Below are 72089 nucleotides of genomic sequence, written 5' to 3'. Positions count from 1 at the left end.
ATACATGTCAGTTTTCTAGTTATACTCCGGAATAACTTCATGAAAAGTTTATTATTTTACATTCCGGCACTTAAACTCAAAACTCAAGCAATAACCATATTATTTCAGGTATCCATGGTGTATTGTTATAGTTTATTATATGATTTCAGGTATTCATGGTGTATTGGTGAGAATCAGAGATGATGATCTTAAAGTGATGCCAGGAGTCAGAGTGGAGGATATGGGATATAAAATGGGATTGAACGGTGTAGACAATGCCAAACTATTCTTTGACAATGTACGTGTCCCAAAAGAGAACCTTCTAAATAAGTACTCTGATATTGATGATGAAGGTAACTTCAGTAGTAGCATTAAGAGTGAGCGTGCTCGATTCCTGACAGTGGCTGATCAGCTGTTGTCGGGACGTATTTGTATTGCAAGTATGTCCATGGGAGTGGCCAAAGCTTCCATGGCTATTGCCTTAAGATATGCTGCCTCCAGGTTAACTGTTGGTAAGACTGGTAAATCTGATACACCCATTCTCCTGTATCAACTCCAGCAACGTGCATTGCTCCCACTGTTAGCTCGTACTTATGCTATGAACTTTGGTCTAGACTATGTAAAAGATCGCTGGGCTTTCCAGAAAGAAGATGGTTCTGAACATGCAGAAGCAGTTACAATGTGTTGTGTGATTAAACCTCTGGCTTCATGGCATGTAGAGGAGTGTGCATCTACAGCACGAGAGAGATGTGGTGGTCAAGGGTACCTGTCCTGTAATAGGTTTGGTCCATTCATTGGTCTGGCCCACGCTGCCATGACAGCTGAGGGGGACAATAGTGTACTGATGCAGAAGGTGGCTAAAGAGAGACTTGGTGTGTTCAGGCCACACAAAGTGGATAAAAGTCAATCAGAAGATCTATCTAGCACCAGCTACTTACACCAACTTCTTCTGAAACGTGAAAACTCATTGTTCATCAGTCTGGGCAAGAAAATGCAAGCTGCAGGAAAAGAAAAACTGTTTGACACTTGGATGTATCAAGAAAGTGACCTTGTTCAAGCAGCTGCTAAAAGTTTTGGTGAGAGGTTAATCAGCGAGAGATTTGCAGCAGTAATTGAGCAGGCAGACTCTTCTTTGAAGCCAGTTCTGAGCACATTGTATGATTTATATCTAGTAGATGCAGTAGAAAAAGACCTGTCATGGTTTGTTATATCTAAGACAATGTCAATAGAGGCCGGCGGTAAAGTGAGTGAAAGAGCTGCCGACTTATGTAGGGAGGTATCCCCTCAGTCCTTAGCTCTCTGTCAGGCGTTCGCCATGACAGACACCATGTTGTCAGCACCCATTGCCTTAGACTGGGTAGACTTCAATGTGGGAGACAATCAAGGGGAAGTTCAGTAGACTGTGGCAGTAGATTAATTGGGGGAAGTTCAGTTGACTGTAGCAGTAGATTAATTGGGGGAAGTTCAGTAGACTGTGGCAGTAGATTTACTGCTGGAAGTTCAAACGATTGTGTTACTACAACTGCTATACATTTATGTACTTATGTATAATTTATTGTGATTTCAAAGTTATTAATTGATTGACCAAACTCAAATTAACAGCATTCAATTAGAAAACAAATAGTAGTGGCCAGTATTGATTAGGGTTAGTTGGAGACATTTGAATGTCAACATGCGAACAAGGGAATTTCTTTATAAACTCTTTTTGAAAATTTGAAATCTGAACTTTAAGAAAATTTGTAACATGTATTTTTTAATTTCATTTCATTTGCATTTGAGAGAGTGTTTTTGTGTTTTGGTTTTGAAGGAGGATTAAATATAAGTCAAATGTCAGTTTTCAGACTAAGTCACTGATACGATTAGACTGAGTTGTACTGACTGATGGGAATATTTATCACTGTCAAAATATTTCCCTAGGTGTTAATACTTATTCCTAATATAAGTAATTTTTAGGTAGTAAATGTGCATGACAAATAAGAATGAACAATTGCTGTGTCTAAAGTTTGGTACCATTTATATCATTATGCATTCAAATGGTTAAAACTATAATGTATTATAATGTAATTTCTTTTTGATGATTTTAATATAGAGTGACTTTGCTGAGAGTGCAACCATCAAATATATAATCAGATTATTGATTGTGACAAATATAAGTCATAATGACTGTTATCTCTTAATAGAGAGGTTAAACCTTTAATTATTTGTTTGTCAAATGTATTCAAATTAATTGTGATAATTCATGTCATTTAGGCATATAAAATATATAAAAAAAAATACATTATTGCTATTTTCTCTAATTTTGGTCTAGATTTTCTATAGTAGAAAGAGGATGTATTACCTAATGAGCCTATGTCATTGATGTTGTCTAGGAAAACAGTGATAAAAAGATTATCAATGTTCTGTCAAACTTGAGGATGTTTCTCTTCTACATTTCAACTCCTGAAGGCCTGTACCCCACTGATGAACATTTTGCTGAGAAACATGCTCTGCTTTGAAAAACCATGGATAATTTATAAATATAGAACAAAATATATATATATATAGAACCTGTGTCTTGGTGTTTGTGTTTTGCTAGAGGAGATGTTATTGAGTTTTAATTATTGTCTGTCGTATAAAATATCTAGTAGACTACACATAAATCAAAGTAATATTATGAAACCGATGGGAAAACTTAAATTATATGACTTTTTGTTTGAAATAAAACTTGTAAATTAATTGTGTTTAAACACACTGTAAAATGATATTCCATCACATACACCAGTTTAAATTGAATACAATTATCAAAATGAATTGATTTCACAAATGTAGTACATGTATTAATTAAGTTAAATATTCCAATATCCCCAAAAAAATATATTTACTCAAGTTCTGAAAGAAAAAAAATATTTTTGTCACTAAATATTATTAAATATATTAAGACTTAATAAAAAAAAGAACGTGTATATCTGAGTTGCAAGGGTTTTGTGTTCTATAGTCTGTATCATTAAATAGTTACTGTTGTTATATATGATTTTTTTTACAATTTGGAGAACATGAAATTTAGAGTTGTAATAAATGGAATTATCTTCTCTTCTATTCTTTGATTATTTGGTATATAGTAAAGGTCCCCATAAGCCTGTTCCTTGTTTATATCATTAATAATAAGTATAAAAAAGAAGATGTGGTATAATTGCCAATGAGACAACTATCCACAAAAGACCAAAATGACACAAACATTAACAACTATAGGTCACCGTACACCCTTCAACAATGAGCAAAGCCCATACCGCATAGTCAGCTATAAAAGGCCCCGATAAGAGAATGTAAAACAATTCAAACAAGAAAACTAACGGCCTTATTTATATAAAAAATCTGAACGATAAACAAATATGTAATACATAAAAAAAACCAACAACCACTGAATTACAGGCTCCTGACTTGGGGACAGGCACATACATAAATAATGTGGCTGGGTTAAACATATTCTTTACATTTGTCAGTTATTGCCATTCTGGTAATAGGACAAGCTGCTTGTATAAACAGACATGACCTATATTTGAAGAGGGGATTGCATAGTCCTTTAGAGCAATACTAAGGGTGTAGCATTTGAAGAGGGGATTGCATAGTCCTTTGGAGCAATACTAAGGGTGTAATTTGAAGAAGGGATTGTATAGTCCTTTGGAGTAATACTAAGGGTGTAGCATTTGAAGAGGGGATTGCATAGTCCTTTGGAGCAATACTAAGGGTGAAGCATTTGAAGAGGGGATTGCATAGTCCTTTTGAGCAATACTAAGGGTGTAGCATTTGAAGAGGGGATTGCATAGTCCTTTGGAGCAATACTAAGGGTGTAGCATTTGAAGAGGGGATTGCATAGTCCTTTGGAGTAATACTAAGGGTGAAGCATTTGAAGAGGGGATTGCATAGTCCTTTGGAGTAATACTAAGGGTGTAGCATTTGAAGAGGGGATTGCATAGTCCTTTGGAGCAATACTAAGGGTGTAGCATTTAAAGAGGGGATTGCATAGTCCTTTGGAGCAATACTAAGGGTGAAGCATTTGAAGAGGGGATTGCATAGTCCTTCGGAGCAATACTAAGGGTGAAGCATTTGAAGAGGGGATTGCATAGTCCTTTGGAGCAATACTAAGGGTGAAGCATTTGAAGAGGGGATTGTATAGTCCTTTGGAGTAATACTAAGGATGAAGCATTTGAAGAGGGGATTGCATAGTCCTTTGGAGCAATACTAAGGGTGTAGCATTTAAAGAGGGGATTGCATAGTCCTTTGGAGCAAAACTAAGGGTGTAGCATTTGAAGAGGGGATTGCAGTCCTTTGGAGCAATACTAAGGGTGTAGTCCTTTGGAGCAATACTAAGGGTGAAGCATTTGAAGAGGGGATTGTATAGTCCTTTGGAGTAATACTAAGGATGAAGCATTTGAAGAGGGGATTGCATAGTCCTTTGGAGCAAAACTTAAGGGTGTAGCATTTGGAGAGGGGATTGCATAGTCCTTTGGAGCAAAACTAAGGGCGTAGCATTTGAAGAGGGAATTGCATAGTCCTTTGGTGTAATACTAAGGGTGAAGCATTTGAAGAGGGGATTGCATAGTCCTTTGGAGCAATACTAAGGGTGTAGAATATGAAGAGGGGATTGTATAGTCCTTTTGAGCAATACTAAGGGTGTAGCATTTGAAGAGGGGATTGTATAGTCCTTTGGAGCAAAACTAAGGATGTAGCATTTGAAGAGGGGATTGCATAATCCTTTGGAGCAAAACTAAGGGTGTAGCATTTCAAGAGAGGATTGCATAGTCCTTTGGAGCAATACTAAGGGTGTATTTGAAGAAGGGATTGCATAATCCTTTGGAGTAATACTAAGGGTGAAGCGTTTGAAGAGGGGATTGTATAGTCCTTTGGAGCAAAACTAAGGGTGTAGCATTTGAAGAGAGGATTGCATAGTCCTTTGGAGTAATACTAAAGGTGTAGCATTGGAAAAGGGGATTGCATATTCCTTTAGAGTAATACTAAGGGTGAAGCATTTGAAGAGGGGATTGCATAGTCCTTCGGAGCAAAACTAAGGGTGTAGCATTTGAAGAGGGGATTGCAAAGTCCTTTGGAGTAATACTAAAGGTGTAGCATTTAAAGAGGGGATTGCATAGTCCTTTGGAGCAATACTGAGGGTGAAGCATTTGAAGAGGGGATTGCATAGTCCTTTGTAGCAAAACTAAGGGTGTAGCATTTGAAGAGGGGATTGCATAGTCCTTTGGAGTAATACTAAAGGTGTAGCATTTGAAGAGGGGATTGCATAGTCCTTTGGAGTAATACTAAAGGTGTAGCATTTGAAGAGGGGATTGCATAGTCCTTTGGAGCAATACTACGGGTGTAGCATTTGAAGAGGGGATTGTATAGTCCTTTGGAGCAATACTAAGGGTGTAGCATTTGAAGAGGGGATTGCATAGTCCTTCGGAGCAAAACTAAGGGTGTAGCATTTGAAGAGGGGATTGCAAAGTCCTTTGGAGTAATACTAAAGGTGTAGCATTTGAAGAGGGGATTGCATAGTCCTTTGGAGCAATACTGAGGGTGAAGCATTTGAAGAGGGGATTGCATAGTCCTTTGGAGTAATACTAAAGGTGTAGCATTTGAAGAGGGGATTGCATAGTCCTTTGGAGTAATACTAAAGGTGTAGCATTTGAAGAGGGGATTGCATAGTCCTTTGGAGCAATACTACGGGTGTAGCATTTGAAGAGGGGATTGTATAGTCCTTTGGAGCAATACTAAGGGTGTAGAAAATGAAGAAGGGATTGCATAGTCCTTTGGAGCAATACTAAGGGTGAAGCATTTGAAGAGGGGATTGCATAGTCCTTTGGAGCAATACTAAGAGTGTAGCATTTGAAGAGGGGATTGCATAGTCCTTTGGAGCAATGCTAAGGGTGTAGCATTTGAAGAGGGGATTGCATAGTCCTTTGGAGTAATACTAAAGGTGTAGCATTTGAAGAGGGGATTGCATAGTCCTTTGGAGTAATACTAAAGGTGTAGCATTTGAAGAGGGGATTGCATAGTCCTTTGGAGCAATACTACGGGTGTAGCATTTGAAGAGGGGATTGTATAGTCCTTTGGAGCAATACTAAGGGTGTAGCATTTGAAGAGGGGATTGCATAGTCCTTCGGAGCAAAACTACTGGTGTAGCATTTGAAGAGGGGATTGCAAAGTCCTTTGGAGTAATACTAAAGGTGTAGCATTTGAAGAGGGGATTGCATAATCCTTTGGAGCAATACTGAGGGTGAAGCATTTGAAGAGGGGATTGCATAGTCCTTTGGAGCAAAACTAAGGGTGTAGCATTTGAAGAGGGGATTGCATAGTCCTTTGGAGTAATACTAAAGGTGTAGCATTTGAAGAGGGGATTGCATAGTCCTTTGGAGTAATACTAAAGGTGTAGCATTTGAAGAGGGGATTGCATAGTCCTTTGGAGCAATACTACGGGTGTAGCATTTGAAGAGGGGATTGCATAGTCCTTTGGAGCAATACTAAGGGTGTAGAAAATGAAGAAGGGATTGCATAGTCCTTTGGAGCAATACTAAGGGTGAAGCATTTGAAGAGGGGATTGCATAGTCCTTTGGAGCAATACTAAGAGTGTATCATTTGAAGAGGGGATTGCATAGTCCTTTGGAGCAATGCTAAGGGTGAAGCATTTGAAGAGGGGATTGCATAGTCCTTTTGAGCAATACTAAGGGTGAAGCATTTGAAGAGGGGATTGCATAGTCCTTTGGAGCAATACTAAGGGTGTAATTTGAAGAAGGGATTGTATAGTCCTTTGGAGTAATACTAAGGGTGTAGCATTTGAAGAGGGGATTGCATAGTCCTTTGGAGCAATACTAAGGGTGAAGCATTTGAAGAGGGGATTGTATAGTCCTTTTGAGCAATACTAAGGGTGTAGCATTTGAAGAGGGGATTGCATAGTCCTTTGGAGCAATACTAAGGGTGTAGCATTTGATGAGGGGATTGCATAGTCCTTTGGAGCAATACTAAGGGTGAAGCATTTGAAGAGGGGATTGTATAGTCCTTTGGAGTAATACTAAGGATGAAGCATTTGAAGAGGGGATTGCATAGTCCTTTGGAGCAATACTAAGGGTGTAGCATTTAAAGAGGGGATTGCATAGTCCTTTGGAGCAATACTAAGGGTGTAGCATTTGAAGAGGGGATTGCAGTCCTTTGGAGCAATACTAAGGGTGTAGCATTTGAAGAGGGGATTGCATAGTCCTTTGGAGCAATACTAAGGGTGAAGCATTTAAAGAGGGGATTGTATAGTCCTTTGGAGTAATACTAAGGATGAAGCATTTGAAGAGGGGATTGCCTAGTCCTTTGGAGCAAAACTTAAGGGTGTAGCATTTGGAGAGGGGATTGCATAGTCCTTTGGAGCAAAACTAAGGGTGTAGCATTTGAAGAGGGGATTGCATAGTCCTTTGGTGTAATACTAAGGGTGAAGCATTTGAAGAGGGGATTGCATAGTCCTTTGGAAAAATACTAAGGGTGTAGAATATGAAGAGGGGATTGTATAGTCCTTTTGAGCAATACTAAGGGTGTAGCATTTGAAGAGGGGATTGTATAGTCCTTTGGAGCAAAACTAAGGATGTAGCATTTGGAGAGGGGATTGCATAATCCTTTTGGAGCAAAACTAAGGGTGTAGCATTTGAAGAGGGGATTGCATAGTCCTTTGGAGTAATACTAAGGGTGAAGCATTTGAAGAGGGGATTGCATAGTCCTTTGGAGCAAAACTTAAGGGTGTAGCATTTGGAGAGGGGATTGCATAGTCCTTTGGAGCAAAACTAAGGGTGTAGCATTTGAAGAGGGGATTGCATAGTCCTTTGGTGTAATACTAAGGGTGAAGCATTTGAAGAGGGGATTGCATAGTCCTTTGGAAAAATACTAAGGGTGTAGAATATGAAGAGGGGATTGTATAGTCCTTTTGAGCAATACTAAGGGTGTAGCATTTGAAGAGGGGATTGTATAGTCCTTTGGAGCAAAACTAAGGATGTAGCATTTGAAGAGGGGATAGCATAATCCTTTTGGAGCAAAACTAAGGGTGTAGCATTTGAAGAGGGGATTGCATAGTCCTTTGGAGTAATACTAAGGATGAAGCATTTGAAGAGGGCATTGCATTGCATAGTCCTTTGGAGCAATACTAAGGGTGTAGCATTTGAAGAGGGGATTGCATAGTCCTTTGGAGCAATACTAAGGGTGTAGCATTTGAAGAGGGGATTGCATAGTCCTTTGGAGCAATACTAAGGGTGAAGCATTTGAAGAGGGGATTGTATAGTCCTTTGGAGTAATACTAAGGATGAAGCATTTGAAGAGGGGATTGCATAGTCCTTTGGAGCAAAACTAAGGGTGTAGCATTTGAAGAGGGGATTGCATAGTCCTTTGGTGTAATACTAAGGGTGAAGCATTTGAAGAGGGGATTGCATAGTCCTTTGTTGTAATACTAAGGGTGAAGCATTTGAAGAGGGGATTGTATAGTCCTTTTGAGCAATACTAAGGGTGTAGCATTTGAAGAGGGGATTGTATAGTCCTTTGGAGCAAAACTAAGGATGTAGCATTTGAAGAGGGGATTGCATAGTCCTTTGGAGTAATACTAAGGGTGAAGCATTTGAAGAGGGGATTGCATAGTCCTTTGGAGCAAAACTAAGGGTGTAGCATTTGAAGAGGGGATTGTTTAGTCCTTTTGAGCAATACTAAGGGTGTATCATTTGAAGAGGGGATTGTATAGTCCTTTGGAGCAAAACTAAGGATGTGGCATTTGAAGAGGGGATTGCATAATCCTTTGGAGCAAAACTAAGGGTGTAGCATTTGAAGAGGGGATTGTTTAGTCCTTTTGAGCAATACTAAGGGTGTATCATTTGAAGAGGGGATTGTATAGTCCTTTGGATCAAAACTAAGGATGTGGCATTTGAAGAGGGGATTGCATAATCCTTTGGAGCAAAACTAAGGGTGTAGCATTTGAAGAGGGGATTGCATAGTCCTTTGGAGCAATACTAAGGGTGTATTTGAAGAAGGGATTGCATAATCCTTTGGAGTAATACTAAGGGTGAAGCATTTGAAGAGGCGATTGTATAGTCCTTTGGAGCAAAACTAAGGGTGTAGCATTTGAAGAGAGGATTGCATAGTCCTTTGGAGTAATACTAAAGGTGTAGCATTGGAAAAGGGGATTGCATATTCCTTTAGAGTAATACTAAGGGTGAAGCATTTGAAGAGGGGATTGCATAGTCCTTTGGAGCAATACTAAGGGTGTAGCATTTGAAGAGGGGATTGTATAGTCCTTCGGAGCAAAACTAAGGTTGAATCATTTGAAGAGGGGATTGCAAAGTCCTTTGGAGTAATACTAAAGGTGTAGCATTTGAAGAGGGGATTGCATAGTCCTTTGGAGCAATACTGCGGGTGAAGCATTTGAAGAGGGGATTGCATAGTCCTTTGGAGCAAAACTAAGGGTGTAGCATTTGAAGAGGGGATTGCATAGTCCTTTGGAGTAATACTAAAGGTGTAGCATTTGAAGAGGGGATTGCATAGTCCTTTGGAGTAATACTAAAGGTGTAGCATTTGAAGAGGGGATTGCATAGTCCTTTGGAGCAATAATACGGGTTTAGCATTTGAAGAGGGGATTGTATAGTCCTTTGGAGCAATACTAAGGGTGTAGCATTTGAAGAGGGGATTGCATAGTCCTTCGGAGCAAAACTAAGGGTGTAGCATTTGAAGAGGGGATTGCAAAGTCCTTTGGAGTAATACTAAAGGTGTAGCATTTGAAGAGGGGATTGCATAGTCCTTTGGAGCAATACTGAGGGTGAAGCATTTGAAGAGGGGATTGCATAGTCCTTTGGAGCAAAACTAAGGGTGTAGCATTTGAAGAGGGGATTGCATAGTCCTTTGGAGCAATACTAAGGGTGTATTTGAAGAAGGGATTGCATAATCCTTTGGAGTAATACTAAGGGTGAAGCATTTGAAGAGGGGATTGTATAGTCCTTTGGAGCAAAACTAAGGGTGTAGCATTTGAAGAGAGGATTGCATAGTCCTTTGGAGTAATACTAAAGGTGTAGCATTGGAAAAGGGGATTGCATATTCCTTAAGAGTAATATTAAGGTTGAAGCATTTGAAGAGGGGATTGCATAGTCCTTTGGAGCAATACTAAGGGTGTAGCATTTGAAGAGGGGATCGCATAGTCCTTCGGAGCAAAACTAAGGGTGTAGCATTTGAAGAGGGGATTGCAAAGTCCTTTGGAGTAATACTAAAGGTGTAGCATTTGAAGAGGGGATTGCATAGTCCTTTGGAGCAATACTGAGGGTGAAGCATTTGAAGAGGGGATTGCATAGTCCTTTGGAGCAAAACTAAGGGTGTAGCATTTGAAGAGGGGATTGCATAGTCCTTTGGAGTAATACTAAAGGTGTAGCATTTGAAGAGGGGATTGCATAGTCCTTTGGAGTAATACTAAAGGTGTAGTATTTGAAGAGGGGATTGCATAGTCCTTTGGAGCAATACTACGGGTGTAGCATTTGAAGAGGGGATTGTATAGTCCTTTGGAGCAATACTAAGGGTGTAGAAAATGAAGAAGGGATTGCATAGTCCTTTGGAGCAATACTAAGGGTGAAGCATTTGAAGAGGGGATTGCATAGTCCTTTGGAGCAATACTAAGAGTGTAGCATTTGAAGAGGGGATTGCATAGTCCTTTGGAGCAATACGAAGGGTGAAGCATTTGAAGAGGGGATTGCATAGTCCTTTTGAGCAATACTAAGGGTGAAGCATTTGAAGAGGGGATTGCATAGTCCTTTGGAGCAATACTAAGGGTGTAGCATTTGAAGAGGGGATTGCATAGTCCTTTGGAGCAATACGAAGGGTGAAGCATTTGAAGAGGGGATTGCATAGTCCTTTGGAGCAATACTAAGGGTGAAGCATTTGAAGAGGGGATTGCATAGTCCTTTGGAGCAATACTAAGGGTGTAGCATTTGAAGAGGGGATTGCATAGTCCTTTGGAGCAAAACTAAGGGTGTAGAATATGAAGAAGGGATTGCATAGTCCTTTGGAGCAATACTAAGGGTGTAGAATATGAAGAAGGGATTGCATAGTCCTTTGAGGCAATACTAGGACGGCGTGCACAAAGCTGAGTCTACAAACGTAACGTCTTCAAATAGCCAAAATCATTTACGACCCAGAAAACGTAAGCGTAACAAACACACTGGACACATAGTTTATCACCTAATCTTAAAAATAAACGTTCAACATGTTTCATTTTTTTCGAACATCTAAGTACAGCAAATGTACATTCTGAAAATCTATGAAAACACATACTAAGATCGGTGTAAAGGAATTAATAAGCGACTGTAGCATAAACCCTATTCAGAAAATAGCGTTAAAACATCATTTCTTTAAACTGTAACATAATAGCTGGACATTTACAAAATCCAGGTGTTAAGCCTGTACCAGCGAATCATTCATATTTTGCAGATTTGTTTAAACCTCGTGTTATGCACATTTGGAATATCGAGTCATTTCGAAAAAGAAAATAGCAAGTACATATCATTTTCACCGATTCTTCCATTAGCTAATATTTTACTATAATTACAAGTGTGGACACAGATGAGTGTGGATAGTATGTTGGATGTTTGACAGTGTTTTATGACAATAAAGTTCTATGTTTTTCCTATATGGTGTTAATAACTGTGTTGCACGGTGACAACCGATCTGAGCATTAGGAGTGTTATTTATTTTAATTTTTTTTTTTATGTTCAATACAGACATGGGGAGACAGTAATTACATTAGTTACCAAATGATTATGATAGAACATGTTCTACATCTTTGGTTTTGGATACATTTTGTAGCTGGGAGAGCAAGTGTTAATTTCTGTGTCGATTTGGTCTCTTGTGGAGAATTGTCTCATTGGCAATCATACCTCATCTTTTTTATATGTATTTGCTTACTATTGGTATGGTTCTATTTACATTACTTTGTGGTGGATCGTCAGTATCATTAGTAAATTTTTATGTTAAAATGTCGAATTTCTTCCTCAGATTAGAATACATTTATTGGTTTTAAGTAATGACAATGGCTTATGTCTGACATGATTATTGGGGCTAAATAAGAGAGGAAGTAAACCTCTGTGCTGATTTATATCAATTCTTTATATCTCCTCCAAAGCTGGTCGAAGCACAGACAAATTTTGACCAATATAAAAATGATTTCACCAAAAGAACCTTTGTGAGCATGCTTCAAAGACTCATAACTGCTCCAAAAGTAATCTGATAGAATTTGAAGCATGTCAAGCAGATATCATCAACATCTACTTAATCAGTCTTAATATGCCTAAATACCTAAAAAGCTATTTAGTACTCAAAAGGTATTGCAAAATTATTCCTTTTCATTTTTGGTTTTGTTATATGGATACAAATATAAGTGATACATGTACCAATACAGTATTTGTTGTGGTATGCAAGTGTAGTAATTAACATTTACTGGAAACCTGAACGGTTGGGGCTAGTATGGACACAACATTCAAGCTGGATACAGCTCTGAATTTGGATTGTGGTTAAATAGTTGACACAACATAGGTTTCTGACACAGATTGAATGTGGTCTATTAAGAACTTCAACTTAAAATTTTTAAATTGGACATTTATCTATTTTGGTCCAATATCCAAAATCTAAATACATGGTTAAATTCAGAATATCATAGAACCCGAAGAATTCAATTTTTGATGAAATCAAATAATGTTTAATTTTAGACCCTTTAGACCTCCATGTGGACCAATTTGATAACCAGGCCCAAATATTAAAAATCTAAATACACGGTTAGATTCAGCATATTGAAGAACCCCACATATTCAATTTTTGTTGAAATGAAAAAGTTCAATTTTTGACCCTTTGGATCTTAATGTAGACCAATTTGAAAACGGGACAATACTGTGCAATTGAATATTCCTGGCTATTGGCAATACTGTGCAATTGAAAATTTCTTGCTATTGCGCAATATTGTGCAATTAGATATTTTTTGCTATTGTGCAATACAGTGCAATTAAAAATTTCTTGCTATTGCACAATACTGTTCAATTGGAGATTTCATGCTATTGTGCAATTATGTGCAATTGAACAATACTGTGCAATTAAAGATTTCTTGCTATTGCAGAATACTGTGCAATTGAAAATTTCTTGCTATTGCACAATACTTAGTATAATAATTTTTGACCCTGATTGGGACCAACTTGAAAACTGGGCCCATAATCAAAAATCTAAGTACATGTTAAGACTCACCATATCAAAGAACCCCAAAGATAATTTTTTTTTTTAAAATCAAGCTAATTTTAATTTTGGACCCTTTGGACCTTAATGTAGATCAATTTAAAAACAGGACCAAAAATTAAGAATTTTAACACGGTTAGATTTGGCATATCAAAGAAGCACAATAATTCATTTTTTTTATGAAAGCAAACAAAGTTTAATTTTGGCCCCTTATTCCTTTGGACCAAAACTCCCAAAAATAATCCAAACCTTCCTTTTGTGGTCATAAACCTTTATAGATTTCTATTAACATATGCTAAAGGTATTGTTAAATAAACCAAGAAAAATGCTTATTTGGGACTTGTTTTTGGTTCCTAAATCCTACACTGTTTGGACTAAAACTACCAAAATCTATTCCAACCCTCCTTGTGTGGCCATAGACCTTATGTTAAAAAATCATAGATTTCTGTTTAAATAATACTTGAGTTATAAAGCAAAAACCAAGAACAATGCTAATAAATTTGGGCCCTTTTTCCTAAACTGTTGAGACCAAAATACCCAAAATCAATCCCAGCCTTCCTTTCATGGTCATAAACCTTGTGTCTAAATTTCATATATTTCTATTGACTTTTACTTAAGTTAGAGTGCGAAAACCAAATGTCTTTGGATGAAGACGATGACGCAAACGTGATACCAATGTACAACCAAAATGTTTTCAATTTTTGCGGTCGTATAAAAATGATCTCAAATCAAATTTCTACTGGAGTTTGCAACAATAATTATTCAACTACTCATTTTAATAAAATAAAGTATTAAAATATAAATGTCATACAATCATGGTGATGATGTGCAGCCCCGCTAGCATATAATGTTAAAAAGGTACATAAAGTGAAGCTGCCAAAAATTGAACTTAAACTGAGTTTAGAGGTAATAAGCATTATATACACATTTCACTAAATTTAGTTGAGACAAACTTAAAATTTTTCCATTTGTGAAAGGGCATAACCCTAGAATGATAATCAAAGTGCTTGTAATCACTGAATGGCTATTAAAGACTGCTTAAATTTATCAGTTGGTAGTAAAGTGAATTTTGCATTGTATATTGTATATACATGTATAGCATTATTTTAAGTTGACTCAACTACTATTCTGGACAGACAAATCTAAACTCCAATTTTTAAAGAAGATTTCATAAAGCATTGGTTTTAGGTAATTCAACAACCATTCTGGACAAAGAAATAACTCCAATTTATTGTCTGGAATCTACAAAGATGTTTGTTTTTGGCCCTTAATTCCTAGACTGTTTGCCCCATAACCCACAAAATAGACCTCAACCTTCTACTTATGGTATTCAATATTATGGTACAATTTCAGAACAATTGAAATACTTATACACGACTTTTTGTACGGACACTAGATTAATGCTTGTTTTGGTCACCTTTGGAACCCTTATTCCTAAACCTTAGGGACTATATATATATCCCCCCAAAACAATCCTAAGCTTCCTTTTATGATTTTAAATATTACTGTGGATTCATTATTATTCTTTGGATACCAATTTTCGTGGCTTTCGTGGGTAGAGTCTAACCTCGAAATTAAATGTTCAACGAGTAACAAATATTCTATAGGCTTGTATGCAGACTTTGGCAAAACCATGAAATTAAATATCCATGAAAATGCAAATTTTCTTTAATCCACAAAAATTGGTACCCACGAAAATAAATGAATCCACAGTATGTTATAATTTTAAGGCTTCCTTTTTACTTAAACTGAAGTTATTATCAAGAAACCATCCGTCTTGTGAAGAGGACGACAGGATACCTACATGTATTTCAACTGCAAAAATTTCTGTGGTTGTTTAAAAATTTCAAACATGTACCGGTACAATGAAATATTGTTTTAGAAATTGATAAGCCTAGATATGCCTTATAATTTTCCCCCACATAGTTGAAGGACCATTTACACTCAGAGCCGAGTCATCAGTAGGCAGCTAGTACAGATGTATTAAAACAACCTAGCATCATATTGATAGTAGTGGTAGAAGTATTCTCGGGTAAATTTGTTCTTTTTTTTTATAATATGTTTGGTTCAAATCAAAATAGAATGCTTTTATCTCCCAAAATACTCAGAGGCAGATTTAGTGGGGGCCCAGCCCCCCTTTTAGGAAAAAAATTTGGTTGCTTATATAGGGAATCACTGAAGCATGACTGGAGCAGGCCCCCTCTTAGGTCAGTCAGTGGGCCCCCACTTATGAACATTTCTGGATCCGCCACTGATACTTACATTGTACATTGTAAATAGAGGTGATACTACTCTGACAAATCCTTGTACATGGGAGTTTTCTGTCAAATCTTTATTTCACAAAGAATGATTTGCATAACAATGAACTGAGCTCAAAGCAAAGTATTCAATAATACACTTAGACAAAGAGCTAAATTCAGTGATATACTTTGTACTACAGGTCCTTCATTAACATCCATCGACCAAAACCACATCTCAAAAACATTCCATACTACATGGTTGGATTCAGAAGTCCTGAAAAATACATGATATATACACAGGTTAAAACTTTCTTGTGGTACAATCATTCCGCAGAGCTCCAGATAAGCTGCGTATTTGCGTGATCACGCAATACAAATAATAGAAAACCCAATGCAATTGCCAATTGCAGGGTTCAATAACCCAATTAATTCAAAGGAAACCCCAATTATATGCCAAAAACATGAGTTCTCAACCCCTTTGTTGGCTACCGTTTGCGTTATTTACCTTTATCTGTTTTCACTTGTTGCGTAAATCTATTTTGATTGTATTTATAATTGGAAATGTCCTTTCGTTATAAAAATAGTTCCCTGCATCAAGTAGCTGAAATGGGTCCCTGTTGGAATTTTCCTTTGCTCAAAAGGTACACATGTTTTTGAAATCATTTCGATTTTCTCGGCATTTATCCAATTAGCGTGTGTCATGTTGTCATATATTTTTCTAATTGCTCGAGATTTATCATAACATACATTGAATTAAAACGAAAGTGCATGAATGTCCGATAAAAATATTGAATAGAAGCATGTTTTCAGCTTCTTTTGAATAACTGAGGGAAAGATATGATGATAACAACACTCAGCCAGTGTTTTTAGGAAGCGTCCGTCGAACCCATGGGCGTGTTTGCGTACCTTAACGAGAATATTGCTAATAAACACGGGACTTCGTCAAAAACTGAATCAGTTAATTGCCGTTAGAAAATGTGAAAGGCCAAACGATATCAATTATGAAATGATATGTAATTGGAAACCAAAAGTTCTAATAAGGGATAACTTAACCCAGGTTTATGTAAATTGAATAAAACAAAAACATTCAAGTATAATTACGAGTTTATATATATACTATTTTTTTTCGTTTTACGGTTAATGAGTGAATGCACACACAGGCATTCCTCTCGGAATTTTTATATATAGGTATATCAGAGAAAAAAAGATCTGAGACGAGTGCCTTGGAATAGACATATCCGTTATTTACAGTTTACATAAGTTGTGAGAAAATACAAAACTGGCAGAAGATTGAAACGGGACACAAATTAAACCTAACGGGACACAAATTAAACCTACAATTGCTCGTCAGTGAACTAAGAAAATAAAACAGCTATAGCACATATTATTCAAAGAAAGAAACATATTTAACATGGAAAAACATACGGGGTTGATATTGCCTAAATATTCAATAGTGTGTTGATGAAAAATCCCAATACATTAAGGAGCTTGGTGGTGAAAAACCCAATTTGATATTAACTTGAGGGGTGAATTGGAATTGAAATGCAATTAAAAATCTGTATCACCCAATTACATAAGAAAATGGTGGGTAAAAACCCCAATTTGTGAATTCTTATCTGGAGCTCTGGATTCCCTATATAAGCAATTAAATTTTTTCTCAAAAAGCAGGGCCCACCTAAAACGCCTAGCGGGACAGGGCAGTAGAGCGCTTGCAGCATTGTTGAATTCATTAAGATCTACTTATATTTCACCAGAACAGCAATGTGCTATGTTTGACAGTCTAGTTACGTCTATTTTAAACTACGCCTCTGAAGTATGGGGTTTTCATCATGCAAAAGAAATCGAAACTGTACATAATAGATTTTGTAGATTTGTTTTAAAAGTACCCCAAAACACGCCTGTCTGTTGTATTATTGGCGATCTTGGTCATTTACCTATGTATGTTACTAGGAAACAAAAGTTGTTGAAATACTGGGTTAATATTATAAACAAGAAACCAGATATTGTATATGAAATATATCAAGTTCTAGTTGCTGACTGTAATAATGGTAAAGAAAATTGGGCCACACATGTTCGTAATTTACTTTTTCAACTTGGATTTAATTATTTATGGTATACACAAGAGAATATTAATGTAAACTTTGATATTTTGAATGAACGTCTGTTAGATCAATTTTATCAGAGCTGGCGTGAGTCTATAGAGAGCTCTGAAAAACTAATATTGTACAAAATGATAAAAACAGATTTTAAGATGGAACAATATATATCGAAAAATATCAATGTTAAAATGTTGTCTTTATTAAGATTTGGTGTATTAAAACTAAATATTGAAACTGGTCGTTACATAAAACAACGAAGGGAGGATAGAATTTGTAAATGTTGTACTATGCAATGTATAGAGAATGAATATCATTTTATTATGGTTTGTCCAGCATATAGACAGTATAGACTTAAATACTTCTCAAACTATTATCATACATGGCCAAATATCAACAAACTGTATTCACTACTACAAGTTCAAACAAAAACTGTTATTTACAATTTGATGTGTTTTTTGCGTGAAAGTTGGAAACTCAGAACTTTCATATTAACGTAGTTATATTTATGTATCTAATTGTCTTTTTTATCAACAAAATGTTCATATTGTTAATTATGACTGTTCTCTGCATTTTCTTATACCTATGTATTAACATAAATTCATGTTGCTTACACATGATAATGTTGTTATTTAAATGTGCTATAGCATAATTGTGCTTATTGCAATAAACGTATTTATCTTATCTTATCTTATCTAAATCCGCCTCTGATATCAACCTCTAGATGTCTTTCAATTACATTCAGTTTAGTGTGGGTTGATGTTTGATTGACCCCTGCTTTCATGATATTCATGTATTCATGAATAAGGTAGAATATTCATGAATATTCATGAATATTCCACTTCCATTCATGGTTACTATTCCAGTGTCAAAATTATTCATGAATAAGAAACATGAATTAAGTGGAATATACATGAATTCTTAATAACTGTTTGGAGACAACAAATAAATGTTCTTAAAATGCTAGACACTTATTTTATTATAGTATAATCAAGTTTCCTTAATTCGTAGTTGTTTTTTAGGGGTTATAAAACCCTTTTTGTCAACATGAATAAACATGAATTAACTTGAATGTTTGGACTTAAATTTTTTGGAATACTTTTCATGAATAAGAATGAATAATGAGGAATAAATTTTGGACTTAGAATATTTTCCCATTGTGTGACAAACATGAATAAGCATGAATAAAGCTGCATGATAATGACTCAGAATTATTTGTGGCAAACGGCATAGATAAATCAAATTTGTTCAAGGACTTTTGTATGTTTATTTTTACTTGATTGTTGATGCAGAATAACATACATGTATTCCACAGTTAAATGAAAAAAAAATATGAGGATCATTTTATTAGATAGATCATGTAGGTGAAATCCATAACATCTTCATGCAAAACATGTTTAGACTTTTTGCATACATTTCATGAATGAGAATGAATATAAATGAGGAATAAATTTTGGAATTTTTCCATTGTGTGACAAACACTAAAAAATGCTGCTTTTCAAGATTCCCCAACCAGTGGCAGATCCACGCTTCAGTGATTCCCTATATAAGCAACCAAATTTTTATCCAAAAAGGGGGGCCTGGGCCCCCTGCCCCCCCTAAATCCACCTCTGTCAACAGTTGTTTTGAAAAATGAAATGTCATCTTTTATATAATCCAAAAATATATTATTAAGTTTTAAAAAAATAAGTTCATATTTAATTTTTTCACCCCCCCCCCCCTTTTTGATTTAAAATTGGTTGTACCCCTTTGATACTCTTAAATTTCATTCTTTCCCAAACAATGCAGACTGGTGTCAATAATTATCATTATTAATGAATTACGTTTACCTATTGTAAAACGCTTCAATGACTTTGACAAAAGATTACAATGTAGACAAATGATTACAAGTGACTGGGAATAGAAAAACGTCATAATGACGTCAGCAAAATGATGTTTTTGACGCTTACAATACAAATGAAGATGTTTGATGAGGAGTGAAGTAATATAGCTGTCAAAACAAAGCAGATTTGTTATCAGATAAGTAAATTATATATATTTTGATTATATTTTTTTGCTGAATAACTATTTGTTGAAGCATTTTATAATAATTATTGATTAATTAAAATAAATATAAAACACCAGAAAGTAGCCTTTACATTTTGCAGTGTTAGTTTAATGATTTCCATTCAGGAATAACTGATAGATTTGTACAATATATTGTATTTCAAGGTAAAAATAATTCATGCTTCAGCCACTCTTATGATTGTGTGTGGCTAAATTAAAAGGGAAAAAAGGGGGGTAGGTACATTATTTGAAATGTCATGAAAAGGCTGAAGTGATATTCATGTTATTAATCTTACTCTATTGATATTTTAATAAAAACAACATTTGTTAAATTAGATTATTACATTGTATTATACCTGTTAGAAACTGTTTAATCTTGAGTGTTTATTTATAAAAACAAATATCAAGGACTTTTGATTCTTTGTGGAGTGATTTTTGATTTTGCAGGGGGAAACTCAGATGCATTTATTGATTAAAAGATCTGTTCAACTGTGAAGAATTTCAAGCAGAACAACTGCACCAAGATGTTATTTAGCATTTCTAGTTGGAAGTCCTGATACAGCAATTTTAATTACAGACAGGAAGAGAAGTTTACTTATGATAATAACACAAAAAATGAAAATTCAAAAAAAATCCTTTTAAATTATTTCATGAACTTTAGATGAACAGTTCATGAACTACAAGTGGACAAACAATGTTCATGAATTAAATTACTAATGAACAGTTCATAAACACAGTAGTTCATGTGTTCATGAATGATTCATGGACTGGTATGGTTCATGAACAAATTCATGAATCATTCATAAAAAAATCATGAACTATACATGAACAGGACATGAACTACAAATGGACAAGCGTGTTCATGAACTATAAAATCATGAACAATTCATGAATAATAAAAGTTCAAGAACTATTTTTGTTCATGAACTTTAATGAACCAAAGAGTTCATGAACACTTTCTGTTCATGAATAGTTCATTATTCACTGGTTCATGAACGTGCTTGTCCATTTGTAGTTCATGTCTAGTTCATTAACTGTTCATGAATCTTTTATGAACAATTCATGAATTATGTTCATGAATCATTCATGAATCATCCATGAACATTCATGAACTATTCATAATCATTTCGCAGGGGAATATTCATGGTTATTCTAGAATATTCAACCATTCAATATTCATGGTTATTCTAGAATATTCAACCATTCAATATTCATGAAATATTCACATTCAAGGTTATTTTAGAGTATGTATTTAGCATTCACTATTGGGATAGATATATATTTTACACTCATGGTGATTATAGAATATTCTATCATGCATTTTTCATGGACATCCTATTTCATATTCATGAATATTCTATAGATAATTATTCATGTTAATTCTTGGTTATTCAGTTCATACAATATTCATGTATATTCAAGCTTATTCAGTTCAAACAAGGTTATTCTAGAGTATGTATTTAGCATTCAATATTGGGATAGATATATCCCTGCTTTCCTGACCATGAATTATTCATGAATTTTCACGAACAATTCATGAATATTCATGAATAATATTCACGAATATTCATGTATATTCAAGGTGCCATTTAACATTCATGAATATTCATGAATATTCATGAACTGTTACCTTGAATATTCATGAATATTCGTGAATATTATTCATGAATATTCATGAATTGTTCGTGAATATTCATGAATAATTCATGGTCAGGAAAGCAGGGTTGTACATGTTACAATGAGCAAAGTCCATACCGCAGTCAGCTATAAAAGGCCCTGAAATTAAAAGACAATATAAAACAATTCAAACGAGAAAACTAACATGTCTGTTTAAGGTTACATCATCAAAATATGTAGGGTAGGTAGGTAGGTCGGTATTTTCTTTTTATTATTTTGTGCATTTTATTTTTTGCGCCATGATTTTGAATTGTGTGGTCCGTCTTGCATGGTCGGAGTTGTCCATGGGGCGAGAGTTCCCCTATTTATAATGATTGGATTATTTCTTACGACGGCAATAAAATGGCTTAGGGTGGGTGCTCAAAATAGGATCGGTCAGGTACCCGTAAACAAACATATATTTTTTTGGCCTTACTACATGTACTAAGAGCACCATTGAAATATATACAAATCACGAAAAACTACAAAATCCCAATTTGTGACTAAACCTTGCAAATTGAATTTCCTACTAAAAAAGTGATTTAAAAATCACTTATTTCAGTAAGTCCCCTGCATGACTGAACATGGCAATTTATGAGCTGCCATTTTATCACACCAAAACAGACAGATAAACAAAAATCTGTTATGGGTTTTTTTTGGAAAAAAAGTTTGTTTCCAGGTTTTGGTGAAAAAAATAATTTGTTTCGGACCCTGAGAAAAAAAATTGTTTGTTTCACCCTAAGCTGCCACTTTGTGTAATGCTAAAACGTTTTGATAATTATTTGGACTAAGCCCCCTGTCTATAAACAGCTGATAAAGTCTATTCAATAGTAACTTTTTTGTTCGTTGAAATGTGTGGGATTGTGCAGCACGTGTCATCGTGACATGTGTCCCTTCGCGGCCTTCAGTTTAGATTATACACTAGAGAAGAGACTATAAATGCGTACAAACCTGATGTCAAATGAAGATATACGGAATTTAAATAACGTTGATCCTTTAAATGTACGAAACACAAACACATAAGACAATTGTTCACATAAAATAGATAGTAAAATTTTCCAAATGAACGTCCATTAAAATTAAGTCTCTGAGGAATATTTCCCGCGCAAATGTCATGGAATAGACCAAAACGAATTTTAGGTGTGTGTTGTCATTAAAACATTCGGGTCAATGAAAACAGTTAGATTAAATATATAAATATGTTAACTATATTTATATTGGTTTTTCATAAAAGTGACTTTACCAGATTTATTTTTGTGGCAAACAACGGTAAATAGCCTATATCATCTTGACATGACATATGAAAACCCCTTAAGCATAATGGTGTGTGTATGGAATAGTCCATGGAATTGTCCAAACCGATAAAGGTGAAATACGTAGAATAATATTGCTGTGTCTATTGTGGACACAGCAATAAAATCAGATTTAAGATCCTTATGAGCCCGTAGTAAAGTAAAAAAAATTATTTTGTGCATTTTATTTTTTGCGCCATGATTTTGAATTGTGTGGTCCGTCTTGCATGGTCGGAGTTGTCCATGGGGCGAGAGTTCCCCTATTTATAATGATTGGATTATTTCTTACGACGGCAATAAAATGGCTTAGGGTGGGTGCTCAAAATAGGATCGGTCAGGTACCCGTAAACAAACATATATTTTTTTGGCCTTACTAAGAGCACCATTGAAATATATACAAATCACGAAAAACTACAAAATCCCAATTTGTGACTAAACCTTGCAAATTGAATTTTCTACTAAAAAAGTGATTTAAAAATCACTTATTTCAGTAAGTCCCCTGCATGACTGAACATGGCAATTTATGAGCTGCCATTTTATCACACCAAAACAGACAGATAAACAAAAATCTGTTATGGGTTTTTTTTGGAAAAAAAGTTTGTTTCCAGGTTTTGGTGAAAAAAATAATTTGTTTCGGACCCTGAGAAAAAAAATTGTTTGTTTCACCCTAAGCTGCCACTTTGTGTAATGCTAAAACGTTTTGATAATTATTTGGACTAAGCCGCCCCCCCCCCCCCCCCCCCCCGAAAATCAAATGGTTGTTGCCTTATCATGACTGACATTAGGGGATGAAATGCATATATATATATAGATGTCTATAAACAGCTGATAAAGTCTATTCAATAGTAACTTTTTTGTTCGTTGAAATGTGTGGGATTGTGCAGCACGTGTCATCGTGACATGTGTCCCTTCGCGGCCTTCAGTTTAGATTATACACTAGAGAAGAGACTTTAAATGCGTACAAACCTGATGTCAAATGAAGATATACGGAATTTAAATAACGTTGATCCTTTAAATGTACAAAACACAAACACATAAGACAATTGTTCACATAAAATAGATAGTAAAATTTTCCAAATGAACGTCCATTAAAATTAAGTCTCTGAGGAATATTTCCCGCGCAAATGTCATGGAATAGACCAAAACGAATTTTAGGTGTGTGTTGTCATTAAAACATTCGGGTCAATGAAAACAGTTAGATTAAATATATAAATATGTTAACTATATTTATATTGGTTTTTCATAAAAGTGACTTTACCAGATTTATTTTTGTGGCAAACAACGGTAAATAGCCTATATCATCTTGACATGACATATGAAAACCCCTTAAGCATAATGGTGTGTGTATGGAATAGTCCATGGAATTGTCCAAACCGATAAAGGTGAAATACGTAGAATAATATTGCTGTGTCTATTGTGGACACAGCAATAAAATCAGATTTAAGATCCTTATGAGCCCGTAGTAAAGTAAAAAAAATTATTTTGTGCATTTTATTTTTTGCGCCATGATTTTGAATTGTGTGGTCCGTCTTGCATGGTCGGAGTTGTCCATGGGGCGAGAGTTCCCCTATTTATAATGATTGGATTATTTCTTACGACGGCAATAAAATGGCTTAGGGTGGGTGCTCAAAATAGGATCGGTCAGGTACCCGTAAACAAACATATATTTTTTTGGCCTTACTAAGAGCACCATTGAAATATATACAAATCACGAAAAACTACAAAATCCCAATTTGTGACTAAACCTTGCAAATTGAATTTTCTACTAAAAAAGTGATTTAAAAATCACTTATTTCAGTAAGTCCCCTGCATGACTGAACATGGCAATTTATGAGCTGCCATTTTATCACACCAAAACAGACAGATAAACAAAAATATGTTATGGGTTTTTTTTGGAAAAAAAGTTTGTTTCCAGGTTTTGGTGAAAAAAATAATTTGTTTCGGACCCTGAGAAAAAAAATTGTTTGTTTCACCCTAAGCTGCCACTTTGTGTAATGCTAAAACGTTTTGATAATTATTTGGACTAAGTCGCCCCCCCCCCCCCCCCCCCCCCCCCCGAAAATCAAATGGTTGTTGCCTTATCATGACTGACATTAGGGGATGAAATGCATATAGATGTCTATAAACAGCTGATAATTATAGATTATCATTGGTCATCTCAACGAGATTGATTTTCTCGCTTGAGCTGGTACAGCGAAAGTGAGAAAAGGAATCGAGTTGAGATGACCAATGATAATCTGTTTATCGCTATTTTACCTATGACAACATTGTCAATTTCAATGTCAATTTCGTTAGCAATGCACGTGCCTGCTTAGTTTCTAGCGATAATTCTTCCATCTCAGGCAAGAAGCATGATATGAAGATTATCACAAAAAAAGATCAAAAGAAAAATGCGCAAAATAGCGATAAAGTCTATTCAATAGTAACTTTTTTGTTCGTTGAAATGTGTGGGATTGTGCAGCACGTGTGTCCCTTCGCGGCCTTCAGTTTAGATTATACACTAGAGAAGAGACTATAAATGCGTACAAACCTGATGTCAAATGAAGATATACGGAATTTAAATAACGTTGATCCTTTAAATGTACGAAACACAAACACATAAGACAATTGTTCACATAAAATAGATAGTAAAATTTTCCAAATGAACGTCCATTAAAATTAAGTCTCTGAGGAATATTTCCCGCGCAAATGTCATGGAATAGACCAAAACGAATTTTAGGTGTGTGTTGTCATTAAAACATTCGGGTCAATGAAAACAGTTAGATTAAATATATAAATATGTTAACTATATTTATATTGGTTTTTCATAAAAGTGACTTTACCAGATTTATTTTTGTGGCAAACAACGGTAAATAGCCTATATCATCTTCATTTGAAGAGGGGATTGCATAGTCCTTTGGAGCAATGCTAAGGGTGAAGCATTTGAAGAGGGGATTGCATAGTCCTTTTGAGCAATACTAAGGGTGAAGCATTTGAAGAGGGGATTGCATAGTCCTTAGGAGCAATACTAAGGGTGTAATTTGAAGAAGGGATTGCATAGTCCTTTGGAGCAATACTAAGGGTGTAGCATTTGATGAGGGGATTGCATAGTCCTTTGGAGCAATACTAAGGGTGAAGCATTTGAAGAGGGGATTGTATAGTCCTTTGGAGTAATACTAAGGATGAAGCATTTGAAGAGGGGATTGCATAGTCCTTTGGAGCAATACTAAGGGTGTAGCATTTAAAGAGGGGATTGCATAGTCCTTTGGAGCAATACTAAGGGTGTAGCATTTGAAGAGGGGATTGCAGTCCTTTGGAGCAATACTAAGGGTGTAGCATTTGAAGAGGGGATTGCATAGTCCTTTGGAGCAATACTAAGGGTGAAGCATTTAAAGAGGGGATTGTATAGTCCTTTGGAGTAATACTAAGGATGAAGCATTTGAAGAGGGGATTGCCTAGTCCTTTGGAGCAAAACTTAAGGGTGTAGCATTTGGAGAGGGGATTGCATAGTCCTTTGGAGCAAAACTAAGGGTGTAGCATTTGAAGAGGGGATTGCATAGTCCTTTGGTGTAATACTAAGGGTGAAGCATTTGAAGAGGGGATTGCATAGTCCTTTGGAAAAATACTAAGGGTGTAGAATATGAAGAGGGGATTGTATAGTCCTTTTGAGCAATACTAAGGGTGTAGCATTTGAAGAGGGGATTGTATAGTCCTTTGGAGCAAAACTAAGGATGTAGCATTTGGAGAGGGGATTGCATAATCCTTTTGGAGCAAAACTAAGGGTGTAGCATTTGAAGAGGGGATTGCATAGTCCTTTGGAGTAATACTAAGGGTGAAGCATTTGAAGAGGGGATTGCATAGTCCTTTGGAGCAAAACTTAAGGGTGTAGCATTTGGAGAGGGGATTGCATAGTCCTTTGGAGCAAAACTAAGGGTGTAGCATTTGAAGAGGGGATTGCATAGTCCTTTGGTGTAATACTAAGGGTGAAGCATTTGAAGAGGGGATTGCATAGTCCTTTGGAAAAATACTAAGGGTGTAGAATATGAAGAGGGGATTGTATAGTCCTTTTGAGCAATACTAAGGGTGTAGCATTTGAAGAGGGGATTGTATAGTCCTTTGGAGCAAAACTAAGGATGTAGCATTTGAAGAGGGGATAGCATAATCCTTTTGGAGCAAAACTAAGGGTGTAGCATTTGAAGAGGGGATTGCATAGTCCTTTGGAGTAATACTAAGGATGAAGCATTTGAAGATGGCATTGCATTGCATAGTCCTTTGGAGCAATACTAAGGGTGTAGCATTTGAAGAGGGGATTGCATAGTCCTTTGGAGCAATACTAAGGGTGTAGCATTTGAAGAGGGGATTGCATAGTCCTTTGGAGCAATACTAAGGGTGAAGCATTTGAAGAGGGGATTGTATAGTCCTTTGGAGTAATACTAAGGATGAAGCATTTGAAGAGGGGATTGCATAGTCCTTTGGAGCAAAACTTAAGGGTGTAGCATTTGGAGAGGGGATTGCATAGTCCTTTGGAGCAAAACTAAGGGTGTAGCATTTGAAGAGGGGATTGCATAGTCCTTTGGTGTAATACTAAGGGTGAAGCATTTGAAGAGGGGATTGCATAGTCCTTTGGTGTAATACTAAGGGTGAAGCATTTGAAGAGGGGATTGTATAGTCCTTTTGAGCAATACTAAGGGTGTAGCATTTGAAGAGGGGATTGTATAGTCCTTTGGAGCAAAACTAAGGATGTAGCATTTGAAGAGGGGATTGCATAGTCCTTTGGAGTAATACTAAGGGTGAAGCATTTGAAGAGGGGATTGCATAGTCCTTTGGAGCAAAACTAAGGGTGTAGCATTTGAAGAGGGGATTGTTTAGTCCTTTTGAGCAATACTAAGGGTGTATCATTTGAAGAGGGGATTGTATAGTCCTTTGGAGCAAAACTAAGGATGTGGCATTTGAAGAGGGGATTGCATAATCCTTTGGAGCAAAACTAAGGGTGTAGCATTTGAAGAGGGGATTGTTTAGTCCTTTTGAGCAATACTAAGGGTGTATCATTTGAAGAGGGGATTGTATAGTCCTTTGGATCAAAACTAAGGATGTGGCATTTGAAGAGGGGATTGCATAATCCTTTGGAGCAAAACTAAGGGTGTAGCATTTGAAGAGGGGATTGCATAGTCCTTTGGAGCAATACTAAGGGTGTATTTGAAGAAGGGATTGCATAATCCTTTGGAGTAATACTAAGGGTGAAGCATTTGAAGAGGCGATTGTATAGTCCTTTGGAGCAAAACTAAGGGTGTAGCATTTGAAGAGAGGATTGCATAGTCCTTTGGAGTAATACTAAAGGTGTAGCATTGGAAAAGGGGATTGCATATTCCTTTAGAGTAATACTAAGGGTGAAGCATTTGAAGAGGGGATTGCATAGTCCTTTGGAGCAATACTAAGGGTGTAGCATTTGAAGAGGGGATTGTATAGTCCTTCGGAGCAAAACTAAGGTTGAATCATTTGAAGAGGGGATTGCAAAGTCCTTTGGAGTTATACTAAAGGTGTAGCATTTGAAGAGGGGATTGCATAGTCCTTTGGAGCAATACTGCGGGTGAAGCATTTGAAGAGGGGATTGCATAGTCCTTTGGAGCAAAACTAAGGGTGTAGCATTTGAAGAGGGGATTGCATAGTCCTTTGGAGTAATACTAAAGGTGTAGCATTTGAAGAGGGGATTGCATAGTCCTTTGGAGTAATACTAAAGGTGTAGCATTTGAAGAGGGGATTGCATAGTCCTTTGGAGCAATAATACGGGTTTAGCATTTGAAGAGGGGATTGTATAGTCCTTTGGAGCAATACTAAGGGTGTAGCATTTGAAGAGGGGATTGCATAGTCCTTCGGAGCAAAACTAAGGGTGTAGCATTTGAAGAGGGGATTGCAAAGTCCTTTGGAGTAATACTAAAGGTGTAGCATTTGAAGAGGGGATTGCATAGTCCTTTGGAGCAATACTGAGGGTGAAGCATTTGAAGAGGGGATTGCATAGTCCTTTGGAGCAAAACTAAGGGTGTAGCATTTGAAGAGGGGATTGCATAGTCCTTTGGAGCAATACTAAGGGTGTATTTGAAGAAGGGATTGCATAATCCTTTGGAGTAATACTAAGGGTGAAGCATTTGAAGAGGGGATTGTATAGTCCTTTGGAGCAAAACTAAGGGTGTAGCATTTGAAGAGAGGATTGCATAGTCCTTTGGAGTAATACTAAAGGTGTAGCATTGGAAAAGGGGATTGCATATTCCTTAAGAGTAATATTAAGGTTGAAGCATTTGAAGAGGGGATTGCATAGTCCTTTGGAGCAATACTAAGGGTGTAGCATTTGAAGAGGGGATCGCATAGTCCTTCGGAGCAAAACTAAGGGTGTAGCATTTGAAGAGGGGATTGCAAAGTCCTTTGGAGTAATACTAAAGGTGTAGCATTTGAAGAGGGGATTGCATAGTCCTTTGGAGCAATACTGAGGGTGAAGCATTTGAAGAGGGGATTGCATAGTCCTTTGGAGCAAAACTAAGGGTGTAGCATTTGAAGAGGGGATTGCATAGTCCTTTGGAGTAATACTAAAGGTGTAGCATTTGAAGAGGGGATTGCATAGTCCTTTGGAGTAATACTAAAGGTGTAGTATTTGAAGAGGGGATTGCATAGTCCTTTGGAGCAATACTACGGGTGTAGCATTTGAAGAGGGGATTGTATAGTCCTTTGGAGCAATACTAAGGGTGTAGAAAATGAAGAAGGGATTGCATAGTCCTTTGGAGCAATACTAAGGGTGAAGCATTTGAAGAGGGGATTGCATAGTCCTTTGGAGCAATACTAAGAGTGTAGCATTTGAAGAGGGGATTGCATAGTCCTTTGGAGCAATACGAAGGGTGAAGCATTTGAAGAGGGGATTGCATAGTCCTTTTGAGCAATACTAAGGGTGAAGCATTTGAAGAGGGGATTGCATAGTCCTTTGGAGCAATACTAAGGGTGTAGCATTTGAAGAGGGGATTGCATAGTCCTTTGGAGCAATACGAAGGGTGAAGCATTTGAAGAGGGGATTGCATAGTCCTTTGGAGCAATACTAAGGGTGAAGCATTTGAAGAGGGGATTGCATAGTCCTTTGGAGCAATACTAAGGGTGTAGCATTTGAAGAGGGGATTGCATAGTCCTTTGGAGCAAAACTAAGGGTGTAGAATATGAAGAAGGGATTGCATAGTCCTTTGGAGCAATACTAAGGGTGTAGAATATGAAGAAGGGATTGCATAGTCCTTTGAGGCAATACTAGGACGGCGTGCACAAAGCTGAGTCTACAAACGTAACGTCTTCAAATAGCCAAAATCATTTACGACCCAGAAAACGTAAGCGTAACAAACACACTGGACACATAGTTTATCACCTAATCTTAAAAATAAACGTTCAACATGTTTCATTTTTTTCGAACATCTAAGTACAGCAAATGTACATTCTGAAAATCTATGAAAACACATACTAAGATCGGTGTAAAGGAATTAATAAGCGACTGTAGCATAAACCCTATTCAGAAAATAGCGTTAAAACATCATTTCTTTAAACTGTAACATAATAGCTGGACATTTACAAAATCCAGGTGTTAAGCCTGTACCAGCGAATCATTCATATTTTGCAGATTTGTTTAAACCTCGTGTTATGCACATTTGGAATATCGAGTCATTTCGAAAAAGAAAATAGCAAGTACATATCATTTTCACCGATTCTTCCATTAGCTAATATTTTACTATAATTACAAGTGTGGACACAGATGAGTGTGGATAGTATGTTGGATGTTTGACAGTGTTTTATGACAATAAAGTTCTATGTTTTTCCTATATGGTGTTAATAACTGTGTTGCACGGTGACAACCGATCTGAGCATTAGGAGTGTTATTTATTTTAATTTTTTTTTTTATGTTCAATACAGACATGGGGAGACAGTAATTACATTAGTTACCAAATGATTATGATAGAACATGTTCTACATCTTTGGTTTTGGATACATTTTGTAGCTGGGAGAGCAAGTGTTAATTTCTGTGTCGATTTGGTCTCTTGTGGAGAATTGTCTCATTGGCAATCATACCTCATCTTTTTTATATGTATTTGCTTACTATTGGTATGGTTCTATTTACATTACTTTGTGGTGGATCGTCAGTATCATTAGTAAATTTTTATGTTAAAATGTCGAATTTCTTCCTCAGATTAGAATACATTTATTGGTTTTAAGTAATGACAATGGCTTATGTCTGACATGATTATTGGGGCTAAATAAGAGAGGAAGTAAACCTCTGTGCTGATTTATATCAATTCTTTATATCTCCTCCAAAGCTGGTCGAAGCGCAGACAAATTTTGACCAATATAAAAATGATTTCACCAAAAGAACCTTTGTGAGCATGCTTCAAAGACTCATAACTGCTCCAAAAGTAATCTGATAGAATTTGAAGCATGTCAAGCAGATATCATCAACATCTACTTAATCAGTCTTAATATGCCTAAATACCTAAAAAGCTATTTAGTACTCAAAAGGTATTGCAAAATTATTCCTTTTCATTTTTGGTTTTGTTATATGGATACAAATATAAGTGATACATGTACCAATACAGTATTTGTTGTGGTATGCAAGTGTAGTAATTAACATTTACTGGAAACCTGAACGGTTGGGGCTAGTATGGACACAACATTCAAGCTGGATACAGCTCTGAATTTGGATTGTGGTTAAATAGTTGACACAACATAGGTTTCTGACACAGATTGAATGTGGTCTATTAAGAACTTCAACTTAAAATTTTTAAATTGGACATTTATCTATTTTGGTCCAATATCCAAAATCTAAATACATGGTTAAATTCAGAATATCATAGAACCCGAAGAATTCAATTTTTGATGAAATCAAATAATGTTTAATTTTAGACCCTTTAGACCTCCATGTGGACCAATTTGATAACCAGGCCCAAATATTAAAAATCTAAATACACGGTTAGATTCAGCATATTGAAGAACCCCACATATTCAATTTTTGTTGAAATGAAAAAGTTCAATTTTTGACCCTTTGGATCTTAATGTAGACCAATTTGAAAACGGGACAATACTGTGCAATTGAATATTCCTGGCTATTGGCAATACTGTGCAATTGAAAATTTCTTGCTATTGCGCAATATTGTGCAATTAGATATTTTTTGCTATTGTGCAATACAGTGCAATTAAAAATTTCTTGCTATTGCACAATACTGTTCAATTGGAGATTTCATGCTATTGTGCAATTATGTGCAATTGAACAATACTGTGCAATTAAAGATTTCTTGCTATTGCAGAATACTGTGCAATTGAAAATTTCTTGCTATTGCACAATACTTAGTATAATAATTTTTGACCCTGATTGGGACCAACTTGAAAACTGGGCCCATAATCAAAAATCTAAGTACATGTTAAGACTCACCATATCAAAGAACCCCAAAGATAATTTTTTTTTTTAAAATCAAGCTAATTTTAATTTTGGACCCTTTGGACCTTAATGTAGATCAATTTAAAAACAGGACCAAAAATTAAGAATTTTAACACGGTTAGATTTGGCATATCAAAGAAGCACAATAATTCATTTTTTTTATGAAAGCAAACAAAGTTTAATTTTGGCCCCTTATTCCTTTGGACCAAAACTCCCAAAAATAATCCAAACCTTCCTTTTGTGGTCATAAACCTTTATAGATTTCTATTAACATATGCTAAAGGTATTGTTAAATAAACCAAGAAAAATGCTTATTTGGGACTTGTTTTTGGTTCCTAAATCCTACACTGTTTGGACTAAAACTACCAAAATCTATTCCAACCCTCCTTGTGTGGCCATAGACCTTATGTTAAAAAATCATAGATTTCTGTTTAAATAATACTTGAGTTATAAAGCAAAAACCAAGAACAATGCTAATAAATTTGGGCCCTTTTTCCTAAACTGTTGAGACCAAAATACCCAAAATCAATCCCAGCCTTCCTTTCATGGTCATAAACCTTGTGTCTAAATTTCATATATTTCTATTGACTTTTACTTAAGTTAGAGTGCGAAAACCAAATGTCTTTGGATGAAGACGATGACGCAAACGTGATACCAATGTACAACCAAAATGTTTTCAATTTTTGCGGTCGTATAAAAATGATCTCAAATCAAATTTCTACTGGAGTTTGCAACAATAATTATTCAACTACTCATTTTAATAAAATAAAGTATTAAAATATAAATGTCATACAATCATGGTGATGATGTGCAGCCCCGCTAGCATATAATGTTAAAAAGGTACATAAAGTGAAGCTGCCAAAAATTGAACTTAAACTGAGTTTAGAGGTAATAAGCATTATATACACATTTCACTAAATTTAGTTGAGACAAACTTAAAATTTTTCCATTTGTGAAAGGGCATAACCCTAGAATGATAATCAAAGTGCTTGTAATCACTGAATGGCTATTAAAGACTGCTTAAATTTATCAGTTGGTAGTAAAGTGAATTTTGCATTGTATATTGTATATACATGTATAGCATTATTTTAAGTTGACTCAACTACTATTCTGGACAGACAAATCTAAACTCCAATTTTTAAAGAAGATTTCATAAAGCATTGGTTTTAGGTAATTCAACAACCATTCTGGACAAAGAAATAACTCCAATTTATTGTCTGGAATCTACAAAGATGTTTGTTTTTGGCCCTTAATTCCTAGACTGTTTGCCCCATAACCCACAAAATAGACCTCAACCTTCTACTTATGGTATTCAATATTATGGTACAATTTCAGAACAATTGAAATACTTATACACGACTTTTTGTACGGACACTAGATTAATGCTCGTTTTGGTCACCTTTGGAACCCTTATTCCTAAACCTTAGGGACTATATATATATCCCCCCAAAACAATCCTAAGCTTCCTTTTATGATTTTAAATATTACTGTGGATTCATTATTATTCTTTGGATACCAATTTTCGTGGCTTTCGTGGGTAGAGTCTAACCTCGAAATTAAATGTTCAACGAGTAACAAATATTCTATAGGCTTGTATGCAGACTTTGGCAAAACCATGAAATTAAATATCCATGAAAATGCAAATTTTCTTTAATCCACAAAAATTGGTACCCACGAAAATAAATGAATCCACAGTATGTTATAATTTTAAGGCTTCCTTTTTACTTAAACTGAAGTTATTATCAAGAAACCATCTGTCTTGTGAAGAGGACGACAGGATACCTACATGTATTTCAACTGCAAAAATTTCTGTGGTTGTTTAAAAATTTCAAACATGTACCGGTACAATGAAATATTGTTTTAGAAATTGATAAGCCTAGATATGCCTTATAATTTTCCCCCACATAGTTGAAGGACCATTTACACTCAGAGCCGAGTCATCAGTAGGCAGCTAGTACAGATGTATTAAAACAACCTAGCATCATATTGATAGTAGTGGTAGAAGTATTCTCGGGTAAATTTGTTCTTTTTTTTTATAATATGTTTGGTTCAAATCAAAATAGAATGCTTTTATCTCCCAAAATACTCAGAGGCAGATTTAGTGGGGGCCCAGCCCCCCTTTTAGGAAAAAAATTTGGTTGCTTATATAGGGAATCACTGAAGCATGACTGGAGCAGGCCCCCTCTTAGGTCAGTCAGTGGGCCCCCACTTATGAACATTTCTGGATCCGCCACTGATACTTACATTGTACATTGTAAATAGAGGTGATACTACTCTGACAAATCCTTGTACATGGGAGTTTTCTGTCAAATCTTTATTTCACAAAGAATGATTTGCATAACAATGAACTGAGCTCAAAGCAAAGTATTCAATAATACACTTAGACAAAGAGCTAAATTCAGTGATATACTTTGTACTACAGGTCCTTCATTAACATCCATCGACCAAAACCACATCTCAAAAACATTCCATACTACATGGTTGGATTCAGAAGTCCTGAAAAATACATGATATATACACAGGTTAAAACTTTCTTGTGGTACAATCATTCCGCAGAGCTCCAGATAAGCTGCGTATTTGCGTGATCACGCAATACAAATAATAGAAAACCCAATGCAATTGCCAATTGCAGGGTTCAATAACCCAATTAATTCAAAGGAAACCCCAATTATATGCCAAAAACATGAGTTCTCAACCCCTTTGTTGGCTACCGTTTGCGTTATTTACCTTTATCTGTTTTCACTTGTTGCGTAAATCTATTTTGATTGTATTTATAATTGGAAATGTCCTTTCGTTATAAAAATAGTTCCCTGCATCAAGTAGCTGAAATGGGTCCCTGTTGGAATTTTCCTTTGCTCAAAAGGTACACATGTTTTTGAAATCATTTCGATTTTCTCGGCATTTATCCAATTAGCGTGTGTCATGTTGTCATATATTTTTCTAATTGCTCGAGATTTATCATAACATACATTGAATTAAAACGAAAGTGCATGAATGTCCGATAAAAATATTGAATAGAAGCATGTTTTCAGCTTCTTTTGAATAACTGAGGGAAAGATATGATGATAACAACACTCAGCCAGTGTTTTTAGGAAGCGTCCGTCGAACCCATGGGCGTGTTTGCGTACCTTAACGAGAATATTGCTAATAAACACGGGACTTCGTCAAAAACTGAATCAGTTAATTGCCGTTAGAAAATGTGAAAGGCCAAACGATATCAATTATGAAATGATATGTAATTGGAAACCAAAAGTTCTAATAAGGGATAACTTAACCCAGGTTTATGTAAATTGAATAAAACAAAAACATTCAAGTATAATTACGAGTTTATATACAATGTATATACTATTTTTTTTCGTTTTACGGTTAATGAGTGAATGCACACACAGGCATTCCTCTCGGAATTTTTATATATAGGTATATCAGAGAAAAAAAGATCTGAGACGAGTGCCTTGGAATAGACATATCCGTTATTTACAGTTTACATAAGTTGTGAGAAAATACAAAACTGGCAGAAGATTGAAACGGGACACAAATTAAACCTAACGGGACACAAATTAAACCTACAATTGCTCGTCAGTGAACTAAGAAAATAAAACAGCTATAGCACATATTATTCAAAGAAAGAAACATATTTAACATGGAAAAACATACGGGGTTGATATTGCCTAAATATTCAATAGTGTGTTGATGAAAAATCCCAATACATTAAGGAGCTTGGTGGTGAAAAACCCAATTTGATATTAACTTGAGGGGTGAATTGGAATTGAAATGCAATTAAAAATCTGTATCACCCAATTACATAAGAAAATGGTGGGTAAAAACCCCAATTTGTGAATTCTTATCTGGAGCTCTGGATTCCCTATATAAGCAATTAAATTTTTTCTCAAAAAGCAGGGCCCACCTAAATCCGCCTCTGATATCAACCTCTAGATGTCTTTCAATTACATTCAGTTTAGTGTGGGTTGATGTTTGATTGTTGTACATGTTACAATGAGCAAAGCCCATACCGCAGTCAGCTATAAAAGGCCCTGAAATTAAAAGACAATATAAAACAATTCAAACGAGAAAACTAACATGTCTGTTTAAGGTTACATCATCAAAATATGTAGGGTAGGTAGGTAGGTCGGTATTTTCTTTTTATTATTTTGTGCATTTTATTTTTTGCGCCATGATTTTGAATTGTGTGGTCCGTCTTGCATGGTCGGAGTTGTCCATGGGGCGAGAGTTCCCCTATTTATAATGATTGGATTATTTCTTACGACGGCAATAAAATGGCTTAGGGTGGGTGCTCAAAATAGGATCGGTCAGGTACCCGTAAACAAACATATATTTTTTTGGCCTTACTACATGTACTAAGAGCACCATTGAAATATATACAAATCACGAAAAACTACAAAATCCCAATTTGTGACTAAACCTTGCAAATTGAATTTCCTACTAAAAAAGTGATTTAAAAATCACTTATTTCAGTAAGTCCCCTGCATGACTGAACATGGCAATTTATGAGCTGCCATTTTATCACACCAAAACAGACAGATAAACAAAAATCTGTTATGGGTTTTTTTTGGAAAAAAAGTTTGTTTCCAGGTTTTGGTGAAAAAAATAATTTGTTTCGGACCCTGAGAAAAAAAATTGTTTGTTTCACCCTAAGCTGCCACTTTGTGTAATGCTAAAACGTTTTGATAATTATTTGGACTAAGCCCCCTGTCTATAAACAGCTGATAAAGTCTATTCAATAGTAACTTTTTTGTTCGTTGAAATGTGTGGGATTGTGCAGCACGTGTCATCGTGACATGTGTCCCTTCGCGGCCTTCAGTTTAGATTATACACTAGAGAAGAGACTATAAATGCGTACAAACCTGATGTCAAATGAAGATATACGGAATTTAAATAACGTTGATCCTTTAAATGTACGAAACACAAACACATAAGACAATTGTTCACATAAAATAGATAGTAAAATTTTCCAAATGAACGTCCATTAAAATTAAGTCTCTGAGGAATATTTCCTGCGCAAATGTCATGGAATAGACCAAAACGAATTTTAGGTGTGTGTTGTCATTAAAACATTCGGGTCAATGAAAACAGTTAGATTAAATATATAAATATGTTAACTATATTTATATTGGTTTTTCATAAAAGTGACTTTACCAGATTTATTTTTGTGGCAAACAACGGTAAATAGCCTATATCATCTTGACATGACATATGAAAACCCCTTAAGCATAATGGTGTGTGTATGGAATAGTCCATGGAATTGTCCAAACCGATAAAGGTGAAATACGTAGAATAATATTGCTGTGTCTATTGTGGACACAGCAATAAAATCAGATTTAAGATCCTTATGAGCCCGTAGTAAAGTAAAAAAAATTATTTTGTGCATTTTATTTTTTGCGCCATGATTTTGAATTGTGTGGTCTGTCTTGCATGGTCGGAGTTGTCCATGGGGCGAGAGTTCCCCTATTTATAATGATTGGATTATTTCTTACGACGGCAATAAAATGGCTTAGGGTGGGTGCTCAAAATAGGATCGGTCAGGTACCCGTAAACAAACATATATTTTTTTGGCCTTACTAAGAGCACCATTGAAATATATACAAATCACGAAAAACTACAAAATCCCAATTTGTGACTAAACCTTGCAAATTGAATTTTCTACTAAAAAAGTGATTTAAAAATCACTTATTTCAGTAAGTCCCCTGCATGACTGAACATGGCAATTTATGAGCTGCCATTTTATCACACCAAAACAGACAGATAAACAAAAATCTGTTATGGGTTTTTTTTGGAAAAAAAGTTTGTTTCCAGGTTTTGGTGAAAAAAATAATTTGTTTCGGACCCTGAGAAAAAAAATTGTTTGTTTCACCCTAAGCTGCCACTTTGTGTAATGCTAAAACGTTTTGATAATTATTTGGACTAAGCCGCCCCCCCCCCCCCGAAAATCAAATGGTTGTTGCCTTATCATGACTGACATTAGGGGATGAAATGCATATATATATATAGATGTCTATAAACAGCTGATAAAGTCTATTCAATAGTAACTTTTTTGTTCGTTGAAATGTGTGGGATTGTGCAGCACGTGTCATCGTGACATGTGTCCCTTCGCGGCCTTCAGTTTAGATTATACACTAGAGAAGAGACTATAAATGCGTACAAACCTGATGTCAAATGAAGATATACGGAATTTAAATAACGTTGATCCTTTAAATGTACGAAACACAAACACATAAGACAATTGTTCACATAAAATAGATAGTAAAATTTTCCAAATGAACGTCCATTAAAATTAAGTCTCTGAGGAATATTTCCCGCGCAAATGTCATGGAATAGACAAAAACGAATTTTAGGTGTGTGTTGTCATTAAAACATTCGGGTCAATGAAAACAGTTAGATTAAATATATAAATATGTTAACTATATTTATATTGGTTTTTCATAAAAGTGACTTTACCAGATTTATTTTTGTGGCAAACAACGGTAAATAGCCTATATCATCTTGACATGACATATGAAAACCCCTTAAGCATAATGGTGTGTGTATGGAATAGTCCATGGAATTGTCCAAACCGATAAAGGTGAAATACGTAGAATAATATTGCTGTGTCTATTGTGGACACAGCAATAAAATCAGATTTAAGATCCTAATGAGCCCGTAGTAAAGTAAAAAAAACTGTAAAAAGCCTTATTTAATAAGATTTGCTCGATTAACCTTGAAGTGAAGACTAATAAAAAATTGCGTGTATAGTGAACCCCCTAAATAAAATAATACTGTGTTCTAGACCACTTCCCCTTTCGGTGATCTACAGAAATGATTTTTTACTATATAGTATGTTAACTACTTCTTACACATAACGAACTACATTCCAAACTCATCCACAATGACCGATTTGGATTTTTTTAGGTGAAGTTTGAATGACGTCATAGTACGAATCCGAAAAAAGTATTGTACGAAAATGCAAGAATATACGTTGAATTTGTACAAAATCCAGGTCAAAAACTCAATTTTATGCTTATTTAAGGTTACACATATTTTTGCCGTTTGTCCATGTTAGTTTCATTCTTTATAGATTTAATTTTGATAACCTTTTTGATTATGTAAATTTTAATAGCTGGCTCTAATCATTTTATCCTTAAAAAAAAACTTTCTATCCAAAATATATGTTTAACACGGTTGTATTAAGCTACTTTTAAAAGAGCATTTGTGGCCGTCAATTTTGTGCACGCCGTCTAGGGGTATAGCATATGAAGCGGGAATTGCCTATGCTTTTGGTGTAATACTAGGGATGTAAAATTCGAATCAGAGATTGTCTATGCTTTTGGAGCAATTCTTAAAGTTAATTATGAGAAATAGAACTATACTTGATCTTTTATGATGAAACCAAAGATGTAGCATTTGAAACAGACTATACATATACTTAATCAATAATGGGTGTTTTAGAGCAAAATTTAAAAACCCTGTATTGGAGAGAGAAAAAAACAAAAAGTATGAAATCTGAAACAAATTCCCCCCAAAAAAATTTACGGGTTAGAATTTTTCATCGGGAAGCCGCACGCATAAGACGCGGGAGAGCTACCGGTGGTCTTTCGACCGTCGAGGCCGGCGAACTACCGGTATATTCTCGGTAAAGAAATTTTACGCGTGAGAATTTTTCATCGGCTTCCGGGAAGCCGCACGTTGGACGCGGGCGAGCTACCGCGGGTCCATCGACCATCAAGACCTCATGACGTTGCAAGTCCTAACCCGAACCCTAACACCCTAACCCTAACCCTGGAGCCCTCATTCCTAGTGTACTCTTTTTTCGATGAAAAATTCTGACTTCTTCAAATGTTGTACCGATGCTCTATTTTCTCAGCCCTGGACTTCTAGAGAAACCCACACCAGCCTGAGAGAATGTTTCAACCGGACCCGGCTACGTACCTACTACCGCGATAGACCTCGATGGGTCGGCCACGTACCTACCGCGGTCAAAACCCGTTGGACACCTGCGGTAGTCAGCGAAGGATCGGCCTCGTACCTACCGCGCGGTAGAGACCCGTTGTAGCCCTTCGGTGGGCCGGCCACATAGGTACAGCGGTAAACACCCTCAGTATAGGCATCGACGGGTCGGCCTCGTACCTATCGCAGTAGAGACTCGCGGTAGCCCTCGATGGATCGGCCACGTAGGTACCGCGGTTTACACCCACCAGTGTCCCGCGGTAGTCATCGATGGGTCGGCCTCGTACATACCGCGCTTGAGACCCGAGGTTGTAAACGATGTACATACCGCGGAAGAGACCCGCTAAGGTCCCGCGGTAGCTCTCGATGGGTCGGTCTCGTACGTACCCGCGGTAGGCCGGCCCACGTACCTACCCGCGATAGCCCTCGGTAGACCGACCACGTACCTTCCCGCGGTAGCCCTCGCTAAGCCGACCACATACCTTCCCGCGATAGCCCTGGATAGGCCGCCCAAGTACCTACCCGCGGTAGCCCTCGATAGGCTGGCCTACGTACCTACCCGCAGAAGAGACCCGCGGTAGCTTACACAGACCACGATAGGCCGCCCACGAACCTTCCTGCGGTAGAGACCCGCGGTAGCCCATGATAGGCTGGCCCACGTACCTACCCGCAGTAGAGACCCGCGGTAACTTACATAGCCCACGATAGGCCGCCCACCTACCTTCCTGCGGTAGAGACCCGCGGTAGCCCATGATAGGCTGGCCACTAACCTACCGCAGTAGCCCTCAATAGGCCGACCCCGTACATACCCGCGGTCGAAATACCCGTTTGTGTTTTCAGTAGATCATTACTTAAAAATGGAAGCAGATTGTAAGTTTTTTTACTTTGACTTGAGAAAAACATAAAATATCTTGGAAAATAGCTACATTGCCTATTAATAGGTTTTTTTTTTTGTGTTCCTAAGCTGAGGCTCTTCCGACTAATAGTATCTAGATTTCTAAAATCCTAAAATACGACACACCCAGGGCAGGTACGGTCGCCCGTCGACCCGATGGTTTCCCGCTATCCATCAGACACATTACTTGTTTACCGTTCTGACCGGGAAGGAATTTTCGAAATAAAAAAAAAAAAAACGTTGGCCTTCGAAAAATGAAGAAAATCTGTCACTGGCTGGCATTGGGTCTTACAGCGGACAGCGGGGGAAAATATACCATCGTGACAATATTCATACGAGGATGAAATTGATTATCGAGGATAGGGTTTTAACTACCTCGACTGGCTTTACAGCCCTCGAACTGTCGGTTTGATCATGAACAACAAATGGAAGTTTTTAACTACGTCGACAGCTGGCTTTACAGCTTTCGAACGGTCTCAGATCTGTTCTAAGTGTTTTTGTTGTTGTGATATACAAGTACCCGGCCACGTCCACTCTGTGTTTTTGTTAGATGTGCTTATATTTGTATCCATCTGATGAGTTAGGCCTGTTTCAACTAATTTTTATAGTTCGTTCTCATGTTGTATTGTAACACCACTGTCCCAGGTAAGGGAATGGTTGGGTTCCCGCTAACATGTTTAACCCCGCATCATTCTGTATGTATGTGCCTGTCCTTAGTCAAGAGCCGGTTTTTAAAAAAATTGTTCAACACTTGTCATTTTGGGGCCTTTTATAGTTAACTATATGGAATGGGCTTTGCTCATCGTTGAAGGCCGTATGGTGACCTATAGTTGTTAATTTATGTGTCAGTTGGTCTCTTTTGAAGATTTGTCTCATTGGCAATCATAACAAATTTTTTTTTATATTTAAGCTCGGTCTTTCGGGGATATAAAACAGTGGCATGTAAAACAAACATTATGTATATTTGGTCTTTCGGAGCAATACTAAAAGTTTAGCATGTGAAACATATTATGTATATACTTGGCCTTGCATAGTAAAATTAAAGGTTTAGCATGTTCAACAACTATATATACTTGGCCTTTCCGAGCAATTCCGATACTGCGGTTTAGTATGTGGATGAAGCGGAGGTTGCTTGGCCTACAATCTCGTTGGCTACTTCGTGTAGAATTAAAATTTTAAATTTATCCAGTATATATAAACTAGGTATTTTAAGTGGTGATTAACTCGAATTTAAAATGTGATAAATTTTCCACTTGATCAAAATTAACATTAAAATGCCATTTAAACAACCACTAGATTTGAATGGATTAATTGCATTTTTGATTTGACCATATTTTAGTACGCCCCATGCTGTGATTCAAACTATTGTCCTTTCAGTGGGAACATTAAATATGTAGGTTGGTGTAAGCTAGAATATCACAGTGATTTGTAGACAAAACATTACTGATGTAATGGGAGGGGGGGCTTTCTATCACAGATCACAGCCTTGGTGTGATAAAATATAAGGGGAGAAGTGGTATCATTGCCGATTAGCCAACTACCCACCAGAGTTAAAATAAATTTGATGTTAATATAAAAATAATGAGATGCGGTATGCTTGCCAATGTTACAACCATCCACCAGAGTTAAAATAAAGTGGACTGAATTTTTGGCTCTCTCTTGACACCATTTGCGAGTATGGTCTTGGGGAAATGATGATAGTCTGTCAGAAGGGGACGATAAATGGGTGACCCGTGTTAAGAGAGAGTCATATCTATAATCTCTTGCACGTCAAAGACACCCTTGTAGATTTTGAAAAAGAGCAGGTCAATGCCGCTACAAGGCAGCACTCGCACCCGCAAAGTGGACAGGGATTTATATAAGTTGATTCTCTTTATTTCCTCCAATATACTGAAGATTTACAGCAATAACACATCTCACAAGAATCATCGACGTGACGTGGAAGGGTTGTAATACAGACCATAATCAACAATAACATAGCATTGGTAATGGAACTGGGAATGTGTTCAAGGAGCATGAACCCGACCAAAGAGCAGAGAACTGCACAAGGCCAATAATTGGTCTTCAACACAGCGAGACTGAAATCCCGCACCCTATAGCTGGTTCCTTAACAAACGTGTTTACTAGTTAAGTGATAATGGACGTCCCAAATAAAAAGGGTAAGGGTTCTACAATAAAAAGACAGTTTGTTCTCATGGAAGAAATCATTACCGACTTTATAAGGAGAACTAATGTTAAATCTGGTAAAAAGATACAGTAGTTTATTTTTAATCATAACAAGTACACAGACGACAACCTCCTGTTCCACTCCGACATCCCCACCCACCACAAGTACACAGACGACAACCTCCTGTCCCACTCCGACATCCCCACCCACCACAAGTACACAGACGACAACCTCCTGTCCCACTCCGACATCCCCACCCACCACAAGTACACAGACGACAACCTCTTGTCCCACTCCGACACCCCCACCCACCACAAGTACACAGACGACAACCTCCTGTCCCACTCCGACATCCCCACCCACCACAAGTACACAGACGACAACATCATGTCCCACTCCGACATCCCCACTCACCACAAGTACACAGATGACAACCTCCTGTCCCACTCCGACATCCCCACCCACCACAAGTACACAGACGACAACCTCCTGTCCCACTCCGACACCCCCACCCACCACAAGTACACAGACGACAACCTCCTGTCCCACTCCTACATCCCCAACCACCACAAGTACACAGACGACAACCTCCTGTCCCACTCCGACATCCCCACCCACCACAAGTACACAGATGACAACCTCCTGTCCCACTCCGACATCCCCACCCACCACAAGTACACAGACGACAACCTCCTGTCCCACTCCGACATCCCCACCCACCACAAGTACACAGACGACAACCTCCTGTCCCACTCCGACATCCCCACCCACCACAAGTACACAGATGACAACCTCCTGTCCCACTCCGACATCCCCACCCACCACAAGTACACAGACGACAACCTCCTGTCCCACTCCGACATCCCCACCCACCACAAGTACACAGACGACAACCTCCTGTCCCACTCCTACATCCCCAACCACCACAAGTACACAGACGACAACCTCCTGTCCCACTCCGACATCCCCACCCACCACAAGTACACAGACGACAACCTCCTGTCCCACTCCTACATCCCCAACCACCACAAGTACACAGACGACAACCTCCTGTTCCACTCCGACATCCCCACCCACCACAAGTACACAGACGACAACCTCCTGTCCCACTCCGACACCCCCATCCACCACAAGTACACAGACGACAACATCATGTCCCACTCCGACATCCCCACCCACCACAAGTACACAGACGACAACAGCATGTCCCACTCCGACATCCCCACCCACCACAAGTACACAGACGACAACATCATGTCCCACTCCGACATCCCCTAACCCACCACAAGTACACAGACGACAACCTCCTGTCCCACTCCGACATCCCCATCCACCACAAGTACACAGACGACAACATCATGTCCCACTCCGACATCCCCACCCACCACAAGTACACAGACGACAACCTCCTGTCCCACTCCGACATCCCCACCCACCACAAGTACACAGACGACAACCTCCTGTCCCACTCCGACATCCCCACCCACCACAAGTACACAGACGACAACCTCCTGTCCCACTCCGACATCCCCAACCACCACAAGTACACAGACGACAACCTCCTGTCCCACTCCGACATCCCCACCCACCACAAGTACACAGATGACAACCTCCTGTCCCACTCTGACATCTCCACCCACCACAAGTACACAGACGACAACCTCCTGTCCCACTCCGACACCCCCATCCACCACAAGTACACAGACGACAACCTCCTGTCCCACTCCGACACCCCTATCCACCACAAATACACAGACGACAACCTCCTGTCCCACTCCGACATCTCCATCCACCACAAGTACACAGACGACAACCTCCTGTCCCACTACGACACCCCCATCCACCACAAGTACACAGACGACAACCTCCTGTCCCACTCCGACATCTCCATCCACCACAAGTACACAGACGACAACCTACTGTCCCACTCCGACATCTCCATCCACCACAAGTACACAGACGACAACCTCCTGTCCCACTCCGACATCTCCATCCACCACAAGTACACAGACGACAACCTCCTGTCCCACTCCGACACCCCCATCCACCACAAGTACACAGACGACAACCTCCTGTCCCACTCCGACATCCCCACCCACCACAAGTACACAGACGACAATCTCCTGTCCCACTCCGACATCCCCACCCACCACGTAACGTCGAAGTCAATGTGCCTTTATTTAAAACCAATGTAAATGAGAGATTTATCAATGTAATTAAAGTTTTCAGCTTTATCTAAACACCAAATCAAACTGGATGATGAACTGTTAAAACGGCATTGAAATAAAACCTGGAATTAATCCAATATGGAAGATTAGGGCCATTTAAAACGATTTGAGATGGATCAAATTTTAGAAAAAAGACAATAACATATTTGTCATCGATATGAAAAAAATATTCGTTTATTCATTTGAACTTAAATTTAACGTCCCATGCAAATCAAATTCTATAAAATAACATAACACGTCAAATAAGTGTTTTTTTTACTGAGAATTAAGGTTATTATAAATTAATGTTTTCGAATTATTTAGCAGTTCAGATAAACATTTCACAATAATTTAACATATCGTATCTTTTGAAAAAAACATTTTATTTTGATCGAAAAATTATAAATGTAACAACCGTCTATAGATTTGTTTTGTATATAATTTGATTTTTTTAGTAAGTGTGTTTTTAGTGGTAGTTTGTATAGTCCTTTATACACGTATTCAAAGATGATTCTATAATAGATACAATTGTGTAAACATATACATAAAAGTACAGGATAAATGAAATAGCACACTATGTTGAAGCATATTTGATTGCTCGCCAAATCATATGACAATTGTTATATTGAACTTTGAAAGGTAGTTAATTCTATCATGGTAGAAGGTCAAATAATAAGTACTCAAGAAATAGAGGAATCCAGAGAAAGATGTGTATGTAGGGTATACATGTAACAATAATACTTTCTTAAAAAATACAATTCACCTGGTATATCCTGCGATGATTATAAAACGTATATATAAAAGATAAGAACCTTAGTCAATGTTACACAAGATAAGTCTTAACGATCTCTAAACCTGACTCTATCAGAAGATGCACGTTTGGGCGTATTGGTATATTATGTTACGTTTTCACGTCGACATTAAGACTCAGTTTTCAAGTCGTCTTAAATTTTGGGCTAATCCTCAAATTTACGTGTAGATTACAGGTATATTCATATTTTTATTATTTGCAAATATTACATATGTAATTAATTGATTTTGTTTCTATGTTCCCTTCACTTTGACAGACAATTTCTGCTGCTGTTAACGTACAACGTGCAGACATAAAACATTATGTGTTACTCGGTAGCGTTAATCTGGTATGTATATTGGCGCTAAATGAAGTTCAATGATAAGATACATATTTATTCTTGATGAAATCCGCTTATATGAAATTGAGAATGGGAATGAAGAATGTGTCAAAGAGACAACAACTCGTCTAAAGGCTAGAGTACTGCCGATGGATATCATGCAAACAACTGGTTTTAGAATGCATGTGTTTATTTTCTGTGTAAAGACCCTATGAGTGAATCAAAATAAATACCAAAATACAAAATCCTTAACAACCTTACAACAGTTTCGTAACTACTAGTATATCCCTTAAAGGTTTGGTTAGCTATTGAGTTAATGCCGACATTTTGGTGCTTTGTATAGAATAATACCATAGAAATTTACATGGTAAATATTTTAACGTATAAGATGTCTGCATGTTAATTAACCATTGACAATGGTGTAATGGCATAACAAAATGATTTACAAAACAACATACATAAACATTGAAATATGAAAAACAGCAAAGAAAGGGCAAGCACACAATAACATGCTCCTGACTTGGGACAGACAAACACAGAAAGTTGCGGAGTTAATTTATTTTAAACTTGAGGCGTCAACCCTTCTCATAACTCTGGACAGTGGTGTAACAGTACAACATAAAAACGAATTATGAAAATCAGTTCAAAATGAATTAACTGATCAGAGGGATACAAATAGAAATACATCTAACAAAAGCACAGAGTGGACGTCTAATATAAGAAAATATCTTATCTTAGCTAACAAAGGTATATATAGAGGAGCATGCCAGAAGCCCTACACTCATCCTGTATCAAAACTGTCGGGAAACTTCGCAAAAAAATCAAAAATTGATATTATGTTCATTCTGAATAAAAATCCTCAAATTCATCAATATTAAAGTTTTATTCCGCTAGATAAGCGATCACCATCGATTTTAAATTAAGAGTATCAATTCTCTTCGTTCAGCCATTTTGTGTTCTTTCCCAATGAATAACAACGATATGTCTATAAACCACAAAGAAACAAAACTACAGTAACCGATGTAGTCGTAATTGCGTGTCGATATCTTGTCAATCGTTCGGTTGGTTTATCCGACTAACTAACTTGAAACGGAAAATATTCTTATTTTTTTTTAAATTACCATGGTTTTTAAACTGTTGATATTGGAATTAGGTAAAAAGTCAAAGTTGAAATCATAAATAAGTGTTCCTTGAAAATAGTTTTCGAAAATCTAATTTGTTCATAAATCTTTAAAGGAATAAACTTTTTTTCAAATAAAATGATAGATGTAAACAAATTAAGACAAATGGGTTTACGTATAACATACTGGTTACAAACTATAAATGAAATCAGTATATTTTAGGCAACTTGTCAATTCTGAATTATCTTACCAGGGTGAAATGTCTGCAAAATAATAAACAAACAAAATCATTATACATGTATGATTTAATTTTTCTTCTGTACTCTGTATATATACACTAAGGATTACTCTGAATATAGGATATTTCAACGTACTCTGTGTTTCAGATATAGTCTGATTAAATTAGATTTGAGCTATCCGGACTTCTCAAACTATTATACCACTTGCGTATTACCAAAATATAGATAAACACTGTAAATACCTATCTGTCCTTATTGAATTTTGATATAACATGTAAATCCCAGTAAATTTCAAGTCAATATTGTCAGTATCAGAAAGCTATTTGTGCATGTTTATATATATATATACATACATATAGTCGGTAATTTTACCACAAAATATATTAGTCTTGATTTTAATCCGTAGAATTTGGGGGTGGTGAACTTCCACCTTTTGCAACAATACTTTGAAGTTCTGATTTTTCATTTTTCATAATTTTAGAATGTTTTGACAGTCTTGTACTACTTTTGTTCGTTTTAGTACTATTCGTCACAATGCTGTCTGGTCCTTGGTTTGTTAATGTTCGTGATCCAAGCTGGACTCTGGACGCAGAAATAGATTCTACACGTGTGTCTGTTTGATATCCTTGATCAATAGTAGGAAGAACAAGGGGAGCTAACCCGTCCATACGTGGGGTGTAATGTTCCAACTGTACAGTTCCGTTAATTCGCTGATTCTGCATTAATCTGGCTTTCAGCAACGAATCCGTACTCGAGTGAACCGGATTATTTTTCCCGAAAAGTACTGGTGATATCCGAGGGGGTCGTTCAAACTGAATAGGTGACCTCACAAAGTCAAACTTTCCTTGATTTTTAATGACGCGTCGTGCTGGAAAATGTTTGTATGTTTTTTCATACACTCCAGGGATATTTGTACTTGTGGGCGACAAACTCCGAGGGTCCACAACATCTACTGCTCCCACATATGTCCTTTGTTTCGGTTTTGTCATAAAGTTTGTAGAATAAAATGTTACTTCCTTACTTTTATTTTCTGACGGACTTAGACTACACTTTGCTGATAGTTTAGATGACATGTCAGAGACCTCTTGTTCTCGGCATCGTTGGTTCATCTCAGACAGAATCTGTTGTTGTTTGCCTAAACGCCGCTTTTCAAAACTATGGGATAGATCCATGATGGCGACTTTATCTGGTGTCGGCAACCTGTTTCTGGCATCCCTGTAATGCACTAATGTTTTCAAATGTTCTCGTGTCGGGTCCCTCAAAAACGAAGGCGCTGGCTCCACAGCTGCCTCCAGTAAGGTGTGGGACTGAAATAATCTCATGTTGTATCATAGATTGTAACTGGTATTCCAAAACACCTCGTTCCAATAAAAATAATGATTTGTTAAAATAACATAACTAACTAAATTGATTTTACATTTCCACAATAGCTTGAAATGAACTTGAATTATTCGGCTTATAAGTAAATCCTTATTATGGTTACGACTCCCAGAGATAATCCGACAGACGATAATCTGCCGTGAATCCTAACTTTACACAGTTCAATCTGTGAACACACCGTTATATTGCCAGCTTTATTATAAACAACGCATTTAAAATTCTTTTATTTCAAGCAGTCTGTCAAAGTAGTATTAATGTTAAAATGCCGTTGATTCAAGCTTATTCATGATCATAAACCGTGATCGTATCAAATTTCCAATTATTTTATTATTTAAAAATCCGTTCTATACTTACAGTAATTATTCAGTTACATATCATTTAAAAATCTGTTCCATATATAGTTATAATATATTTACATTGTTTATAGAAGGAATTATTCTCTTTATATAAACTCAATTACTATTGCATTCCTTTTTATTCTTAAAGTATTCAGAAAATCAATATAAGTATAATTTCACTTAGTCTTCACGTCTTATACATGTTACATATAGTTACCTAACAGATAACGATCGTCATTAGATATCATTGTCCTGGACTGTATTGATTTCTACTAATATCTTTTATATGACGAGATGTATCAGTAGGATAGGTAGAATTATTTCACTTATGGTGATCTGCAAAATAAAATGTCTTTTGGGATCTATGATAGGGGGAAAATACCCCTCCCCTTTCCCTAAAATGAATAAGAAAATAATGTAATATTTATCAAAATAATTTGTAACTGAAGCATATATGTCTAATAGGCATGACACAAGTTCTTTGGCAGCGCAATATTTCCTAATAAAGGTAAATTAATCTTTCTTTTCAATTATCGAGTGTTAAAAAATATGTTTATAAATCTATGTGGTATAAGGAGGAGAGATAGCTGTATAGATCAAATGTAAGTAACTTTGACTTGTTGGTTATGTGTCAAAGTAATATGCCTAGAACGTGACACAATGTAGGCAGGCAAAGAAGACCCTCGTAAGCTGCCTGTTGACGATGCACGCCCTATCCCTATCCATAGCCCTCACCAAAGCCATATGCATAGCCCTTACCCCAACTCTAATCATATATATAACCCTAACAATGAACAATTCTTCCTGTATAAAATGTTTACCGATGCTATTGTTTTCCGTCCCGTACTCGAGAGACCCGGTAGCCAGCATGAAACCTTGTCCGCGGCTCCTCGATGAAGAATTCACCTCGTGTAAAAATTTTCCCGGCCACGTACCTCAAGAGACCCACAATAGCCCACAGAAACATTGTCCGTTGCTTCCCGGTGAATAATTCTCCCTCATATGAAAATGTTCATGATACTATATAGTTCTGCCCGCCCTGCACATCGAGAGACCCTAGTTTAGTACGCATAACACCATGGCCGCGACTCCCCCATGAACAATTATCCCTCATGTTATTTTTTTTACAATTTTCTGCCAAACCCGTAAGTTGAGTGACGCGGTAGCCCTCATGTATCAAACTTATTGGTGTCGGATGGATAGCGGGGACCATCGGGTTGACGGGCGAACGTACTCGCCCTGGTTGTGCCGTATTTAATTGTTTAATTTTCCATTTAGTCAGAGACAATTAATGCATAATGTTATATGCAATCGATTCAGTTAATATGAGCAACACATTGTTTGATCTTTTTTGGAGTTACGCCACATATTGATACTAGTTCAATAAGTGTTGTGTTTCTAATGACACTCAATATATCAATGAAGTCTCAGACAGATAGGTAACTCGTTTAATTATTTAACGCTATTCTATTTTAAACAATTTAATGTTATTTAATCTACTATTAGCCTCATTGTTCTTTTCGCTTACAAGGTAGACCATATCAAACTATTTTATTCAGTTTTCACTTAACGATTTCCGGTTATAATGTATACTTATTGACCATGTTGACTGGGTATGCATGAGTGGAATAGTAAGAATTTTCCCCATAGGTGCAACTATTGTCCTGAGGCGTAGCCGAGAGTAATAGTTGTATCATAGGGTACAATAAACTTACTATTCCACGAATATCTAGTCAGTAAGTGTTTTATTATATCGAAAAAACAACAGCAATAAATCAAGTCTGATCGTAATATATAAAGCAGAAACCAACCATAAAGTTTTCTTCGTAAATAACTTTTTAGGGTTGACAATTTAGGATATTCATCACAATGAAAGAGTCGATGACCACCAGCTGAGCTGATACGACAACTTAGGGACTTGCCATGTTTATTTTTATATGTACTTTTACATATATAATATCAGAAATCCATTACTAGACAGAGGCAGGGCATAAAAATCGTCACTAAACTACAGAAAGTATGAACCTTACCGTAATTAAAAAATCACTTTTGTATCACTAGTACACGTAGTTCATAACAAACTTACAGCAGAGAACTTTGTTGCCCGACGAGGACCCGCAGAAAATCAATCAGCGGGTCTTACGGCGAACAGCGCGGCAAAATTTATACCTTCGCTATAACTATGTAATTGTAATTTTTTGAGAAATAAAGTATTCGTATTCGTTAAACTTTTCATACGAGGCTGAAATGGCCATCGAGAAGCCGCAGACAATGTTTACGCGGGCTACCGCGGCTCTTTTGAGGTACGGAGCACCGAAAATACAGCATCGGGAAAAGTTTTTAACGAGAAAGATTTTTTTATAGAGGAGCCGTAGATGATAATTTTCCCCCCTTTCAAATTTCTTACCGAGGGTAGATTCTCTGCCTTGGTCGTTAAAAAACCGCGGTAGACCGCACCAATTTTGTCTGTGTCTCCTCGATGAAAAAATCTTCCTCGTTAAAATTCCTAACCGAGGGTATTTTTTTCTCTGTTTAGGTCGTCGAGAGACCTGCAGTAGCCGCATAAACCTTATATGCGGCTCCTCGATGAAAAAATCCCCCTTGTCAAAAAATTTTCCCGATGGGTTATATTTTTCTGTCATGGACGTCGAAAGACCCGCGGTAGACCACATTAACCTTGTATGCGGCTCCTCGATGAAAATTTCTATCTCGATAAAAAATTTTACAGAGGGAATATCAACTCAGCCTTGGTCGTCGAGAGAATCGCCGTAGCCCGGATGAACCTTGTCCGCCATACTCGATGAAAATATCTGCTCCGTTAAAATTTCTTACCAAGGGTATATTTTCTGCCCTGCTTGTACAGTGACCCGCGGTAACCCGCTTAAACCGCGGCTCTCTTGTCAACGTCTTTGGATAGTCAGGGGATGTTTCGGAAAGAAAAAGATAAATACAAAGGGAAGCGAGAGAGAAGGCATCGGTTCGCTCTCTAGATGGCCGCGGCTCTCTTGTCGCCACTTGGACCACACACACGCACACATACGATAAGGCAAGCCGGGGGATGTTGAGCGGGCAAAAATGTTTTACATGTAGAGCCAACAGAGCCGACCGACACGGGGCAACTACCATAATGTGTTCCTTTGCACCAGTCGTACGTACACCGTTTGAAAGCCTAAGGTGAGAGTTGAACCCACGTAAGTTTAATCCGAAAAATCGACTCCAGAAACACCCCCTCTCTGGACTCAAAAGTGAACACAATTAAAAAAAAAAAAGAAGAAGCTATTAATGTTTTTTTAAATTATACTGTCATCTACGAAGAGTCGGATTTTGCAAATTTGGGTGTATACTGGAAGATCATTCATGTAAATGATGAAAAGTATAGGCCATAGCACTGTTCCCCGTTGGACACCCGATGTGACTGGTAATTTTGAAGATGACATGTTTTCTAAAAGTACAGTCACTCCTTAAGTTCTATTTTAAAGAAAGAATTCGACCTTTTTATGTTTTGTTCTGATATGCCAATTTAAGAATTTATTTTAAATAGTAATCTTTTGTGTGGTACCTTGTCCAAACAAAATAACGGATTGTTCTGAAACATACATATAATGTTTTCATTTTAATACCAAAAAACATGTTTTCTACATGTGTACAAAACAGTAACACGCTGGTATTAATGGTATTGTAATTTCCATACATTTATGAAGGTCATTGGCATGGCCATTCCCAGTCCCCTCAGTCATGGTCTACTGACTGTTACTTTTGCTTGCTGAAGATGCATCTGTACTGATTTTGTGTCGTGGATGTATTCCTTTATTACAGGTAAATGAATTGAAGAGGTATGCATCATAATCAATGCTCTTCCCTTTAGTACAGGTAAATGTATTATAGAGGTATGCATCATAATCAATGCTCTTCCCTTTAGTACAGGTAAATGAATTGAAGAGGTATGCATCATAATCAATGCTCTCCCTTTATTACAGGTAAATGAATTGAAGAGGTATGCATCATACTCAATGATCTTCCCTTTAGTACAGGTAAATGAATTGAAGAGGTATGCACCATAATCAATGCTCTTCCCTTTAGTACAGGTAAATGTATTGAAGAGGTATGCATCATAATCAATGTATTCCTTTAGTACAGGTAAATGAATTGAAGAGGTATGCATCATAATCAATGCTCTTCCCTTTAGTACAGGTAACTGAATTGAAGAGGTATGCATCATAATCAATGCTCTTCCCTTTAGTACAGGTAAATGTATTGAAGAGGTATGCATCATATGCAATGCTCTTCCCTTTAGTACAGGTAAATGAATTGAAGAGGTATGCATCATAATCAATGCTCTCCCTTTATTACAGGTTAATGTATTGAAGAGGTATGCATCATAATCAATGTATTCCTTTAGTACAGGTAAATGAATTGAAGAGGTATGCATCATAATCAATGCTCTTCCCTTTAGTACAGGTAAATGTATTGAAGAGGTATGCATCATAATCAATGCTCTTCCCTTTAGTACAGGTAAATGAATTGAAGAGGTATGCATCATAATCAATGCTCTTCCTTTATTACAGGTAAATGAATTGAAGAGGTATGCATCATACTCAATGCTCTTCCCTTTAGAGCTCGCTACGTATCCAACAAACATCATAACCACTCCAGCGTTAATCTGATGCTACAACATCTCAAATGGACATCACTTGATCAAAGAAGGAAAGAAGCGAGACTCACAATGCTATTCAAAATAGAAAACAACAAAGTGGCCATATCAAAGGAAGGTCGTCTAATACCACCGAAAAGACTGTCACGAAACATTCATGACAAATCCTTCCAAGTACCAGCAGCATCCTGTGACTATAGAAAACATTCATTCTTCCCAAGAACCATCCGGGATTGGAACGCTCTTCCCCCTGGGGTCGTATCAGCTCCGTCAGTCGAGGCCTTCAAAGCCTCGATGACAAAGCTGAATTAAATTTCAAAATTTTTGGGGGGAGGGGGGTGGTCTAATATGCGCACCAAACCATGGCAGTATAATCAGTTCGTTGATTGTGGCCATTATCTGGCAGAAACAGAAGAAGGTAAATGAATTGAAGAGGTTTGCACCATAAGCAATGCTCTTCCATTTAGTACAGGTAAATGTATTGAAGAGGTATGCATCATAATCAATGTATTCCTTTAGTACAGGTAAATGAATTGAAAAGGTATGCATCATAATCAATGCTCTCCCTTTATTACAGGTAAATGAATTGAAGAGGTATGCACCATAATCAATGCTCTTCCCTTTAGTACAGGTAAATGTATTGTAGGGGTATGCATCATAATCAATGTATTCCTTTAGTACAGGTAAATGAATTGAAGAGGTTTGCATCATAATCAATGCTCTCCCTTTATTACAGGTAAATGAATTGAAGAGGTATGCATCATACTCAATGCTCTTCCCTTTAGTACAGGTAAATGAATTGAAGAGGTATGCACCATAATCAATGCTCTTCCCTTTAGTACAGGTAAATGTATTGAAGAGGTATGCATCATAATCAATGTATTCCTTTAGTACAGGTAAATGAATTGAAGAAGTATGCATCATAATCAATGCTCTTCCCTTTAGTACAGGTAAATGTATTGAAGAGGTATGCACCATAATCAATGCTCTTCCCTTTAGTACAGGTAAATGAATTGAAGAGGTATGCATCATAATCAATGCTCTTCCCTTTAGTACAGGTAAATGTATTGAAGAGGTATGCATCATAATCACATCTTCGCTAGCCAAGGGTTACGATCCACTCCCGCTCTCTAGAGAGCGGGAGTGGATCGTAACCCTTGGCTAGCGAAGATGCATAATCAATGCTCTTCCCTTTAGTACAGGTAAATGAATTGAAGAGGTATGCATCATAATCAATGCTCTCCCTTTATTATAGGTAAATGAATTGAAGAGGTATGCATCATACTCAATGCTCTTCCCGTTAGTACAGGTAAATGAATTGAAGAGGTATGCACCATAATCAATGCTCTTCCCTTTAGTACAGGTAAATGTATTGAAGATGTATGCATCATAATCAATGTATTCCTGTAGTACAGGTAAATGAATTGAACAGGTATGCATCATAATCAATGCTCTCCCTTTATTACAGGTAAATGAATTGAAGAGGTATGCATCATAATCAATGCTCTTCCCTTTAGTACAGGTTAATGTATTGAAGAGGTATGCATCATATGCAATGCTCTTCCCTTTAGTACAGGTAAATGTATTGAAGAGGTATGCATCATAATCAATGCTCTTCCCTTTAGTACAGGTAAATGAATTGAAGAGGTATGCATCATAATCAATGCTCTTCCCTTTAGTACAGGTAAATGAATTGAAGAGGTATGCATCATAATCAATGCTCTTCCCTTTAGTACAGGTAAATGTATTGAAGAGGTATGCATCATAATCAATGCTCTTCCCTTTAGTACAGGTAAAGTGGAAGAGGTATGCATCATAATCAATGCTCTTCCCTTTATTACAGGTAAATGAATTGAAGAGGTATGCATCATACTCAATGCTCTTCCCTTTAGTACAGGTAAATGAATTGAAGAGGTATGCACCATAATCAATGCTCTTCCCTTTAGTACAGGTAAATGTATTGAAGAGGTATGCATCATAATCAATGTATTCCTGTAGTACAGGTAAATGAATTGAAGAGGTATGCATCATAATCAATGCTCTCCCTTTATTACAGGTAAATGAATTGAAGAGGTATGCATCATAATCAATGCTCTTCCCTTTAGTACAGGTAAATGTATTGAAGAGGTATGCATCATATGCAATGCTCTTCCCTTTAGTACAGGTAAATGAATTGAAGAGGTATGCATCATAATCAATGTATTCCTTTAGTACAGGTAAATGAATTGAAGAGGTATGCATCATAATCAATGCTCTTCCCTTTAGTACAGGTAAATGAATTGAAGAGGTATGCATCATAATCAATGCTCTTCCCTTTAGTACAGGTAAATGAATTGAAGAGTTATGCACCATTATCAATGTATTCCTTTAGTACAGGTAAATGAATTGAAGAGGTATGCATCATAATCAATGCTCTCCCTTTATTACAGGTAAATGAATTGAAGAGGTATGCATCATAATCAATGTATTCCTTTAGTACAGGTAAATGAATTGAAGAGGTATGCATCATAATCAATGCTCTTCCCTTTAGTACAGGTAAATGTATTGAAGATGTATGCATCATAATCAATGTATTCCTGTAGTACAGGTAAATGAATTGAACAGGTATGCATCATAATCAATGCTCTCCCTTTATTACAGGTAAATGAATTGAAGAGGTATGCATCATAATCAATGCTCTTCCCTTTAGTACAGGTTAATGTATTGAAGAGGTATGCATCATATGCAATGCTCTTCCCTTTAGTACAGGTAAATGTATTGAAGAGGTATGCATCATAATCAATGCTCTTCCCTTTAGTACAGGTAAATGTATTGAAGAGGTATGCATCATATGCAATGCTCTTCCCTTTAGTACAGGTAAATGAATTGAAGAGGTATGCATCATAATCAATGCTCTTCCCTTTAGTACAGGTAAATGAATTGAAGAGGTATGCATCATAATCAATGCTCTTCCCTTTAGTACAGGTAAATGAATTGAAGAGGTATGCATCATAATCAATGCTCTTCCCTTTAGTACAGGTAAATGTATTGAAGAGTTATGCACCATTATCAATGTATTCCTTTAGTACAGGTAAATGAATTGAAGAGGTATGCATCATAATCAATGCTCTCCCTTTATTACAGGTAAATGAATTGAAGAGGTATGCATCATAATCAATGTATTCCTTTAGTACAGGTAAATGAATTGAAGAGGTATGCATCATAATCAATGCTCTTCCCTTTAGTACAGGTAAATGTATTGAAGAGGTATGCACCATAATCAATGTATTCCTTTAGTACAGGTAAATGACTTGAAGAGGTATGCACCATAATCAATGCTCTTCCCTTTAGTACAGGTAAATGAATTGAAGAGGTATGCATCATAATTAATGTATTCCTTTAGTACAGGTAAATGAATTGAAGGCGTATGCATCATAATCAATGCTCTTCCCTTTAGTACAGGTAAATGTATTGAAGAGGTATGCATCATAATCAATGTATTCCTTTAGTACAGGTAAATGAATTGAAGAGGTATGCATCATAATTAATGTATTCCTTTAGTACAGGTAAATGAATTGAAGGCGTATGCATCATAATCAATGCTCTTCCCTTTAGTACAGGTAAATGTATTGAAGAGGTATGCATCATAATCAATGTATTCCTTTAGTACAGGTAAATGTATTGAAGAGGTATGCACCATAATCAATGGTCTTCCCTTTAGTACAGGTAAATGAATTGAAGAGGTATGCATCATAATCAATGCTCTTCCCTTTAGTACAGGTAAATGTATTGAAGAGGTATGCACCATATTCAATGCTCTTCCCTTTAGTACAGGTAAATGAATTGAAGAGGTATGCATCATAATCAATGCTCTTCCCTTTAGTACAGGTAAATGTATTGAAGAGGTATGCACCATATTCAATGCTCTCCCTTTATTACAGGTAAATGAATTGAAGAGGTATGCATCATAATCAATGCTCTTCCCTTTAGTACAGGTAAATGAATTGAAGAGGTATGCATCATAATCAATGCTCTTCCCTTTAGTACAGGTAAATGAATTGAAGAGGTATGCACCATAATCAATGCTCTCCCTTTATTACAGGTAAATGTATTGAAGAGGTATGCATCATAATCAATGCTCTTCCCTTTAGTACAGGTAAATGTATTGAAGAGGTATGCATCATAATCAATGTATTCCTTTAGTACAGGTAAATGAATTGAAGAGGTATGCATCATAATCAATGCTCTTCCCTTTAGTACAGGTAAATGTATTGAAGAGGTATGCACCATATTCAATGCTCTTCCCTTTAGTACAGGTAAATGAATTGAAGAGGTATGCATCATAATCAATGCTCTTCCCTTTAGTACAGGTAAATGTATTGAAGAGGTATGCACCATATTCAATGCTCTCCCTTTATTACAGGTAAATGAATTGAAGAGGTATGCATCATAATCAATGCTCTTCCCTTTAGTACAGGTAAATGAATTGAAGAGGTCTGCATCATAATCAATGCTCTTCCCTTTAGTACAGGTAAATGTATTGAAGAGGTATGCACCATATTCAATGCTCTCCCTTTATTACAGGTAAATGAATTGAAGAGGTATGCATCATAATCAATGCTCTTCCCTTTAGTACAGGTAAATGAATTGAAGAGGTATGCATCATAATCAATGCTCTTCCCTTTAGTACAGGTAAATGTATTGAAGAGGTATGCACCATATTCAATGCTCTCCCTTTATTACAGGTAAATGAATTGAAGAGGTATGCATCATAATCAATGCTCTTCCCTTTAGTACAGGTAAATGAATTGAAGAGGTATGCATCATAATCAATGCTCTTCCCTTTAGTACAGGTAAATGTATTGAAGAGGTATGCACCATATTCAATGCTCTTCCCTTTAGTACAGGTAAATGAATTGAAGAGGTATGCATCATAATCAATGCTCTTCCCTTTAGTACAGGTAAATGTATTGAAGAGGTATGCACCATATTCAATGCTCTCCCTTTATTACAGGTAAATGAATTGAAGAGGTATGCATCATAATCAATGCTCTTCCCTTTAGTACAGGTAAATGAATTGAAGAGGTCTGCATCATAATCAATGCTCTTCCCTTTAGTACAGGTAAATGAATTGAAGAGGTATGCATCATAATCAATGCTCTTCCCTTTAGTACAGGTAAATGTATTGAAGAGGTATGCATCATAATCAATGTATTCCTTTAGTACAGGTAAATGTATTGAAGAGGTATGCATCATACTCAATGCTCTCCCTTTATTACAGGTAAATGAATTGAAGAGGTATGCACCATAATCAATGCTCTTCTCTTTAGAACAGGTAAATGTATTGAAGAGGTATGCACCATAATCAATGCTCTTCCCTTTAGTACAGGTAAATGTATTAAAGAGGTATGCATCATAATCAATGCTCTTCCCTTTAGTACAGGTAAATGAATTAAAGAGGTATGCATCATAATCAATGCTCTTCCCTTTAGTACAGGTAAATGAATTAAAGAGGTATGCATCATAATCAATGCTCTTCCCTTTAGTACAGGTAAATGAATTAAAGAGGTATGCATCATAATCAATGCTCTTCCCTTTAGTACAGGTAAATGCATTCAAGAGGTATGCACCATAATCAATGCTCTTCCCTTTAGTACAGGTAAATGAATTGAAGAGGTATGCATCATAATCAATGCTCTTCCCTTTAGTACAGGTAAATGTATTGAAGAGGTATGCATCATAATCAATGTATTCCTTTAGTACAGGTAAATGTATTGAAGAGGTATGCATCATACTCAATGCTCTCCCTTTATTACAGGTAAATGAATTGAAGAGGTATGCACCATAATCAATGCTCTTCTCTTTAGAACAGGTAAATGTATTGAAGAGGTATGCACCATAATCAATGCTCTTCCCTTTAGTACAGGTAAATGTATTAAAGAGGTATGCATCATAATCAATGCTCTTCCCTTTAGTACAGGTAAGTGAATTAAAGAGGTATGCATCATAATCAATGCTCTTCCCTTTAGTACAGGTAAATGAATTAAAGAGGTATGCATCATAATCAATGCTCTTCCCTTTAGTACAGGTAAATGAATTAAAGAGGTATGCATCATAATCAATGCTCTTCCCTTTAGTACAGGTAAATGAATTAAAGAGGTATGCATCATAATCAATGCTCTTCCCTTTAGTACAGGTAAATGTATTGAAGAGGTATGCATCATAATCAATGCTCTTCCCTTTAGTACAGGTAAATGAATTGAAGAGGTATGCATCATAATTAATGTATTCCTTTAGTACAGGTAAATGAATTGAAGAGGTATGCATCATAATTAATGTATTCCTTTAGTACAGGTAAATGAATTGAAGAGGTATGCATCATAATCAATGCTCTTCCCTTTAGTACAGGTAAATGAATTGAAGAGGTATGCATCATAATTAATGTATTCCTTTAGTACAGGTAAATGAATTGAAGAGGTATGCATCATAATCAATGCTCTTCCCTTTAGTACAGGTAAATGTATTGAAGAGGTATGCATCATAATCAATGCTCTTCCCTTTAGTACAGGTAAATGAATTGAAGAGGTATGCACCATAATCAATGCTCTTCCCTTTAGTACAGGTAAATGAATTGAAGAGGTATGCACCATAATCAATGCTCTCCCTTTATTACAGGTAAATGCATTCAAGAGGTATGCATCATAATCAATGCTCTTCCTTTGCATTCTATTGTATTAGTCTAAACACAAACAAATATATGTAATTGACTTTAAAAAGAACTTAAAACACTATCATGCACCTAGTACACTTTAAAGAACACTCAAGTTTTATTTTTTAAATTCGCTTGATCGCCCTATATTTTGGATGAGCAAACATAAAAATGATATGTAATTGGGTCAAATCAGTTGTTAATATAAAAATAAGAAGAGAGACCTCTAACCACAAGAGACATAATGATACAGAAATTAACAATTTTAGGCCTTGAACAACCGCATAGTCAGCTACGAGAGGCCCCGAACTGACAAATGTGAAACAATTCAAACGAGAAAACTAACGGCCCAATTTATGTACAAACAAGAATGTGTTCCCAGTACACGGATGCCCCATTCACACTATCATTTTCTTTTTCAGTGGTCCGTGAAAATGAGGGGGGGTCTCTAATTTGGCTTTACAATTAGAAAGATCATATCATAGGAAACGTGTACTAAGTTCCAAGTTGATTGGACTTTAACTTCATCAAAAACTACCTTGACCAAAAACTTTTACCTGAAGCGGGATAAACGGACGGACGAACAGACGAACGCACTGACCAGAGAACATAATGCCCATAAATGGGCAGAAAAAAAAGAAAAAAAAATATGTAACAGATCAACAAACGACAACCACTGAATTAAAACCTCCTGACTTGGGACAGGCACATAGAATCATATTCAAAACAGTGTGGTCCTGGTCATTGATTGACGACCTAAATTATCCCATTGACTGGGACAGATTAGGTGAACGTTTGTCGGTAACAATCACTGCTCACTATGTACTTGTTAAAGACACCGAATCTGTGGGGTCACCAAACTAAGGTTCTCAACACCTAAATTAATCAATTCGAAAAACGAATCCGGAATAATACGATGTGTTGATTTATATTAATAATATAAATCAAAACAAAAAGGTTATTCCTGAATAATTTTTCGAATTATTTTATTATCAAAGGCGTTAAGAACCTAGTTTGGTGACCCCACAGTTTAAATTCTATAATAAGCAGTGGTTGTTACAGACAAACGTTCACCTAATCTGTCCCAGTCAATGGGATAATTTAGGTCGTCAATCAATGGCCAGGACCACACTGTTTTGAATATGATTCTACATACAGAATGTGGCGGGGTTAAACATGTTAGCGATATCACAACCCTTCCCCTAACCTGGGACAGTGGTGTAACAGTACAACATAAGAACAAACTATGAAAATAAGTTGAAAAGGGAAGTTAACTCATCAGATGAATACAAATATAAATACTACACATAGATGACGTGGCCGGGTAGTTGTACATCCCAACAACAAGAAGACACAGATCTGAGAGTACTCGCAGTTACTGCTTTGTTTCTTGCATCAATAAAATTTTATAATAAACAAGAAATAATTGTAACAGGATGCTGTTTCGAAGTCTCCTATAATCGACATTTCCATGGTCGTCTGACATTGGGCAAAGTCAAGTACACATTGGTTTGGTTTAGTAAAGTGATATGCACGTGTGACGTTTATGAAATACGATATTGAACGAGGTTTGACCAACGTCCGACAAGTAAACAGAAACTGCGTGTGTTGTCATTACTCTTTGTATTATTAAAAAATAAAATAAACAATCGAACATCGTTTATTGAGCATTTTGCATATACAATGTAATTCAGCCTTTGGGAAATTTCCGGCAAGTTTCTGATTGGGTCAAATCTGTGTCATTACACCTTAACAGTGTACCTGAATCCTGGATACCAATGTAAGATGAAACCTTGTATTATAAAATCATAATAGTCAACACCCCGTATAACCCCGATACAGATAAAAATTGGACGTATAGGCTTTCGAAGCGATTATCAAGACAGGGGCGGATCCAGCCATTTTAGAAAGGGTGGGTTCCAAACCCAGGACAAAAAAGGGGGGGTCAACTATATGTCCCCATTCAAATGCATTGATCGGCAAAAAAAAGGGGGGTTGCAACCTTTTTTGAGCATATATTGAGTATGTCAATGTGCATGTTAGTTGATTCATTCGATTACTGTGGTATCATTACTATTCGTTGAATATCAATTTTCGTTGATTTCGTGGGTATAGGTGAACCACGAAATTAAATATTCAACGAATGACAAATTTTCTAAAGGCTTGTATGAAGACTTAAGCAAATCCACCAAATTAAATATCCACGAACATGCAAGTTTTCTCCCTCATCCACGAAAATTGGTACCGACGAAAATAAATGAATCCACAGTATACAGTTGTTGCAAATAGATATGCTGATACTACATAGAACGTTTGATAAAACTACTAGATGCAAAACACACAGACATGGATCAATTGCCTACGTTAAAATATGTGGTAAACAATGCTGAATATCTTTTCGTTCATAATTCTTTTTACTATCAATGCATTATGCAATCATAAATAATTATATGTTGCATTACTGCTTGCCTTCAAATGTTTTCGTTTTTAAATAATCACGTGCACTGTACAGTTCGTTGACAAAAACCGTCACAATTCCCTCTCTTTGTAAGGTATTCGAGATAGCATCATCGACCCTTTTTCTGTATTTTATTGTTAAATTTTATCTGTAAATGTAGCCGAAGTAGTTGACCTTGAAATATCAGTCATCCAAAGCCAGAATTGCAATGTTTTAACCAGCGTACATATGACAGGATTTTTTTTATTATTGAATTTAGGACGTGCAACGTTATTCCTAATGAAATAAACTGTTAACAGATAAATATATTCCAGATGAAATAAAGTTTCAAAAATAGAGTACAGCCAATAAAACTTCAATGACTAAAACTTTTCAAAATTTGAGGCTCTTCCCAATGCCGATGTTGGTCCATACGAAAGAAGCCATAGGAGTTCGTTGAACTTTGTTTACCGAACGATTTGTTGGCATTTCAAATGTGTTTTTTTTAAACATATAGAAAGGAGTAGGGGCAATAAGGCCCTTATTTGACCCAAAAAAATACTGTTTATTTAAAAGTTATCATACATATTTTTAAATTACTGAAAATTTTACAAAGGTATAAGGGACTAAGAAAAACCAATCAAATTTGACATCGAACTAATTACCATTTTAACTTTTGTGAAAAGTTGTCTCAATAGCCATCATACCACATCTACCATTTTAACTTTTGTGAAAAGTTGTCTCAGTAGCCATCATACCACATCTACCATTTTAACTTTTGTGAAAAGTTGTCTCAGTGGCCATCATACCACATCTACCATTTTAACTTTTGTGAAAAGTTGTCTCAGTGGCCATCATACCACATCTACCATTTTAACTTTTGTGAAAAGTTGTCTCAGTGGCCATCATACCACATCTACCATTTTAACTTTTGTGAAAAGTTGTCTCAGTGGCCATCATACCACATCTACCATTTTAACTTTTGTGAAAAGTTGTCTCAGTGGCCATCATACCACATCTACCATTTTAACTTTTGTGAAAAGTTGTCTCAGTGGCCATCATACCACATCTACCATTTTAACTTTTGTGAAAAGTTGTCTCAGTGGCCATCATACCACATCTACCATTTTAACTTTTGTGAAAAGTTGTCTCAGTGGCCATCATGAGACAACTTTTCACAAAAGTTAAAATGACATGGGTGTAAGGGTCCGTGTAACACTTATCAATTCAAAGTTTTAAAAAGTTTTGAAATTTCAGATTTTTGGAATTTTGATCAAAGTTTTAAAATATCAAAATTTCAAATTGTGTAGAAGTTTTGAAATTTTAAAATTTTAACCAAATTAATAAAATATTAAAGTTTTAAATATCGTTTATAAATTTGATAGTTTAGGAATTTGATCAAACTTTTAAAATACTAAACCTAACGTGCATTGTTGATTAATTCACTTTTGAAAGTTTGATTTTTTTTTAAATTTTGATTAAAATGTCAAAAATAGAAAAGGGAAAAAAAGGGGGGTATCTGTAAAAAGCGAAACGAGATAAAAACGGAACGAAACGAAACAATATGAATTGAAAACATACTGATACTTAAAAGTTAATGTATGAAATAAAACCAAGACAGACAGTTGTAAGCGGTGAAAAATTGGATGACAAAAATAAATATTTCTCCAAAGAAGAGAATTCATTTCAAAACCAGACGTACGGCTCTGATATTGGCCATTTTACTTGCTGGTTTTTCTAGCACCCATATTATAGGAGAAACAGGAGTAACAGTAAAAACTGAACAACTCGCAGTAGGTCAAACAGTATGATTAGGTTGAGCATGTATATATATTTTCTACTGAACTCTAAGCAATAAAAGGCTCAATACACGGTGTATTTGCCGCTGTACTACATTGAGCGCCCATCTATCCATTTGTAGATGTCGGCATTTAAAAAATTGAAAATTCTTTTCAAAAGTTTATATCAGTGATAAATGGTAATCTTTTGTGAAATCCAATACATTTAGATAGTCACTTTTTCTTTACTTTGATACTTCCACGAGGGGCTTCGATAATGGTATATTAAAATATTCTGATCCCCAATTTGATGAGAAAATAACTTATTCTGTGACAACGAAAAATTCCAATCCAAATTTTCTCCATGCCTTACAGTGTTAAATTTTGAACCCGACAAGTTGATTAATAGCGATGAAAAACTTAATAAAATTATTAGCGCTTCGACAAAACAACAACACCCAACTTTTAAATTTAAACGGTTACCCCCTTAAAGACAACGTATGGACTGGTTATCATATACGTACATTATGGGTCCTAAATCAACCACTGTTTTTAAAAAGGTAATAAAGGGAAAGGGATATTATTGTTCCGTATTTGCATTTTGTTATTTGAGCATTTTTTAGTTATCGTACGACAATCCACTTTGAGCAAACTAAAAGAACACATGCAATGTACATCCAGTCAGAATGGGGCGTGTAAAGAAAAGCCAAACTGTCAGCTGAATGATGCATTTTTCCATTTTAGGCCGTATACCAATGTTGCTCTCGAAAATTCCGTACAATGTAAAACGCTGAATTTCAAGTAAAGAATTCACCTACGGAACGCAGAAAACTGAAATTTGAAAGTCAAGAAAAATAAGAACCGAAACAATTAAAGAGGTGTTTGGCCAAAGTGAAGTTAAAACTCCATCTATAAGGGCTACTTTGTCCGAGGGAGTTGAATCCTACGTTTCTTCGTAATTTGTACGTAAACAACCTATTTTAAATTATCGATTTTTTGTTGCCAGTGACAAATATTTCATGAATGTTTCGGAACAAGTTAGCAATAAATACAACAAGGAGAGAGTGTTCTATTGAAGAAATAACCTTTCAATTGGTTTAATTGAGGTCTGGAGCTGGCGTATGGCAGTAACTGCTAGCCTTATATATAGTAGTCCTTTGTTAATTTATTAGCATTGTCATTTTGATTTGTTTCTTTTGCTTCCTATTCTGACAAAGGACTTGTATTTCCTTTTCAAGTGCATTTAACTGTTCGCATTACATGTATTACTGTGTGCAGAGACATATATACACATGTGTATATATGTCTCTGCTGTGTGTTTTTCATTCTTTATTTGCTAGAGGTATAGGGGAGGGTTGTGATCTCACAAAACATGTTTAACCCCGTCGCATTTTTCATGTTTGTGCGCCTGTCTCAATTCAGGAGTCTCTGTCCATTTAGTCTTGTATGATTTTAATTTTAGTTCATTGTTATATTTCGAAGCTTAGTATGACGTCTATAATCACTGAAACAGTGCAATTTTTTTGTCTAGGGGCCACCAGAAGCACGCCTAGCATGTAACGTTCATTGCGACGCTAACTATACATTAAGTATTCCTTTCGTATCATTTCTTGGAATTGAAATAAATCATAAAAGGCAATATATTATCGTCATGCACTCGATAAAAAAGAAAGCAAAACATTTAAAGTCGAATGGCGTCGAAGCGCTATTTCTGGATCTACCTTCATCAAGAACGTCAAAAGTGCGAATAATACACTTTGGTTTACTGCGAGTTGGTCAGTTTTCACTGTTACTTCTAAATGTTTGGCACTGGGAACACCAAATAGCTCTGAAATTATTTATCTAAGAGATTTAAATCAACTTATTTGATTCCGGTTTAAATAGGTTTAACTAATATATTTTTTTGATACATGCACAACCTTAAAATTTCAGGATACTGTTATCCCATGTGATGTCTAATATGTTTCATAAAAAAAAAAACGACTTCTTCTTTTCATTATTTATTTTGTCATCAAAAATTATTTAATATATTTCGTGCTATTTATTTATAACTAAGAATGATTGTTATCAGAGCCGTGCTTAAATCAGTGTTTATAGGTACCCCTCTTTTCGCCCCTTTTCTACTTTTGATATTTTTATCAAAGATTTAAAAATTCAAACTTTCAAAAAGTGAAATAATCAAAATTGCACGTTAGGTTTAGTATTTTAAAAGTTTGATCAAATTCCTAAACTATCAAATTTATAAACGACATTTAGAATTTTAATATTTTAATCATTTGGTTAAAATTTCTAAATTACAAAACTTTTACACAATTTGAAATTTTGATATTTTAAAACTTTGATAAAAATTTCAAAAATCAAAAATTTCAAAACTTTTTAAAACTTTGAATTGATAAGTGTTACAAGTATTATGGTCCGTGTAACACTAATCAATTCAAAGTTTTAAAAAGTTTTAAAATTTTAGATTTTTGGAATCTAAAAAAGAATTTCTTAGGACAGGATTTAGGATAAAGTTAGGACCGACTTAGGACACGTCTCAGCATGCACACATCGAAGCTATCTTAGGAATATCTTATCTAGGACGTCCTAATCTATGTCCTAAGTATTGGCGGAAAAGAAATAAAAATAAAATACGATATCATATTTAATCAATATTTTTTTTAATATGGTTAACTAGAAACTTATTATTAGTTTTAAATTAAAGTTAATAACTATTTTTTGCATACTTATTGTACATTTAAACTGTATAAAACAAAACATTAAGACACACATTATAACTACGTATTACATAAAAAATTAATAAATTAAAATGTAATCTAGATATATATAATCGGTAAAAATCATTCCGTGTTTTTGAGTGAGTTGAATTCGTAGTGTCACGGATTCATTCTTTCTAAGGCAAATATTGTGCATTTATCATATAAATACGGAGAATTTCAACTATATAACTACTGCTTAAAAAAAAGTGTGAAAATGATCAAAATACGAAATTCAAATATATCCTAAAGTTAGGACCATCCTAAGACCATCTTAAGACATCTAATTTGGTATTCTAAAGTAAGGACAATTCCTAGGATTTTCCTAAATTGTGACATGTTTGATAAACCCACTTAGGACTAAGATGTGTCCCAAGTTAGTCTTAGGACACGTCCTAATCCTAAGAGAGCTTCGATAAACAGGCCCCTGGTTTTTATATAGATTATCTTCTATTAAGAAATATTAATTTTGTCATCCAATTTTTCACCGCTTACAGATGTCCGTTTTATTTCATACATAAACTTTTAAGTATCAGTATGTTTTTAATTCATATTGTTTCGTTTCGTTCCGCTTTTATTTCGTTTCGCTTTTTACAGGTATCCCTCTTATTGCCCCTTTTCTATTTTGATATTTTAAGCAAACATTTAAAAAATCAAACTTTCAAAAAATGAAATAATCAAAATTGCGCGTTAGGTTTAGTATTTTAAAAGTTTGATCAAATTTCTAAACTATCAAATTTATAAACGATATTTAGAATTTTGATATTTTAATAATTTGGTTAAAATTTCAAAATTTCAAAACTTTATTTTGATATTTTAAAACTTTGATCAAAATTCCAAAAATCTAAAATTTCAAAAGTTTTTAAAACTTTGAATTGATAAGTGTTACACGGACCTATTATAGTCCAACGTACGAAATTCAACAATGAGGAAAACCTATACCGTACATAGTCCCATTATGAGAAAATTTAAAAGCCATATTTATAACTAATGAATTATCTGTGAACAAAAACCAAATGGACAGAATCTATATAGCCATTACATACTCATGACGTTGGACAGGCACACAAAGAATGTGGCGGGATTAAACATGTGAGCCCTCAGCCCTCTCCCTGACCTGGAACACTGATCTAACAGCACATGATAACCATTGTACTACATACTCGTGACGTTGGACAGGCGCTCAAAGAATGTGGCGGGATTAAACACATGAGCCATCTCCCTGACCTGGAACACTGATGTAACAGTACATGATAACCATTGTACTACATACTCGTAACGTTGGACAGGCACACATAGAATGTGGCGGGATTAAACATATGAGCCCTCTCCCTGACCTGGAACACTGATGTAACAGTACATGATAACCAATGTACTACATGCTCGTAACGTTGGATAGGCACACAAAGAATGTGGCGGGATTAAACATATGAGCCATCTCCCTGACCTGGAACACAGATGTAACAGTACATGATAACCATTGTACTACATACTCGTGATGTTGGACAGGCACACATAGCATGTGGCGGAATTAAACATATGAGCCCTCTACCTGACCCGGAACACTGAAGATGTAACAGCACATGATAACCATTGTACTACATACTCGTCACGTTGGATAGGCACACACAGAATGTGGCGGGATTAAACATGAGCCATCTCCTTGACCTGGAACACTGATGTAACATGATGATAACCATTGTACTACATACTCGTGACGTTGGAGAGACACACAAAGAATGTGGCGGGATTAAACATATGAGCCCTCAGTCCTCTCCCTGACCTGGAACACTGATGTAACAGTACATGATAACCATTGTACTACATACTCGTGACGTTGGACAGGCACACAAAGAATGTGGCGGGGTTAAACATGTGAGCCCTCAGCCCTCTCCCTGACCTGGAACACTGATGTTACAGTACATGATAACCATTGTACTACATACTCGTGACGTTGGACAGGCACACATAGAATGTGGCGGGATTAAACATATGATCCCTCTCCCTGACCTGGAACACTGATGTAACAGTACATGATAACCATTGTACTACATACTCGTGACGTTGGACAGGCACACAAAGAATGTGGCGGGATTGAACATGTGAGCCCTCAGTCCTCTCCCTGACCTGGAACACTGATGTAACATTACACGATAACCATTGTACTACATACTCGTGAAGTTGGACAGGCACACAAAGAATGTGGCGGGATTAAACATATGAGCCATCTCCCTGACCTGGAACACTGATGTAACAGTACATGATAACCATTGTACTACATACTCGTGACGTTGGACAGGCACACATAGAATGTGGCGGGATTAAACATATGATCCCTCTCCCTGACCTGGAACACTGATGTAACAGTACATGATAACCATTGTACTACATACTCGTGACGTTGGACAGGCACACATAGAATGTGGCGGGATTAAACATGTGAGCCCTCAGTCCTCTCCCTGACCTGGAACACTGATGTAACAGTACACGATAACCATTGTACTACATACTCATGACGTTGGACAGGCACACAAAGAATGTGGCGGGATTGAACATGTGAGCCCTCAGTCCTCTCCCTGACCTGGAACACTGATGTAACATTACACGATAACCATTGTACTACATACTCGTGAAGTTGGACAGGCACACAAAGAATGTGGCGGGATTAAACATATGATCCCTCTCCCTGACCTGGAACACTGATGTAACAGTACATGATAACCATTGTTCTACATACTCGTGACGTTGGACAGGCACACAAAGAATGTGGCGGGATTGAACATGTGAGCCCTCAGTCCTCTCCCTGACCTGGAACACTGATGTAACATTACACGATAACCATTGTACTACATACTCGTGAAGTTGGACAGGCACACAAAGAATGTGGCGGGATTAAACATATGAGCCATCTCCCTGACCTGGAACACTGATGTAACAGTACATGATAACCATTGTACTACATACTCGTGACGTTGGACAGGCACACATAGAATGTGGCGGGATTAAACATATGAGCCCTCTCCATGACCTGGAACACTGATGTAACAGTACATGATAACCATTGTACTACATACTCGTGACGTTGGACAGGCACACAAAGAATGTGGCGGGATTAAACATATGAGCCATCTCCATGACCTGGAACACTGATGTAACAGTACATGATAACCATTGTTCTACATACTCGTGACGTTGGACAGGCACACAAAGAATGTGGCGGGATTGAACATGTGAGCCCTCAGTCCTCTCCCTGACCTGGAACACTGATGTAACAGTACATGATAACCATTGTACTACATACTCGTGACGTTGGACAGGCACACAAAGAATGTGGCGGGGTTAAACATGTGAGCCCTCAGCCCTCTCCCTGACCTGGAACACTGATGTTACAGTACATGATAACCATTGTACTACATACTCGTGACGTTGGACAGGCACACATAGAATGTGGCGGGATTAAACATATGATCCCTCTCCCTGACCTGGAACACTGATGTAACAGTACATGATAACCATTGTACTACATACTCGTGACGTTGGACAGGCACACAAAGAATGTGGCGGGATTGAACATGTGAGCCCTCAGTCCTCTCCCTGACCTGGAACACTGATGTAACATTACACGATAACCATTGTACTACATACTCGTGAAGTTGGACAGGCACACAAAGAATGTGGCGGGATTAAACATATGAGCCATCTCCCTGACCTGGAACACTGATGTAACAGTACATGATAACCATTGTACTACATACTCGTGACGTTGGACAGGCACACATAGAATGTGGCGGGATTAAACATATGATCCCTCTCCCTGACCTGGAACACTGATGTAACAGTACATGATAACCATTGTACTACATACTCGTGACGTTGGACAGGCACACATAGAATGTGGCGGGATTAAACATGTGAGCCCTCAGTCCTCTCCCTGACCTGGAACACTGATGTAACAGTACACGATAACCATTGTACTACATACTCATGACGTTGGACAGGCACACAAAGAATGTGGCGGGATTGAACATGTGAGCCCTCAGTCCTCTCCCTGACCTGGAACACTGATGTAACATTACACGATAACCATTGTACTACATACTCGTGAAGTTGGACAGGCACACAAAGAATGTGGCGGGATTAAACATATGATCCCTCTCCCTGACCTGGAACACTGATGTAACAGTACATGATAACCATTGTTCTACATACTCGTGACGTTGGACAGGCACACAAAGAATGTGGCGGGATTGAACATGTGAGCCCTCAGTCCTCTCCCTGACCTGGAACACTGATGTAACATTACACGATAACCATTGTACTACATACTCGTGAAGTTGGACAGGCACACAAAGAATGTGGCGGGATTAAACATATGAGCCATCTCCC

At 36.6% G+C, this 72089-nt stretch overlaps 3 protein-coding genes across 3 annotated transcripts in view; 2 read left to right on the top strand and 1 right to left on the bottom strand.

Moving 5' to 3' along the window:
- LOC134688591 (uncharacterized) overlaps positions 1-3049 on the top strand; it is a 24149-nt gene extending 21100 nt beyond the window's left edge. The window contains exon 4 of the mRNA XM_063549400.1: positions 150-3049. Coding sequence (XP_063405470.1) covers positions 150-1378 — 1229 coding nt within the window. The 3' untranslated portion in view covers positions 1379-3049. The remainder of the gene's footprint in view (positions 1-149) is intronic.
- A 39993-nt stretch (positions 3050-43042) lies between these two features.
- On the top strand, positions 43043-45135 carry LOC134688197 (mucin-2-like). The gene is made up of 2 exons (XM_063548669.1): positions 43043-44317; positions 44377-45135. Exons 1-2 carry the CDS (start codon positions 43043-43045, stop codon positions 45133-45135), a joined length of 2034 nt encoding a protein of 677 aa, XP_063404739.1.
- Positions 45136-47598: 2463 nt separating this feature from the next.
- On the bottom strand, positions 47599-49458 carry LOC134688590 (uncharacterized). The gene has a single exon (XM_063549399.1). The coding sequence runs from the start codon at positions 48995-48997 to the stop codon at positions 48071-48073; it is 927 nt and encodes a 308-aa protein (XP_063405469.1). The 5' UTR covers positions 48998-49458; the 3' UTR covers positions 47599-48070.
- Positions 49459-72089: the final 22631 nt, after the last annotated feature.

The sequence above is a fragment of the Mytilus trossulus genome, chromosome 10, assembly GCF_036588685.1.
Source record: "Mytilus trossulus isolate FHL-02 chromosome 10, PNRI_Mtr1.1.1.hap1, whole genome shotgun sequence".
Lineage (NCBI taxonomy): Eukaryota > Metazoa > Mollusca > Bivalvia > Mytilida > Mytilidae > Mytilus > Mytilus trossulus.
The sequence above is the reverse complement of the archived record's forward strand: the minus strand, read 5'-3'. Positions and strand labels throughout refer to the sequence as shown.

Coding starts and splice junctions, on each gene's coding strand:
- LOC134688590 (XM_063549399.1), bottom strand. CDS start 48,997: ATGAGATTATTTCAGTCCCACACCTTACTGGAGGCAGCTGTGGAGCCA.
- LOC134688197 (XM_063548669.1), top strand. CDS start 43,043: ATGTTAAATCTGGTAAAAAGATACAGTAGTTTATTTTTAATCATAACA. Junction 44,318..44,376: donor GACATCCCCATCCACCACAA/GTACACAGACGA, acceptor ACAAGTACACAG/ACGACAACCTCCTGTCCCAC.